At 41.1% G+C, this 71,581-nt stretch overlaps 3 protein-coding genes across 3 annotated transcripts; 2 read left to right on the top strand and 1 right to left on the bottom strand.

Annotated features, from left to right (window-relative positions):
- Positions 1-14,594: 14,594 nt before the first annotated feature.
- On the top strand, positions 14,595-38,371 carry LOC128103805 (von Willebrand factor A domain-containing protein 5A-like). The gene is made up of 19 exons (XM_052728453.1): positions 14,595-14,926; positions 16,667-16,724; positions 16,840-17,042; positions 17,321-17,543; positions 17,657-17,832; positions 18,118-18,232; positions 21,197-21,366; positions 21,608-21,696; positions 21,887-22,031; positions 22,466-22,545; positions 29,514-29,628; positions 30,412-30,576; positions 30,826-30,926; positions 31,230-31,465; positions 32,991-33,044; positions 33,140-33,259; positions 33,721-33,851; positions 37,625-37,751; positions 38,222-38,371. Exons 1-19 carry the CDS (start codon positions 14,912-14,914, stop codon positions 38,299-38,301), a joined length of 2,403 nt encoding a protein of 800 aa, XP_052584413.1. The 5' UTR covers positions 14,595-14,911; the 3' UTR covers positions 38,302-38,371.
- Positions 38,372-47,721: 9,350 nt separating this feature from the next.
- On the top strand, positions 47,722-54,650 carry LOC128103795 (olfactory receptor 149). Its single transcript, XM_052728445.1, has 2 exons — positions 47,722-48,625; positions 54,419-54,650. Exons 1-2 carry the CDS (start codon positions 47,722-47,724, stop codon positions 54,490-54,492), a joined length of 978 nt encoding a protein of 325 aa, XP_052584405.1. The 3' UTR covers positions 54,493-54,650.
- A 9,397-nt stretch (positions 54,651-64,047) lies between these two features.
- LOC128102647 (putative PRAME family member 26) lies at positions 64,048-66,150 on the bottom strand. The gene is made up of 2 exons (XM_052726608.1): positions 66,087-66,150; positions 64,048-65,345 (listed from the first exon to the last, which is right to left on the bottom strand). The coding sequence occupies exons 1-2, from the start codon at positions 66,148-66,150 to the stop codon at positions 64,048-64,050; spliced, it is 1,362 nt and encodes a 453-aa protein (XP_052582568.1).
- Positions 66,151-71,581: the final 5,431 nt, after the last annotated feature.

The following is a 71,581-nucleotide window of genomic DNA, read 5'->3' as shown; positions in this document are numbered from 1 at the left end:
CACACACACACCCCTAAATTTGTCAGGCTTTTTAAAGTTTATTTTTTATATCTATATTATATACCCCATACTCTGTATCGTAATATAACTATATATGGTTAATTTACATATTTCCCAAGTAAATATTAAGAAAATTACAGTATTTTCACAAGAACCCAGAAAATAGACATTGCTTTGATGATCATCTTTTCCACATGTCACTTCCAACTTCTTTACCATGTAAGGTTTATTTTACATATAATAAAAACTTTATATACAATTAGTGTGTATTGGAAGTCAGGAAAATTTTATTTTAAAACTATTTAAATATATTCATTGTTGTTATACTTTTATAAAATTCAAAATTAAAAATAATAAAAAATATCTTTAAGTTGAAAAAAAAAGAAAAGAAACACTGATTCTCATCACAGAAGCTCTGTTTTCACTCGCTCAGTCACTGTGGTTTTGTCAGCACTGGTGAAGCCCTGACCTACCGTAGGTGACCAATGTCATCTCCTGAAGTCTGACTCTGACAGATACTCTTAAATCCTACTGCTTCCTGTTTTTATGTTTGCTTGCCTTTGACCTTGATTGAGAATTCCAAGCAACCTTTCCTCTATCAGCTGTCTAAGCTTTGTCTAATGCACCTTAGAGATGAACGAGTCATCAGTAAAATACCAAAGTGATTAGAGAATGAAGTTTTTAGTTGTTGATGTTTTTATAGAGGTACAATAGATGTGTGGTGAGTTCCACACATTTAATCAAATGTAATTTGAGCAGTTTGGAATTATATAAACACCCATGACAATATCATCACAATCAAGGTAATTAGTACAAGTATCACCTCTCAAGGTTTTCTGACATCACTTCCTTTTTTAACAGAATGTTTAACATGAGAGCTGTCTTTTGAAGTTTTTTTTTTTTTAATTCTTCTTTTTTCTTTTTTTCCCTTCCTTCCGCCCCTCCAGCCTTTTCTTCCCAACCCTGGAACATTCAGTAGCAGCAGGTCCAAGGCTGAAGCTTTTAGTGAACAATATCATATCTTTTTTATATACACTATAACATACAGCCTATCTCCCTTGCTTACTAATCTAACATTGTTAAAGATTCATACCCATTCAATAACTCCATTTTGTCTCTCTCACCTTCCCCACTTTGTTAACATTGCTGTTTTCTTTGCTTCCATGGAGTTGTTATAAATATATTCTGTAAGTGAATCATTCAGGATTTGTACATTTATGACTGCCTATTTTTTTTCCTTCATCCTGGCAGGGATGAGAAAAGTAATAAACATAACTTCATAAGTTATCTCCAACCCCAATGCCCTAATCAATTCTGGGTTTACAAATAGTGCTGTGTAGACAAGATCTCCATCCAGACACCCCATAAGTATTTCTTTGTTTTATTTTATAATTAATTTAATTTTACATATCAGCCACAGATTCCCCTGTCCTCCCTCCTCCCACCCCCCAACCTTCCCCCACAATCCACCCCCCCATTCCTACCTCCTCCAAGGCAAGGTCTCCCCTGGGGATTCAGCTCAGCCTGGCAGATTCAGTTGAGGCAGGTCCAGTCTCCTCCTCCCTACACCAAGGCTGAATAAAATGTCTCAGCATAGGTCCTAGGTTCCAAAAAGCCAGCTCATGTTGGCCTTTTAAAAACAAAACAAAACAAAACAAAAACTTAGGTTTCACTCAGTTTTATTCATGTTGTTTGAAACTAGAAGATTTTCTTTGGAGTAAAAGATAATTATGCCAGTTATCAAAAATGCAATGATGATTCAGAATTGACATAGGAATGATAAACTCAATCTAGAACTTTTTTTTCTCACAGTTTTCCTAGATTACTAAACAAATGGACAGTCCTGGGTTATCTTGAAAAAAAAAAAACTTTCCTAAGTCCTTTGTAGTTACATGCACAGGATACAATTTAGCTTTGTATTTGAAAATAGAAAATAATACTTCAAATGTATGTGAACTTGGGGACCATCTTGACTAGTCAAACATAGGTTTAGAAATCCATGGTGCTTTGTCTGCTTGTCTTGAAATAAAGCATTTTGTGAGTAACTTGAGTGAGACAATACAAGAAATTAACCTGAAACTGATGAAAAGTAACAATGAATATGTACATTATGGTAATGATTAAAGAAGGTTTCATTTGTTGTAAATGTGAACTAATACTAAAATATTGAATACTAATAAGTAAAAATGCTGCTGTGGAAATTAATGATATAGAATCATCAGTCTTCAGAATGTTACAAACTAGAAAGCAACAGCAAGACCAACTGGACAATGGAATAATATATGCACCTTGATTGGGCACATCTTCAGGAACACAGTTGTTGCAATTCTAGTCCTGAACTGTGTCAATTGAAGCTTTTTAACAGAAACATAAGACTGTAACAATGAGTAAAAAGCTGTATGATATCCAAGAATAAGAGGAATTAGCAGGGGGCTGGAGAGGTGGCTCAGTGTTTGAGAGCAATGACTGCATGTCCAGAGGACCCAGGTTCAATTCCCAGCCTTACTCACATGGAGGTCCACAGATCTGTAACTCAAGCATGTGGAGCACAGACTCATGCAGGCAAAACACCAATACATATAAAATAAATAAATAAAGAATTAAAAAAAGAAAGATTAGCATAGCAGTTTTCATGTTCAAAACATATAGGTCCATCAAAAAGAAGTATCTATGGACTAATGAGCTATGAAAATTGAAGACTTTTCACCCATAAAATAATTATTCAAATAATGGAGATTTATATAAAGTAATTTACCTCTAGTATCTACATGACTAATACCACAAATGAGCACTACATATAGCATGTGTTACCTCAGAGGAGAGAGCTATAACCAGAGATACACTACATTTTCATAGTGAAATTGCTCTAACCATGAAGCATGTCTAGAAGAAGAAACACTTTAAATGAGAAAAAGATTGCTGTTCATGTTCTGATGTGTCAGAGAAAATTGGCTATGATCAATTTCTCCTGACTCTAGCAAATTCTTATAATGTATGGAGACTAGAGTTCATAATGGTCCTTCAACATCCACAAAACTTCCTGAAAGATGCTCAGGCAACTGAAATCAAGATACTACCTTTTCTCTACTTGGAAACCTGCTGTTGACCAAGTGCTGTTAAGTGAGATAACTATGAGCAGTGAAGCTGGCAGTTCAAAATACAACAATATCCTTGCCCTTTCACTCAGCAGATATATGTATATATACATATATATATATATACATATATATATATATATTCAAATGCAGAAATTGGCAGAGAAGAGAGAAAGAAAATGAGGGAGAGAAGAATAGCAGAAGAGAGGGAGGGGACAATCAAGAGAGAGAGAGAGAGAGAGATAGTAAAAGAGATTGGTATGAAGAATAGGACCTTGAGATTATTAGAAGACAGCTAGCTAAGCTTCCCTTTTATCCATCCCACAAAGGATTCCTGAATACCATCAAACTACAGAATTCTTCAGATATCATGCCTAATTCCTCACACTTTGGGCTTGGAATTTTAAACTGCCCCAAATAGTTAGAAGGAGAGCCAGTAGTTAGGTGGGTGTATCTTACTCTTCCTGTATGGTAAATGCACCATCCCTAGTTATGTTAGAGGTCACAGGAGTCAGCTAGCTTCTAGAATACCAGTGTTCTGAGCAAAGTGAAACAAGCTGTTGTCAAAATTTCTCTGAAGACCTGCTACAACATAAGCTGTCTTCAGTATTTTTGAGCTTAGCCATTCTGACAGGCATAAGATAGTATCTCAGAGTCATTTTGATTTTCATTTCCCTGATGGCTAAGGATGTTGAATACTTCCTTAAATGTCTTTCAGTCATTTGAGACTCTTCTGTTGAGAATTCTCTTTTTAGATCTGCACTTCATTTTTTAATTGGATTATTTAGTGTTTTGAAGTATAGTTTCTTGAGTTCTTTATATATTTTGGAGATCAGCCCTCTGTCAGATGTGGGGTTGGTAAAGATCTTTTCACATTCTGTAGGCTTTTGTTTTGTCTTATTTACTGTGTCCTTTGCCTTACAGAAGCTTCTCATTTTTAGGAGGTCCCATTTATTAATTGTTGCTTTCAGTGTATGTGCTACTGATGTTATATTTAGGAAGTGGTGTCCTGTAACAATGTGTTCCAGTCTACTTTCCACTTTCTCTTCTATCAGGTTCAGTGTAACTGGATTTATGTTGAGGTCATTGATCTATTTGAACTTGAATTTTGTTCAAGCCAATAGTCATTTATTTATTTGCATTCTTCTACATGTAGATAGCCAGTTATGCCAGCACCGTTGGTTGAAGATGCTTTCTTCTTTCCATTGTATAATTGATACCATCTTGTGCCTGTCAGAATGGCTAAGATAAAAAAAAACTGATGATAGCTTATGTTGGAGAGGATGTGGAGAAAGGGGAACACTCTTCTACTCCTGGTGGGAGTGCAATCTTGTACAGCCACTCTGGAAATCAGTATGGCAGTTTGTTAGAAAATTGGGAATCAATCTATCTCAAGACCCAGCAATATCACTCTTGAGCATATACCCAAAAGATGCTCAACCATATCACAAGGACATTTGCTCACCTATTTTCATAGCAGCACTATATATAATAGCCAGAATGTGGAAACAACCTTGATGCCCCTCAACCAAAGAATGGATAAAGAAAATGTGGTACATTTACACAATGGAGTATTACACAGCAGTAAAAAAAAAAAAAAACCAAAAAAACCAGTGTCATCATGAAATTTGTAGGCAAATGGATGGAACTAGAAAAAAAATCATCTTGAGTGAAGTTGTGAGACCAAAATGAGCCATCTTAGAAATAAGACCAAAATGCTTTCACCCAAAAACTAAGGCCTAAGATTTCTCCTTCTAGGACTAGGCCAATAGTTACTGAAACAAGTCAGTCCAGATTCCAGAAACCAGAAAGTGTAAAAGTACAGAGTCACAAGGTAGTCAGGAGGTAATGACTGCCGGACTATGGAATGTCCTCTCCCTGGTTTCCAGGGTAACTAACCACAGAAATGTCCCCACCTGAGGGCAGTCAATGAGAAATGGTGGCAGGCAACTACCCCCTTAGAAGTAAGATTAAGCCATGATTTCTAGAAAACCCCTAGAAGCGAGCCAATCAGAATTGTACCCATACTAGCACCCCTAAATGATGTAACCTTGTGTTTTTTGCCTTTAAAAACTGAGCTTGCAGACAGGTGGGCACTTCCTCTAGCCTCCACTGAGTTGGATGTATTGGACAAAGTCCCTGCCTAGGCTTGTATTGCTTTTGGATATCCAGAATTAAACCTTGCTTTTGCATTCCGGCATGCTCGTCTTTGGTGGTCTCTCTGGGGGTCGCTATCTGGGCACAACAAAGTAACCCCAACCCAGAAAGACAACACGGTATCTACTCACTCATAAATGAATACTAGACACAAAGCAAAAGATAAACAGGTTATAATCCACAACCCCAGAGGAACTATGTAAGGAGGAGGACCCTAAGAGGGACATGCATGGATTGCCTCAGGAAGGGGAAATGGTTAAGATCTCCTGGGTAAACTAGGAGGGGGGATTAGAGGGGATGGGATGGAAATGGAAACATGAGGGTTTGAGATGGCTGATTTTGGGGAGGGACAGAGAGGGAGAGCAACTAAAGAGATATCTTGACACAGTGAGCCATTATGGGGTTAGGGAGAAATCTGGTGCTAGGGAAATCTCCAGGAACCCACAAGGATGTCCCCAGCTAAGACTCATAGCAATGGTGGAGAGGGTGCTTGAACTAGCCTTCCCCTGTAGTACTCAGATTGATAAGTACCCTAATTGTCATCATAGAGCCTATATCCAGTGACTGATGGAAGCAGATGCAGCGATCCACAGGCAAACACTTGGCTAAGCTCCTGAAGTTCAGTTGAAGAAAGGGAAGAGGGATTATAGGAGCAAGGGAGGGTCAAGATCATGATGGGAAAAACCACAGAGACAGCTGACCCAAGCTAGTGGGAGCTTACAGAGTCTGGACTGATAGCTGGAGAGCCTGGATGAGAATGCACTAGGCCCTCTACATGTGGGTGACAGTTGTGTGGCTTGATCTGTTTGTGAGTCCCCTGGCAATGGGACCAGGACTTATCCCAGGTATGTGAACTGGTATTTTTAAAGCCCATTCCCTATGGTGTGATGACTTACTCAGCCTTGATGCAGTAGGGAGGGGCTTGGTCCTGCCCCACTTGGTATGCCAGCCTTTGTTGAATACTCAAGGGAGGCCTTACCCCCTAGGAGGAGTGGATGGGGGTGGTGTGGGGGAAGGTAGGTGGGGACTGGGAGAAGGGGAGGGAGGGGGAACAGTCATTGGTAGGTAAAATGAAAAAAAAAATTAAATACAAAGAAGAAAAAAAAAGGACCTACTATAAGCATTTAAAACTTTACTATTCCATTTAAATCTTACCTATGACCATTTCCATCCAGGTAGAGCCAAAGGACCCTCAGGAAGTTGACTAGGGACACACACATGCACCTGCATGTGTACAATCAAGCACACTGTAAGTACATTCTATTTTTATAAGTACTAGTCTCTAAAACATTTTATTTTATTTATTTACTTTTATGAATACAAAACTAATACTGGGAGGGAATGGTCCAATGACTATGTAGGAATCATATCTGCTAACTTTTCTCATAGCTATAATTGCTCCCTGTTTGTTAATTTTTTTCTGGGAAACAAAAGAGACAAAGTAGGCAAAATTTGAAGAGTTCAGTCTTGAGTCTGGAGGATTCAAAGATAGGGCTTGAAGCTAGCCACAGACACTCCATAGCAGTTTCTGATGCAAAATGAGACAGTAACACCCCAGTAATGAAGCTACTGTGGCATGACCCTAAATCTTGTTCATATTAAGTTCAGTTTTTAATATTAAAACTAAAATATGTAATATGTTAACACATTAACCAATAAAGTGGCCATTTACTGACATTATCAAGAGTTGTTCACAAATCATGAAAATAAAACCACAATCCAAGCTACATCTCTTCTTGTGTGATTCATAAGAATGCTAAAGCTGAGCTTTGCAAGGGATAGCAGATCACACACCCCAGGGCAGTTCTGGGTTCTGTACCTATTCAATAACTTACTCTGTTTACATAAAAAAGAAGAAGAACAAAAGGGAGGATAAGGAGAGAAGGATGAGGAATAAACAGCAAAACAAAGAGCAGCATGTCCATTAGTCTTGGCACAGATGATAGAAAGGGGAGCTTATGAATCTACAGGTATAAAGTTAAATTAGAGGAGATGGATACATACTTAAGCTCCACTTTACAGCATTATTACTATAGTCAACTATATGGTATATATGTATTTGAATCCATTAGAAGTTCTGATTTTTTTGAAAGTATTTTTGAACCATAACTGTTATGTTAATAACAAAGCACACAAAAGTCCAGCATGGACTGAAAGGCAAGATGTGCCCACTTGGCCCTAGTTACAGGGATAACCAACCCTCTTAAATTGGTTTTGAGGTCCACTCCACATGAGGCAAACCATGCTTGGTACTGTAAATTAATTACAAAACCCATGGCTGAAAGGATGTTAGGGCCTAGAGACAAAGTTACTGCTGCTAAGCTAAATTTTTATGTTGCCAACCTGGCCTTATAAAGGTTTATGCTTATACCACAATCATGTGCTAATCTCAGTTTTAATTAGAGAAGACTCTGTTTACAATGAATAACAGTGAAATCAGAGAAACATGGCTGTTCAAGGTGCTGAGAATATGTGACAGTGGATTACTTAACCTTAAACAGGGCATTTACATCTCCTCTTCTAAGCTTCAGGAATCATTATGGGGAAAGTAACAGGAAGAATATAAGAGCCCAAAATATGGAGTAGCACTATAAAATGCTGCGTTCTGGGCAGAACACAGCCAATGAAATCATGACTTCACATCAGCTTTAGATACCTGTACAGAGTCTATATAAGTCTGTGGTTATCATCAATTACACATTTCTACCTATGGAACTATTGGCTACCGATGGATGATAGTAGAGAGGGCGTCACTCTCTTCAGTTGAATACCCACTGAGGTGTTCACCAGATTCTAATGACTAGTTCCAAACTCATGGTCATACAGACCACTCTGGTTAAACTCAGTGGGACACAAAGCAAAATAAAGAGAAATGAATTATCTCACTGAACATGGGGAAGTTGAGTTGGTACCTAACTAGAGCCTTCACACCTGCTGATTAGCATTCATGGTGCTGGAAGATACTCTGCATGCTACCAGAGGAGAGAGACAAACACCAACCCAGCTACAAACCCTATACTCTACAATAGTGAGCTGCCTGCATGATATACTGCTATAATAGTGGTACAAAATTTATGGAAGTTACCAACCACTCTTTAATTGTATTTAAGTACCACTCCATGAGATGGAACTCATACCTGACACTGCTCAGGTGGCCAAGTATCTGAGATTACATAGGCTGTGGACCTAGGTGAAAACCAACTACTACTCTTCTGCCAAATGAATATAGCAATAAGATTCTGATATTCTCCTAATGATATTCCGCTTTACCCATAGATCAGTGTCTTGCTCAGCCATCTCCAGAAAGGCTGATCTCTTGCCTTATTTGGTAACTAAGACAGATCCATAACTGGACAATGTGCAGAGAGTGAAAGACCTTGGAACACTCACTCCTAAAAGGGATGCTTTATCAATCTCCTTCTACCTCAGGGGGCAGAGAGCTATGTGGAAGAGGAGGCAGAAAGATTGTGAGAGCCAGAAGGGATGGAGAACACCAAGGAAAGAAGATTATCCAGATACAACGGTACTGACTCATGTATGTACTCATAGAGCCTATGACAGCATGCACAGGGAGGGCTTGCACAGGTCTTCCAGATACAATTGGACTGACTCATGTATGTACTCAGAGACTGTGGCACTGTGCACAGGGAGGGTTTGCACAGGTTCATGCCAGACAGGATCTCAGGGCTGAAAGTGAGAACTGGATAAGACCTCCCATGCCTAACTAAAGCTATCTCCAATTGATAACTGCTTGCAAAGGAAAAATCAGTTTTCTCCAATGGAGTCTCATTGGGTATAAAAACCACACTTAAGAGTATGCGCTGTGACCCACAGTAGGTGACCACCCCAAAACAAACTCAATAGTCTTTTTATAGATTGTTTGCTTCATGTTGCTTTGTTTGGGCAGTTTTTATCTTACTTGTCTTTTGTTTGTATACTGCTGCTTCCAATATTTGTTGTTATGTGTGTGTATGTATGTGTGTGTGTATGTGTGTGTGTGTCTATGTTTGTGTCTCTCTGTATATGTGTTTTTCATGCTTTTTCACTGCTTTTTAAAATGATAGTTTGTTTTCTAGATTTTTTTTGTATGTTTATTTTCTAAAAAGAGAGAAAAAGGGCATGGAGTATGATGAGTGGGGATGATCTGGAAGGATCTGGGAGATAGGAAACCTCAGTCAGAATATATTATATGAATTTTCAACTAAAATAATAGGAATTCAAAATAGAGACTTGTAGAGAGGAGGGGATAATAGGATGGAAGGCATACTAGAGAATAATACTATGTGATGTTTAAGAATATGTCTAAGAATGCTAAATCACAAAGTGATACATCTTTGGAATAATATTCAATAATTTCTTTATAAGAACATGCATCTCATAAAGACGGTTTCAACCAATAACAAGCAGAAAACATTATGATGAGGTCTCATGAGACTACCATGGAACTGAAAAACCCTAAAGTCCTGAGATGTTCTAGACACCATAGTGTTGTAGCTCCATGTTCCATGTCTTCACATGGTGTAATTCTGGTGTAGAGAGCCTGCTGCACTTGGAGTCATGTACCAGCATTGCACATGCAAATGCATAAGGTGCATGATTGTTGATATGAATAACAATGAATAACTAAGCTACTGATTTATGAGTTTATTATAAACTATATCCAATCACACTTTCAGTGTTTTATCATTCACTCCATCTGTTTATATAAAAACAATGAGACTGGTACAGGATAATGGGCCGTGCTATTCCAGCCCTGACTTTATCCCCTCGGGTTACTGTGTCTCTTGATCGTATCAAGAGCTTCAGTAAGGTGGCTGATGTGATGCGTACCATCTGTGGCTGTGCAAGAAATTGCTGACAGCTTTCTTGGGAAATGTCCATGGTTAAGAAACACAGAGTTCTTTCTGTTCTAACAGTCTCACTGCCAAATACATTGCCAAAGAATGAATTACGTGTTTCTCCATAAAATCCTTGATTATTTAATTTACCAAATATTTTCTAAGAAAAGGGTCAACTTTGCTTTCACAATGAACAACACAAATAAAACCAACGCAAATGAACACATAAATGAAATTCATTCAAGCTTTAATCAATGTAAAAGTTGACATAATTTTGTGTATACTTTTATGTAATTATCCTACAGAGAGCCAGCATCCTAGAGGTGCTACTTGGTTCACTGACTTCCAAGGAAACTTTCACGTCTGCTCTGCAGGCAACTTCAAGTCCTAGGCTTTGATTTTACCAGACCAGAGGACAAGCTCTGCCAGCCTTGCCAGCATTTATTTTCCCTACCCAGATACTGCAGACAACAGAGATCACTTACACTTGGGGAGAGGAAACAACACAGGATAAGACTGCTACACAGACTCATTCTATTTTACAACCATTTTGACATATGAAAAAAAAATTCCATCGCTTATAAAAGAGAATCTGTGTTCACATTGAGCTTTACTATATATTTACATATGCATGTGTGAGCTTCATATCCGATTTGATCTTTATAACAAAACAGTCCAGGTGGTAATTATAAATTTATCGTAATTTTATAGACAAAGGAACATACAATTTAGGAGAAAAATATTTGTTAGACATGTGTGTCCTGTCTCCAGGTATAACCTATAGACCAAAACCAATTCTATAATATAATGCTTATCATTTTCCTATTAGTCAGGTTTAGCACAGAGGATGCTCTTGGTGAGCAAGCTTGTTAAGGAGCTGTACAGCATTTTATAACATTTTTTTTTTATTAATTTATTTTGCAATACAATTCAGTTCTACATATCAGCCACGGATTCCCTTGTTCTCCCCCCCTCCCGTCCCCCTCACCATCCCCCCAACCCCCCCCCATTCCCATCTCCTCCAGGGCAAAGCCTTCCCCACAGACTGAGGTCAACCTGGTAGACTCAGTCCAGGTAGGTCTAGTCCCCTTCTCCCAGGCCGAGCCAAACAATCCTGCATAGGCCCCAGGTTTCAAACAGCCAACTCATGGAGACAGCCCGAACTGACCTACTCTGGTGATGGGATGGCCAAACACCCTAACTGTTGTGCTAGAAACCTCATCCAACTACTGAGGGATCTGGATGCAGAGATCCATGACTAGGCCCCGGGTGGATCTCTGGGAGTCCAATCAACGAGAATGAGGAGGGTTTATATGAGCGAGAATTGTTGAGACCAAGGTTGGATAAAGCACAGGGACAAATAGCCAAATGAATGGAAACACATGAACTATGAACCAATGGCTGAGGGGCCCCCACTGGATCAGGCCCTCCGAATGGGTGAGACAGTTGATTGGCTTGATCTGTTTGGGAGGCACCCAGGCAGTGGGACCAGATCTTGTGCTCATTGCATGAGTTGGCTGTTTGAAACATTTTTTTTTTTTAGATAGTACAGCTGCAGTATTCAGCCTTGGAAAAAAAGAAACCTAGAAGGGGGCAGGTCTTCCTGGATGTTTGACTGTTGCTGCCTCCACTTTGTTTTATAGCTTCTATAAGCAGACTGGACTTGAGGAAGTGGGTGGAGACTCTGCTCTGCTCTCTCTGGGGAGAATCCTCCCTGCTGCATCTAAAGGATAAGAGCCTCTTATTCTAGCCAAAACCACAAAGAATTGTAAGTGCCTTTTAGCTGGATGCCCTGAGGTTTGGAGGATGCTGGTGGAAACTCATCCTGGTGTGTGATGCCTGAAGATTTTTTGAGGTTGATAGCATATAAATGATCCTAATTTCGGGTTCATATTCTTTCTCTGTGTTGCTGGGGACAGCATATAAGATGGCTGACGTGCTGCCAGCAGAGATTGGAGAAAAGGGGACCCGAGATTGTGGACCATCAACCCTCCGTGTGTTCCCTTCCAGATCTTCTGCTTAGCATGCCTCTAGAGGGCCAAGGCAGAAATGCCTATGTGTCACAAGGTCACGCTTTATGGTGTACATATGTCATGCCCTCCTCCATATAAATATTTCTTGTAATACTAGTCTTTTTCTTCTATCTGATCTTCATGTTCTGTGTTCCTATATCAATGGTGATTTCTGTGATACAGGAAAGGCGTGAAGTAAATTTCACAGGAAATTATACAGAGATGATCACCCAGGCTGGGGTTAAAGCAGTTATGTAGTTCATGGAAAAAAACCTTGCAGCCTGGGGAAGCATTTTAGGCTTGGATAAACTGTACCGAATGTATGGTCAACTATAGCACATGGTATAATGTGTATCAACACACTGGACTTAAATTGGCTATGATGAATAATTCAGTTTCTGAGGATATTCCAAAGACATTGTGTAAAACTTGAGACCCTAAGGGGTATTGGCTGAAGACTGTGGATGGAGTAACATATAGATGGATGACAAACTAAAAGTGTGGGAACCTAGACTAGGAGGAAAATAGTGGCCTCCACCAGGAAAGGGAGATGGAAACTTTAATTCAGATATTTTTTATTCCTCCTGAAGGAGTGTGGAGATAATGTGACAATTGATGGAGTGATTGCTACAAGCTTTATTGGGTTCCTAGATTGAAAAGAGCTGCCAGGAAAGGTGAGCTTCCTTTCATAGAAGCTCTAAAAATTAGATTAGGTCTTCCCTGGAATTGTTGAATACAGAAGGACAGAAGTTGCTGACTTGCAGGGACAGATTTCTTGTCTGAGGTCATTGTAGCCCACCAGTCATGGGGCTTAGTGTTTGCAGAGGTCTGAGGAGGAATTTAGGTGGCTCCAGGGGTCTTGAGGCTGGAGCAGACTGTGTAAGAAGGAAATGACTGTCTGGTACATTGATCACTGTTCCTATTTTTACCTTTTTTGCGAAATTGCATGTTGCTAGCCTTTGGGTCAAGTGCTCAGAAGATTGTATAATCATTAATAATAAAAATAGATTATGCTTGCTTTGGTGTTAAGTCTGGGATAGTTCCTGTGTTTAGTAAAAGATGATGAAGAATATATTGGTGATTTTTCTAAGAATAATCTTTGGAATCATGAGAACATTTTGTATTGGGTGATTTCCCCTTTCCTTTCTGTTCCCCCTTTACTTATGATAATAAAAGACTGGAGTTACCAGGGCAAAAGCAGAATCTAAAGAAGCTGTAGCACAAGCTAAGAGAAACTAAGAGAAGCTAAGAGAAACAAAGAGAAACTAAGAGAAGCTAAAAGAAGCTAGGAGAAGCTAGGGAAGCAAAAGAAACTTAACAAAGAAGCCCGAAGTGACCTGTCAGCTTGCACGAACATTGTCTCTGAGTCATTATTGCGCCTTCCAGGTATCCCATCCTTCAGACCCCCGAAACTGCTGAGGCTGGTCCCTGGCACTGTGTGGTGATATATTGTGTACCCTAATAAAATTTACATGAAGATCAGAGGACAGAAGAAGCCACCAGATTAAACAGAGAGGGCAGGCAGTGGTGGCACACACCTTTAATCCTAGCACTCAGGAGGCAGAGATCTGTCTGTATCTCTGTAGGTTCAAAGCCACCCTAGACTACATGAGATTGATTCAGTCTAGGAGAGAAACAGAGCCAGGTAGTGGTGGCACACACCTTTATCCCAGTACTGGGAAGCACACATGCCTTTAATTCCAGTAAGTGACGGCTGGGCGGAGAAAGGTATATAAGGTGTGAGGAGACAGGAACTAAAGGCTTTTCGGCAGAAGCGTTGCTTTCAGCTAGAGGCTTTTTCGACTGGAGCCTTTCGAGTGAGGACTCAAAGGATTTCAGTCAGAGGATTCGTAGAATTGGTGAGCTGAGACATGGCAGCGGCTTGTTCCTTTGTCTATCTGATCTTTCAGGATTTACCCCAATATCTGGTACTGGGTTTTTTTTTTTTTTATTAATAAGAACTTTTAAAATCCAGCAAATCTCTCTCTCTCTCTCTCTCTCTCTCTCTCTCTCTCTCTCTCTCTCTCTCTCTGTCCCTCTCTCTCCCTCCCTCCTTCCTTCCTTCCCTCCCCCCTCCTTCTTTCTTCTTCTCACTCTTCCTCTATCTCACAAAATAGGTTTTTGTTGTTGCTTTTTTGTTTTTCTTTTCAGTTTTAGGTAAGTTTGCCCTATGAACAGGGAGCTTTCATTCTCCACCCACCCTGATCCATTGCAGCCCATAGATGCTTTTCTATAGACATTTGAGAGATTGAAGTTATGTCTTTCATAAATTTTTGGCACTGAAGGTCTTGGATAGAGAGTCTATGATTAAATAACTATTTTTATTCACTCCACACTGCAATCACTTTCCTGGGCTTGAAGCAGGGATTGTCCCCTTCCTGCAGCAGTAACTAGCAGGGTGTGGCCAGCTGATTCACCCTGCTTCCTGCCTGCTGGTGGGCTGATACTATCTCAACAGTTACAAAGCTGCAGGGCCACCACACAGGCCGCTCCCCAACCCAAGGAAAAGGCCTTCGGTATCCAGTGTCATACAGTTGAAGTCTATAACTGGTCACTTCAGGAGCCAGTCTCTGCCTCAAGGGCCTTTGAGAGCTTCCATCCTGTGAGACAGAAGGAACACACACCACAGGTGACCCGAGGAAGGGTCAGGAGAGGGTGAAACACCGGAAATTTGTTCTGAGGTTGGATTCAGGAAGTCGATGTTTCCTTGTAGGGGACCCTTGTCTGTCTGCCTCTCTCCTCTCTCAGCCTCCTGCTGTGGCCGCTGCCAGCCTGAGATCTTTGCTGCCAGACACAGTCCATCCTCCAGATGAGCGGCTCCAGGGTGAGTCTCCTGCCCTAAAGCTTCCTGCTGCTGTCAGTAGAAATTCTTCTCCCCCTGCTCCAGGCTCCCCTACCTGCCTCCAGGGAAAGCCCTTCCCAGGGCTTGCTGCCCTCCTCCTCCTCCTCCTCCTCCTCCTCCTCCTCCTCCTCCTCCTCCTCCTCCTCCTCCTCCTCCTCCTCCTCCTTCTCCTCCTCCTTGCTTAGCTGTTACCTCTGTGCTGCTGTCCAGATCTGAGCCATTTTAACGCTGTCAGACTTTTCCAATAGCTCAAAATAGCAGGTGTAGAAAACAGTTTGGTAGAGAAAACTTTTTTTTTTGGTAGAGATTTTTGTGACTGAAATGTATAGGAAATCTGTAGAAAACACCACTGATATCAGAGGGATGTTTTCCAGAGAGACTAAGACAGTGTCCCCAGCCTTCAGCCTGGCCTAGGGCTTAAATATGAAACCCAGGGTTTTGTACAGGTTGACAAGTTCTTTTGCACTGAGCTATCACCCTAGTCTGAGAGTTTTAAAGGGTCATGAGGATCAGCCTGAAGGACCTAGAAAAAGCTCTCCAAAGCCTTCAGAATCCCTAATACTCAGAGAACCAAGGGTGCTCTTTCAAGAGGGTTTTCTTGCCTGTAGATCTGAAAGACAAGGCTGGACTTCTAGGGGACTCATCCTTGGGCATCTGAACAAGCATGGTGTGTGCTCCCAGTTGAGACCTTTTAGGTACTTAGGATGAATTTCCATGAAACCCACCCTTGATGGTGTTGGGCACTGTGGTCGCACAAAGTGACAACAGACAGAGGCAAGCTAACACACAGTCAGGTTTAGAAAGGCCCAGAAGAGCTTCGAGGGTTATCAGGATCATGATTGAGATTAGCCCAATCTGTAGACTCTGTGGATAAAATAATCATGTAAATCATTACCTAAGATAATCAATATATTTCTTTGTCTTTATATTACATGCAAGATTTGTAAAAAAATATAATTCATGAGCTATATTTTGGAATGTCTATTTTAAAAGAAATGTTACATGCATAATCTTTATATGCCTGAGTATGTCTTTTAAAATAAGTAATATTTTTTAATTTATCCTTTGAAAATTTTATAGATATGTGCAATGTATTTTGATTATCCACCCCATTTCTACCTTTTAGCTCCCCCTCACATCTGCAACAGGTCCCTCTCCTAATAGTATATCCCTTTATTTTATTTTTTCTTAACCTATTGACTCGAATTAGTGCTGCTTATATGTGCAAAGGTTCAGGGTCATCTTTTGGAGCATGGGCAATCTAACAGGGTCCAAGTCCCTGAGGAAAAATGACTGTCCCACTCCAAGAAGCTCTCAACTTTAAAGCTCTTCAGGTTGGTATTGGACTGTATGCACCCCTCTCCAATCTGTGCTGAACTGTGACTAGTTTGACGGTACATGTCTTGTGTGAGTAACAATACCTGCTTTGAGTTTATGACTAATATGGCCCTGTCATGGACAGAAGACACCGACTTACAGTAGTCCTCTATGACCTTTGGCTCTCAGAAAATTTCTGACACTTCTCTCTGCACGTTAGTTGCAGTGTGATAGGTGTGGGGGTGCAGACAGGATGATCTAGATGGTCATTTAGGGCTAAGCATTCTACAGTCACTTATTTACTCTCTGCCTTGCCATGTGGTCTGAGAGAGAAAAGCATATAACTTGCTGGCATTGATGGTGTAACACTATCATGAACCTCTTAGTGATGTGTCTTCTCCACAGAAACCTGCAGTCACCATGAAACATCGCTTTGGTCTAATCACTGGCAAAAAGGAGCCAGGTAAGCCTGACTTACAACTCTTAGTGGTGAGGTAGTTGTACCCAGCACAACTCCTCATATATAATCCTAGACTGGTAAAGTTTGTTGATCTCCTAAACACTGATATCTTTCCCAGTGCCACTGAAGAGCATCTCGGTAACCTTGTCCATCAATGACTTTGTGGCTGGGGTGTCTACAACCTTAAATTATGAGAATGAGGAAGAAGTCCCATTAGAAGCAATCTTTGTGTTCCCCATGGATGAAGACTCTGCTGTCTACAGCTTTGAAGCCTTGGTGGATGGGAAGAAAATTGTGGCAGAATTGCAGGAGAAGATGAAGGTCTGAAGGATGAGTACATTATCTTTTCTCTTCTATCTTTTAAATTGCATTCTACTTTTATCTTTATAAACAATTCATGAGGTTCCCCCATCAGATATTGACTGTTCTTTAATTCACTTCTAATTACTATTTGCCTAAAATCAGTAAGGCAGAGGGAATCAAGTAGAAGCTACCAGAATAACTGTGACGTGCACAGGGTCCATGGCACTCCCTCTGAACAGCCTGTATTTTCTTTACTTCACATGATTCCATTTCAATCCATCCTGCTCTTGCTCTAGGCCCATAGGAACTATGAGGATGCCCTCTCCCAGCACCATCAAGCTTTCTTATTGGAAGAAGATGACTACTCCAGGGATGTCTTTTCTTGCAATGTGGGGAACCTCCATCCTGGGTCCAAGGTGGCAGTTACCCTGAGGTATGTGCAAGAATTGCCTCTGGAAACAGATGGTGCCCTTCGCTATGTGCTCCCAGCAATCTTGAATCCAAGATACCAGCTCTCTGGTAAGTAATTTCTGCCTTTAAAAACCAGTGGGAGAATGGCTGGGGAAATACACAAATTATGTTTGTGTTGGAAATTGTTGACATGGAAACAGAATTAATGTACTATTTTGTAGAAAGGTCAGCAAAGAGTTGCTTGAATATAAAGACCCCTATAATCCCTTTGGAAGACCTGCCCTACACACTCAGCTTGGTTGCCACCATCACTTCCCAGCATGTCATTGAGAGGGTCCAATCCAACTGCTCCTTGAGTCCTATTCAATACCTTGCAGATGACAAGACTTCTGCTCAGGTGAGTAGTAAGAGAACACTATAGTCAGTCCCCTCTGTCTTCCTTGTTGACTTGGTCCTCATTCATTCTTCCCACATTTCCCTTGTTTTTTCTGGCCATGCCTGGAGAGGCACATTATCTACCTTCCCTACTCTGGGTATTGTATAGACTCTGTTTCATCCAGTCCTTCCTATACTTCTGATTGTGCTCCTGATGTGAGAAGCCTGAAACACTGAGCTATGACCTTATCTCAGAAAGCAACCAGTGGCAGTTCTAACATGGCTGCTCTGGTGGTATTCTACTCAGGTTTCCTTGGCTGGAGGACACAAGTTTGACCGGGATGTGGAACTCCTGGTTTACTACAATGAAGTGCACAGCCCCAGTGTAGCTGTGGAGATGGGGATGCCAGACATGAAGCCAGGTATTTTCTATTTCCCACTATAGTCCCTTCCTAAGATGTAACTCCCAATTAGCCTTGATTTTTCTACCCTCTATCCAGGATAAGTATATGTCCATTGAAATATTGACTTTTCACTTCCACATGGAAAAATGACAGGGCTTAATAGGTAATCATGTGATTATGTTCTATAGGTTAATTTACATAGATTACTAGATAATTAGAGGGAAAATAAGACTAAATAATTCACAAGAAAATATGCAGCCCATTATCAACATGTAGCAATGACTGGTCTTACAAAAATGGCAAATAAAAAGTAATCTTGTGACTACTTCTCCTGTCATAGTATCAGTGATGTCCAAATCTGATAAAGTCTCATGCTGCACGTGGTGTGGCGAGTTTACACTGTCAGATAGTGTTGGAGCAAATCAGTTGGTTTCAACTGTTTTGAAAGTATTTGGGCTACAAATAGCAAAGCAATTACTCATTTTGACATTTCTAATATTTACAATATTTCTTCTGATATAAATCTAAACGTCTATATGATATACAGATGATATTGATCAATGTTATAATGGTATCTAATATTAGTAAATGATGAGGTTATGCAGTCACTATTTGTGTCATCAGTTACATGATTAGTTACAATGTCATTATTAAAATAGTGTACATTAAGAAACTGGAAGAATTTAGGTAGAAGGTCTCCAGGTAATGGGATGGGAAAAGTAGTTATAATTCCTAGTAGCACTATAAAATAATAGTTCAATTAGGAAAATAATGATACTATAATCTAGACAATGTGCAAATAGTTATTTGTAGGTGAAAACTAATGACACTTTCAGTAGATTTTTTTTTAATTCATCATAACTGGATGTCATCTTGCTGCCAGTTCTCATTTTTTTGTCTTATGACTAATAGGAATGGTCAAATTTAACACAGAATTAATTTTAGGTCTCCTGTGTACTGTAGAAATTGAACTTGGAAAAAAATCACAAGAATCCAACTCAAACCCATTCTTTGTAGCCTACTTGATTTTTTTCTTAGACTAAACTTAGCTTTCCAGTGAGTTTTGTTTCTTATTTACATCTAATGATTGCCATTTAAAACATTTCCTTATATGCATACTTAACTTTTATAAAAGCTGGCACAGCCCACATGTGTGTTTTGCTTTCTTTGTCTTCTTTGGCCCATTCTGCACTGGGTTACAAATATCATCACACAACACAAAAGGGTCTGCAACTCTTCATCTCCAGGTTGGATATATGGAAGCTCTTTGGGGGCCAATGGTATTCACAGTGTGACATCTGAGCTTGGGCTTATTCTGCTGTCACTGTAAAGCAGTGTGAGGACTTTACCATGAACCTGGGTCTCCATACTCAACCCCTACCAATATATCATTTTCAATATTTGCAAGTATGACCTCATGCTGAACTGCAGGTAGGGGTTTTTTCTTCTCACACTGTTTGGCCACTTCTCTCTGAGGTCACTCAGGGGAATTCCAGTTTCCCTGGGTTTCTTCCAATTTCCTCATCTCCTCTGTAGCTCTATGCTCTGTCTTTGTTGCTGTTGATTTCTTGATCTCACGTTTGGGTTTTCATAAAATATTCCAACTCAGACTTGGTCTTCAGTCAGGAGTATTTTTATCCACCAGACAGAACCTTAAGATGCTGCTACTTAATAGGTAATAACTAAGGTCTCAATTTCTTCCTTTCTATGGCATCTCCTTGGTTCCATGAATATGTTTTCATCTCTATTCTGTGATCAGATTTGCAGGCTATCAGTGGACATAGTTGATCATATCTCAGTCTAATTCATTCTGTCTATGATTCCTTGTTCCTGCTTCCCAGTGCATATATTTTACCAGATATCATCCTGTTTTCATGTGCTCCAGAAGCACAAGGGTATGTTAATAGGCAGCTTGGCTCACTAAAAACCTTTAATGTAATACCAACATGAAGCACAAAAATACATGAACTAAATTATTATGTGTTAAACTTAAAATGTATAATTACACAAATTTAAAAGTAGAAAAATGTATAAAATTATAATGAACAGCTCAGTGTGAGTTAAGCCTTACCCTGATTTCTGTAAGCATATTGTATCACTTAACCTTACAATAGCGCTATAGTAGGAATTACTACCTTGATGCTTCAGAAGAGGCAACTGAGGCTAAGAAGTAGAGTTGCTCATTTATAAACAAGGAAGCTCTGACTTATGAAGTGAAATCACATGAATTGGTTTGAAAGAACTGGTAGACACCATACGAGGAGTGCTGATACCTACAAGACCTTGTTCTAAACAGTGTAGATATTCATTCCCATCATTCTCATGGGCTTCTGGCTTCTCCGAAGAGTCCTGGTGTCATGCTAACCACCTGTCTCCCAGGGTGGGAAGAAATCTACTCTACACATTCAAAACAATGCTACTCTTGCATAAGCTGTATATCTAAAGATCTGTATCTGGTTCATGTGTATAATGTTTTCACCCAGTTTTCTAGGGGTACTTTCCTGAGTAGCCTGCTCTTGGAATTTGTCATCTTAAGAATTATGCATATGAATATTATTTCTCCCCAAGGCTCTAATTGAAGATGTAATCAGTGACCCAGGCATCACTTTCCCATTAATAAGACTTGAAGAGATTTACCTGTTAGGAATCTTGTCTGTATCTTTACCTCATGCTGGAAGCTGCTAAGCTATTGTGCCCTATTCAATTGTTAAGATGCCTAGAATTTGCACACACTGACACTGCTTTGTTATTGTCTGTTAATTCCTACCTTGTTTTCCTCCTTCTCCCTCTGTTCTGCTTCTTTTTCTTTTATACTGACAACTCACATTATTCATGTGCACACAGCACAAAAGGAGAAAACAAGTTTGTTTGTTTGTTAATTTCAGTTTCTCAGTTCTCTATTGAATTGATAATTGGTTCTTGGGGACTTTGGAACACCTGAGTTTCCTTGTACCTTACAGGGTTCTTCTCCTTTCTCTACAGATACTTTGATGGGAGCTCCTTCTGCAATGGTGAGCTTATATCCAGATTTCCCAGAAATGGAAACCTCAAGGTCCTGTGGAGAATTTGTGTTCCTCATGGACTGCTCTGGAAGTATGAAATCCCCCATGAACAACCAGAAGGATTCTCAGCTACGCATAGAAGCTGCCAAGGTAAAGCCAGATTCTTCAATGTTTGGGAAGTGCCATGTGAGGATGATTGGGAATGCTATGGGTAGGGCTCATTTATAGCTGTAGGTCTATAATAATAACAAGCATGGCCACTTTGATCTCAGCCTTGAAATAAAAGGTGACATAAGATGGTGACTTTTTCTACCCTTAGGAAGTAGACTGGGGTCTGTATGTTTAGTAGAGCTCTCTCTCACTCCATCTCCTCATCTTCTCTCACCTTCAGGAAACTCTGATGCTGCTGCTGAAGAGTTTACCTATGGGTTGTTATTTCAACATCTATGGATTTGGATCTTCCTATGAAAAATTCTTTCCGTAAGTTTCTGGGAAGACCATGGTCTGTGAAATAATGTACTTTAAAGTAGGGTTGGCACTTTTAAACTGACTATAGCAGAGTAGTTAGTAATATTGGGGTCATCAGAAGCAGTTTTCATGATAGTAATTTCATGATAGACATAGCAATGTGTGTGACAGCCATGTGACTAGACATGCTTGTTTCTCTAAGGGAGAGTGTGGAGTACACTCAGAAAACAATGGAGGAGGCAGTGAAAAGAGTGAAGGATTTAGAAGCAGACCTAGGGGGCACTGAAATCTTGAGACCACTCCTGGACATTTACAAGGCGCCCTGCATTCCTGGCCATCCCTTACAGGTGAGCTTTGCAACCAAGCTAAGAGGGACACATTGTGAAATTTTCCACTAATATGATTCCCAGTTCTCCCATATATAATTGTGTAAATAGTGTGTAAATGTAAGTCAGCTACTATAGAGTGAAGAGAAAAAGACCAGAGACAGTGTTCTTCCTCTATTCCACAGGGCAGGCAGTCAACTTCTTATGTGGTACCAATAGTTTAAGATGAAAGATGGATGGGAGGATGTGAAACTCTTCCCAGGGTGTGAAACTCTTCCCACTGAAGAGTCTCTATGGCAACATGGAGCAAGTGACAGTGGAGCACTAGGGTTCCCATCCCTGTGTGAAGAAGCTACAAAGACTGTAAATACTTGTGGTCCATGAGGATGTGGTCCAATGCTGTTGTCTACCAACAGAAGCCAGATGAATTCATCTTTCGTTTGTTTGTTTTGCAGCTCTTTGTCTTCACAGATGGAGAAGTCAGTGACACATTTAGTGTCATTAGACAAGTTCAGTTAAACAGCAAGAGGCACAGGTAGGAGGAGAGTATGGTTTATATTATGCTGCCTGCACCCTAAGCAGGGCCACATGTGACTTGTTCCACGTGATATCATGGGATCCCAACTTCAAAGTGACAGAGTGACTCAAGGATTTTCCAGAACTAGCTGATCCCATAATTTCTATAAAAATTTCAAAAGGAGTTTTCCACTTAACACTGATACCACAAGGTCTTTGTTCCTCATTTTTCCAAAGCTCTGAAGGACATATTGAATCATGTTTTCATTACAAAGGTACTGACAGTTTCAAATAGAAAGTTATTCAAATCATAGCTATCTGGGTAGATAAGCTGTCACAGTGTGCACACTGTGCACCCATCACAGATCCAGAGCTAGTCAGTTATCAGTGTTCTCTTGCTGTTTCCTCCACTCACTAGTTTAAACCTAGCTCAAGTATAATTCTTGTGGATTATGTGAAGTCTTCTTGATTTGGTATTATACTGAGTCTCGTGGTAGTTGTCTCTTTCCGTATACCTCACCTTTATTCTTTATCTCACCAGTTTGTTTAGTTGTACACATAATTTGCATATAACCATAGTCAAGTTGCATATGTTCTCCCATGAATTAGTTCAGTATATTTTATATTGATGCTTATAATGATGGGCTTTCTTTGGGCTCTGTAGTGATTGTATTATATATCACAAGCCATCTACTGGAGATTTAATTTGTATAGGAGGATATGAGTAAGCTAAAGGCAGATGTTATTTACAAGGGATCCTGGACCAACTCTACAGAAAGCAAAGCACAGTCACATGAACACACCCAAATGTACTGTTCTTTAAGTAGACAGAGCTGTCCAATTTCTGTGGAATGGCAGTTTCACAAGCTGTAATAATTTAACTCACATCAACTTGATACATGGATTCCAGTTGCTTCATTTCCTAACAATTTTAGCTTTTGAGTTATTAAAAGTTAGCCAATTTTGTGCATGGGACCAAAGTATCTCAGGGTTTAAAGTTTGATTTTCCTGATAGCTCGATTTCATACAACTTTTAATATTTAATAGTCATTAAGTGGCCTTTTTTGATATTTCTTAAAATCTCTATATTACTGTTATTATTTTCTCTAGTAGATTTTCATTTTTTACTGAGAAGTATTTGATTTTCTGTTTTGAATAGGAATATATTGATGATTATTTTCTTTCTTTGTAGCTCACATCTTCACTAACAACACAGTTTCCTCTATTTTATTTTTTAAGATAGACTTCCCTGTGCAGTCCTGACTGGTCTGGAACTCCTTTACTAGACCAGGATGGCCTCAGTGGGTGTCCTTCTGCCTGCCTCTGCCTCTAAAGTGCTGAGATTACAGCCATGGGCTACCATCCCTGACTCAAGTGATCCATTTCAATTTCTATTCTTTGAAGTTTTCCTTTGGAATTATGACTTTTGCATATGCTCTGTTAAGTTTTTTCTTTTCAAGCCTTGTAGATAGTTTACCTTTTACTTTGAAAAGATTTTGCTCTCTATATTGTTTTTTTTCGTCAGTTTCATATATGTACATAACATATTCTGGTTTCTGTCTCCTGTTAACTTTTCCTTTCTCCTTCCCATCTCCATCAATCTCTCTTCCCTACCTGTTCTTTTCTTAGATTTGTGCCATTTTGTTTTATAGTGTGACCAATTTTGTTTATTCAGTACCATCTCTATGACACTGGATTGGGACTATCCATTGAATCCTGGTGGGGTTTATCCTTGGGTATACAACTGAAGGCTAGGAACACCCTTTTCTCTGATTCTTAGTATGGTACTCCCATAATAGTCATGTAATTATTGCATCAGTGAGTATATCCTGCCAGGCAGATGGTATAATAGTTTGTAGAGTTTACAGCCGATTAAGATCATTGATGTCTTTTCTCTCTCAGCAGCCTTTATAGCATCTCTTGATTTCTCTATGTCATACAACCAAGGTGTATGGTGGCTTCAGCATTGGGGACTTAACATCTCTCTTAGGTAGGCAACCATGAGCAATGGCAAGACTCTATCTTGTTTTTCTGGACTCATAAGTGGTTATCCATTTCCTGACATTGGGTTTTTGTTTAGTAACCAATGTTCTCGAGAAGAAGCCTTTTCCAGACATGTAGACTATCTCCCTTACAATTTTAAATTAAGAAATTCAGCACAACTGATTATACCTGCAGTACTGAGCTCTATCCCAGACTCTACTCATGTTTTACTTTGAGAGTCTTGTCTTGAACTCTTTATAGCCCAGGCAGGATTTGAACTTTCACTTTTCCTGGTTTATGTCCCAAGAATCTAGGATTACCTGCCTGCATCCACAATTCTTTCTTTTAGAGTGTCTAAAATACACTTCAAGTTCATTTTCACCACAGAAATTCGGTCATCTTGTACTGGTTATTTCATCACTGAATTTCAGTGCTTTGGGTGTCACAATGAGCATCTATACAAGTGCAGATTGTTTCTGATTCCTCTGTTTCAATCCATTGGCCAATGAATACAAATGTATTTCAGGACTATACCACGTAAATTAATCATCTCTCTGGCAATTCTTAATTTCCAGTGCTCTAGAGCATCTGTTCTGCTCATTATCAAGATTTCCTTCCTTATTTCTCTCCTTCTTTCCTTCCTTCCTTCATTTTTTCATTTTTTTCTTTTCTGCCTAGTCATGATTTCACTATGTAGACCTTGACTTTCTTGGAATTCATTATGTCTAACACGTTGGCCTCAAACTCATAGAGATCTGTCTGCCTCTGCCTTCTAAGTGCTTATATTAGAGTATGAACCTTCATGCCTTGCTTTCAAAATTGTCTTAATTATACTTGGTTCTTTGTACATTGTTTTGGATTTAGTTTGCAAATATCAAATATTCAACAAATAATCTGTTTGGATACTGATTAGAAAGATAATGATATTGACTGCATATAATCCAAGTAAACTATATGGTGTTGAAATCAATAAAAACATGATAAGTAAAAATGCACTCACCTTCAAAGAACAAAGACATTCTGTTAAATAACCACACTAAAACAACCTCATTCATTAAATGATATTTAATGTTCATATAATATCATATGATACTAGAGTCCACATTTCATAATTTTTCCATGAAAGTATTTCATAGCTATTTGTTTATTTTTGTTTCTGTTCCAGTAGTTAATCATTATGAAATATTGCAGAAATAGTTCCTTTGTATTGTGAAGGAGAATTTGAATTATTTTTGTAGAATCTCAAGTTTTAATTCATATTTAGGATAATGCAGGATGTTTTTAACACAAATATTCTAAAATCAGCATTGTGCCAGGGATGTTACATTGACCACTTATCTAAAGTTCAGCTTCTGACAGACTGCTTTACAATAATGTGCACATGTTCTCAAGTATCATTTACTCAGTAGCCTTAAATTTCATATGATTACCCAAATCAGTAATTCCTTAGACAGAAACCAAATGATAACTGAATGCTCCTCCCCCTCATCCTTATCCTCATCCTCATCTCTGTCCTGGTCCTCATTCTTATCCTCATTTTCCTTCCCTTCTTCTCCTTTTCTTCCTCCTCCCCATCTTCTTCTCCTTGTGTTCTTTCTGCTGTGGTACTGGTGACTTAATGTAGAGACTGCATAGCACTACTCAGAACTGTATATCCAGTTCACATAGTGGTTTGTAAATTCACTGTTTTCACCTTACTGCAAAGGAGAACATTTCATGTTCCTTCCTTTACTCCTTTCCTTCTTTCTGTTTTATCAATTTGTACACCCAGATTGTTGCATTACTTTTTGATGTACTGTGACACTGCATAGTTTGTCTAAGGCTATAAGACACTCATACTGGCCAGTGTAGGAACTAGAACACATTTTTATGTTCTTTCATTCTTTTTAACAAATTCATTTCTTTTGTTCCATAAGTTGTGCTTAATTTTATTGTCTCTTGTTATGCCACGTTCAGAGGCCTGTTCTTTTCTGAAGGGAAATGGAGGAAAAATGGATCTGGGGGAGAGAGAGAATAGGGGATAACTGGGTAAAATAGAGGGTCTGGATGTAATGTATGAGAGAAGAATAAAAATAATGTTTTACTCTTTCTCATACTTTGTGACCCTGTACTAAGACATTTCTATAAGCAGCCCTATAGTGAGAGTAAAAAAAAATCTCAGTATTTAAGATATCCAGGGCTCCTGGCTAAGGAATGTGATGATTGTTGGCTTGTTAGCAGACACAATGGCAAAATTAAAAACAAATACTGCAAATTTTAATGATTCCCGTATTTCCAAGGCAACAAAATAGGGTTTTTCTCTGAATGTCTTCCTTCTTGTTGAGATTCCTAGTTTCCATGGTTTCGGTGATTTCCCTCATCTAGTAGAATATTCAGAATCTCTGTGAACTATTTTATAATTATGTGTAGAGATTTTCATTAGTTTTTTCCTATGCTGTAGTAACAAATAGTTGCCTTTTTTTTTTTTTTTTTTTTTTTTTTTTTTTTTTGGTTTTTCGAGACAGGGTTTCTCTGTGTAGCTTTGCGCCTTTCCTGGAACTCACTTGGTAGTCCAGGCTGGCCTCGAACTCACAGAGATCCGCCTGGCTCTGCCTCCCGAGTGCTGGGATTAAAGGCGTGCGCCACCACCGCCCGGCGCCATTTTTTAAATTTTTAACTGATACACAAAAAACATAAAATTGTATCATTTATGGAGTATAGCATCAGATTTCATACATATAATTTATTTAGAGATATTTAGATCAGGTTAAACATATTTATATCTTCAAATATCTATATATCCTTTCAAAATACTTTTGTCTTGTTCTTGGAAATGGATAATCTATAATTATTATCTATATTTAGCAGTATATTTTATGTTACTTATCAGACATTTTTGTCTGTACAAAACTTGATTCATAAGCTTTTATTTTTCCCTTGAGTTTCTGGTCATTGGCTTTGCATAGTGAATATGTCAATTCCAGATGGTATTTGTAAGTACTTCTAGCTCTCTCTCTCTCTCTCTCTCTCTTCACTCACATCATAGACCAGACTAGCATTGGAGTTAGATTCATCTTCCAGCCTCAGCCTCCTTACTGCTAAGGTTCTAAGCATTCTCCAACAGTCCCAGCTGTCCTTGTCTGTCTGGCATTTTGAGCCATTGCTTCTCTACAAAGCCTAGGGCCCAAGTCTTTTGAGCCTCTTGTCTGAGCTCCTCAAATCCTAAGAGTATAGTGTGTACAATACTTCCTTACTTGTACATTTTCTATGATAATTTTTTCATTTTCTTTTTCTTCATATTCCAAGTTCTCATACTTTCCTCTCCCTTCTTTACTTTTTACATCATATTATTAATTGTATGATTTAGTATAACGATTGATGTAAGGATTTTTAATTTTCTGTTGTTTTGTATGGTTTTAATTAATTGAACTGGTTATTTGACAACTTCTTATATATATTGTATACTGATTGTTCTCATGCCCACCTTTTCTTATTTCCTCCTGCCAAAATATAAAGTGTGTGTGTGTGTGTGTGTGTGTGTGTGTGTGTGTGTGTGTGTGTGTGTGTGGTGTGTGTGTGCAAGCACATGTGTGAACTCCTGGAGTGTGTACATTTGAATTCAGTTGGCCCATATGTCTTAGGATATTGAATATTTATTAGTAAGAAGTAATCCTATGAATTTTGAAGTATATTGTGAGGTTTTGGTATCTATGCACTCCTGGCATCAAAAAAAAAATGAGCTGGAAACACTGCCCTTTTCCTATTTTATGAAAACTTTCTTTCTTAATTGTTTATTAGATGACATAGTGGACTTAGTAGGTGTTTTGGACTATTGGTATTTAAATGGTATCTTTCCCCTGATAGGTCTTTCTTTTTGCTTTCAGAGGTACCTAGACTAGGAACTGACAGCCTGAATCCAGCTAAAGGGTAATGAATTTCATGGCTGGACCATTTCTTACTTATCTCTACCTCTCTACATTGTTCTGTGAAAAATTCTCAGCCGTTTTCAGGGGCAAAACTACCACCGACAAAGTTCAAAACTCCACAATTTTCTTACTTCCTCTAAAACTGCCTCGGCCTTCAGCCATCCACACTTGCCACATGCTTCAGATGGGAAGTGACCAGCATACGCAGGCTCATTTCTCTTTTCTTCTCTCCATTTCAAAGTCTTGGCTCTTGGTTCATATTCTCTCGGCAGTCATTGGAACCTATTGTCTTGGTAGTTGTCTGCTTTTATACAAATTATTCAAGTTATGATTGTAGGTCTCTAGTTCTCTCTGGCTTGAATAACCTAGTCTAGTGTTTCTGTGAGTAGAATTCACAGTGTTTTGTCTTGATCCTTGTATTTGAGTTCTTTACTGTCAGATTCTAAGAACTGGTGAATTTCGCCCCCATGTCATTGCATAACAAATGTCTGCAAACTCCACTAACCTGTGTTTAATTGATCAACCTGAAAATGCTAAAACCAATAGTGACTGCTTTATAAGGTATTGAGAGGGAATAAAACTACAATACAAGCTTTGATCCTCACACTTACATACTGCAAACACTAATTCTCAGGTCCCATGTCACAGGATTTGGGGATGATGACTTACATTAACAAAATGTACATGGATACTGAATGTATAAGTAAAGATGTCAGTGTATTTACTTATCACTTTAATATTTTCATAGTTTGCTATGGAGAGAGGCTTTCAGAGATAAAATGCTGTTAGACAGTCATTGCTCCTCTGCATTGTAGTGGGGAAAGAAGTTAAGACAGATTTTGCAAATACCTGGGCCCTAGATCTTCATCAGCAAAATGAAACAGAGTCTTTTTTCATAGAAGACTCATGGCATTAAATTGTATTACTTATTTAAGCATTTATTACCTCCCATAGAATAAAGTCTGATTTCTAAATGATAGCATTGCACTGACTTTGAGGTAAGTACCTTATCTCTTCATGACTGTTTGATTAGCCTATGTTAACTGGTAATTCTGCTATGGAGAACCCATCTCTAATGTTCATCATTCCACTGTTGCAGATGTTTCACATTTGGTATTGGAGAAGGAGCCTCCACCAGTTTAATCAAAGGCATCGCCCGGGTATCAGGGGGCTCTGCAGAGTTTATCACAAGCAAGGACAGGATGCAGACCAAGGTGAGAGCAGGCTGAGTGTCCGGAGTTACAAATGCAGAGTAAGTATAGGACAGGACAGGGGCACTGCTGCAAAGGCAGGTGACCCACTCTCCTGGAGGACACACTTGGATGAGTCTCAGGCTGCACCCTTAGTGAGTCTACTTGATACTTTGTTAAAAAGGGGTCCAGTCTAATATCTAAAGACTGGCATCTGACACTGGTAGCTGGAGATCCAGAGAGGAGATAAATAAAGAGGTTGTGACTTTTGTTTTGAAGACCAGAGAGAAAGAAGGTGAAAGTTTTGGCTGCTCTGTCTGAGCCTGCAGTCTGTACTCACAGTAGATTGGGTAGAAATCCACTTTCCATGCAAAAGACACAAAAGAAAAGATAGTCAAGTGTGTGTGTGTGTGTGTGTGTGTGTGTGTGTGTGTGTGTGTGTGTGTGTGTGTATGTGATAGACTCAAAGGCATAAGTTCACATTCATTTATTAGTACACAAAAATGCAAGACATCTCTGATTATATTTCTAAACTTCTCTTTTCATGTTGTTACCATTTCTTTTCTAACTCACTTCTGTAGAGGTCTCTTTTCTTAAATATTTCCCTCATTCAAATCTACACTTTTACATCTCTCAAGTGTAACTTTACTATATACACAAATAGAGAAAGAATTTTGCATTTCTCATTTAGCAATAGTAATTAGACATGAGATGAATTACATCCTTGGTCTTGGCTAATACTCAGTGGATGACCATCATTATTATCATTTTTTTATGGATAATTCTGGCTCTTCTCTCCTCCAACAGGCTCTTGGGTCTCTGAAGTTTGCTCTAAACTGTTCAGCGGATGACATCACTCTAAGCTGGGATTTGCCTCCTGGTCTGTTAGCTTACATGCTTTCCCCAGAGCAGACTGTCATCTTTAGGGGTCAGAGGTTAATCGTCTATGCCCAACTGACGGGAACTATGCCCGTGAGTCCCTATTCTTGTTCGTTACTCTATCAGCAGTTTTATTAACACTGATGATTGCTTGTGATTTCAGCAAGATATGTCACTTGCCAGGCAGCCAGTGTCCCACCCTCTCCTCCATGCCATGTCTGCATTATCCTGTCCTACCTGATTCTTAGGGTTGCATTGCATTGAGCTGAGGGGCTTCCCCAGTCTTCACTGTTTTCCTGGCTAGGTGTCTGCTTGTCACTACTGCTCTCTTCTTATTTGTAGCAAGTGGAGAGCTCAGGAGAAGTGTGCCTCAAGTACACCCTGCAGGGCAGGAGTCTTGAAAACAGGGTGACCTTTTCCCTACAACCCAAGGCAAATGCCAGGTAAGAACTCAGCTTTGCTACTCCATCTTCACTCGTCCCCACCTCTCCCTTCCCTTCTCTTCCTTCCCCTTCTCTTCCCTTCCCTTCTCTTCCTTCACTCCTCTTCCTTTCTCTGCCATATGGATGATTCAGTCATTCCTGTCACTGGCCTCTGCTACTTCCTCTAAGATCTTCTCTTTCTCATCCATTCATGTGAAGTCTTTTTCTCCACATGCCCTTCTGTCTGCAGTCACTAGCTCTTAAGAGTCTTGGGTACTTGACTTCATTTCTTTGTCTTTAATTTTGTATAGTGTCTTCTTTCAGCTTCACCATTCATCGCTTGGCTGCGAAGTCCCTGATTCAGACCAAAGACTTGGGCTCCCATGAGACTTCACAAAGAACAATAGAGGATATCATGAGCATCAGCATTCAGTCTGGAGTCCTCAGCTCCTTCACAGCTTTCATAGCCATAAACAAGGAGCTCAACCAGCCTGTGAAGGGGCCTCTGGCTCACCGAGAAATTCCAAGGCCTGTGATGTCTACATATAAAGTTAAGACTCGTAAGTTTTATCCCAATTCAAACTTATCTACAATGAGTCTCAGATATCCAAGTACATCATTTAAACAATAAGTTTCAGAATTTCTTAAATTTAATTTCCTAATTTCCCTGTTTTCCTCTTCTTTCCACACCTAGGATTTATGGCTTCCCTTAAGTTTTCTAGAGAAATAGATTATGTCTGACTGGGAGGGAAATTTAATGTAGAAGTACAAATGAACACAAAGACATATTATAAAGCACAAGCATCTATAAACCTTAAATAATCATATCATTTAATTTGAATCTGATTTCTGTTGTTGATAATTAGTCAATGGCCACACAGAGAGCAGATGACTAGATTGCGTCTGATAATGTTAGTGGTAGAAGAGAGGATTTAAGAAAATAGTGGATATCTGAAAGAGTGATAGAGGATTATTAGAAAAAGAAAAAAATCTAGCATCCTTTTTCTGGGATGGCTGAGGGTCCAGTTGCATTTGGTGGCTTTTGTCAGTCGGCATAAATACTGATTAGAATCCTGGTTTTTGTGAATCATTTACGGCAAGGATCAGCAAATTTAACCTCAAAATGAAGTGGATAGAGGGCTGAGTTCATTTCTAGTGTAAGATTTTGTCATCTTGTTTCGAAATTATGGCTATGGTATTGACAGGACTGATAAGGGTGTTAATTTGTTTGATTGGAATATAGATCGAATGAAAAAAATAAAAGATTAAAGGAAGGTGACATATATGAAAAAATAGAAGATTTAGGGACTTGGAAGGTATGAGTCAGGTCAAAGACCATTTTTAAAAACATGAAACCATAAGTTGAAACACTAGAAATATGAGTATTATATTTTGAAGGTAAGATATTTGTGACAAATCAATATTTCATGATACCAATGCCTTGAAGGTGTGGGAGAGGTGTGTAAGACCCACAGTCACTGGATCTGAGGAAGGAAAGATCTTTGCATTAAGATATTACATAGGCTACTTAGATGGATGATGAAAATTCTCAAATTTATGGGCGAGTTTGGAGTGCACAGGAAGCCTGTGGTGTGGTTTTTGGGTAGTTTGGTTGCTGGTAGGAGGTGATTTAAGTAGTTGAGAGTTGATAGTAGTAAGGACATGTAGAAGAGAGAGAAGGTAATATTCTTGGGCTTAGACAATTGCCAAACTAACCTTCTGAACCTTGATGCTTAGGGTACAGTTGTGCTTCTTTTGAAAGGGAGATGGGTAAAAAGATTTGGAGGACAGAGAAAAATCATTTTAAGGTGTATCTGGAAGAATGCTTCTGTATTGAAAGTAAGATGCAGCTGTAATTGTTCAGCACATGTCAGTGGTTTGAGACCACTCAGTAGGAAGTAGAAAGAAGGCTCAGAGGGTGACTGTATTGGAGGAGGACACACAGGAGAATGGCACATTGTGGTTAGTGAGTGAAGCTGATATGAATGGGAGGGTTGATGGCTCCAGTCCCCACACTCTTCAATCGTTGCTTGTTGCAGCACGTGAAGGATACTGCAATCTCCACTGTACATTTATGTTTTGCAGGTCACAAGCCAGGCTTATCTTCAAGAAGTTTACCATGTTTATTCACAACGAATGGTTAGCATCCATAGAGGTCTATGAAGACATACTTCTACAGTCTGAGGGAGTTTCTCTCTAGGACAAATTTTCTCAGCAATGTTTGTTTGTCACAGATACTGAATTTAGTGAAGTCCAATCTTCGTGTTTTAGTAAGGGAAATGTGGCATCCACGAGAAAGATGAAAAAGTCAGATTCTTCCACCAAGAAAACCAACTTGCGAAATGACCACAAAGGTAAATTGGTCCTCAGATTGTGTCTCTGACTTATGCAGCCAAAAACTAACCTTCCATGTACTTCATCTGGGAGCTTTCTCTACCTATGGGGTGACTTACTTGAGGCAGCATGCAGGAGGTTAGATTTGGCATTGCCATACATTTGCCAGAATGAGACTAGCTTCATTAATCTACAATACAGCCCTTGATAGCGTCTAACCTACTGCAACTGAGTGGCCTCAGGTTCTTTGAGTCCTCCTGGCAGTCTCTGCCTACACAGTCCACCTAGAATCAGTCCTGGTCCCAGCAGACTCCACTTCTGTCAAGTTCAGAACTCATCACCAATAACAAAACGTCAGTAGACTTCCTGCGGAAGCCTCACTGCAGCCTCCTATTTCAGGAGAATTCCTCAGGTGGGCTCTGATCCCAGTGACTCCCATAATTTCCCATGCCATATCTCTTTCATTTTTTTTTTTACAAAGGTTTTGGAGAAAATGTTGCTCTGCAGCTGATTTTGCTCCAAAAGGCAAATGGCTCCTGGGAGCTGGATGAGGATCTGACCAAGATCCTGGGCACTAATTTGGAAGACATCAAGGCTGCAAACCCTGCCAAGGTGAGATGCAAAAGTGGAAAAAGGGAAAGAGTGTACTTCATGATGGTAGGAACATAATTAGAGTTGAAATGAACCATGGCTGAGCTGAGAAATAAGAATATAAATAATGCAAAGGTGAAATTAACTTTTAATATACAGAAGATAAAATTATTTCTACTTCAGATGGACCCTAAAGACCATGGAACTAATGGCCTAGCTACAGGAAAGTGTGGTTAAACTTACAGATGTCAAAGTGAAAATAAATGCTCTTCTATATTAATCATATTCCCAGAGATATAATTGTAAAAAAAGAATTTTTATCTTCCTACTGCACCAGATAGATTTTTTAAGCCCTTAGTATTAATATACTTATTTTTCCTCATTTCAGTTAATTAAGCCAGGTTCTATTTATTTTGCTATGTATAGATGAAGATATCAAACATTAGGAAAGTGAACTCTCTCTGCACCAGTGAGTATAGAACTAGATTCAATGCTAGGATGTCCTGTCTTCAGCGACTCCAATAACATCCTTAATATAGCTTTATTTTGTGTTTTCAAATAGGCTGGCTATAGTAAACCTTCAGAATTTTAAGATTACCTTCTGAATCTTCTAATATTATTTGAAAAAAAACACTTAAATAAAAGACAGATGTCAAACTATTAAGAAGAAATACAGTTCTGAGTTGTTAAAGTGTGAGACACAATTAATGGGAATATTTCTTCAAAATTATTTCATACTGGCTGCTTGTTAAAATGATAAGTCTGTTTTGACATTAAAAAAAAAATCTGCTACTAGTTAAAGTAGGAAATTACCAAGAGAACTCAACTCTAACATACAGGAATTCACAAACTCAATTCAGTAAAAACATATAGTAAAATAGAATAAATATCACGTCTGAAGTTCAACTGAAAATTTGAAAAATTTTAAATGGTTTTTATTTTATTATTATTATTACGATTTTACATGCTGACCACAGTTTCCCCTCCCCTCTGATCCCAGTTCTTCCCCTTCCTCCCCTTGGACCGCTTCTCCCCCATCTGCTCCTCCTTAGTTTCTACTCAGAGAAGGGCAGAGCTCCCATGGATATCAACCAAACGTGGCATATCAGATTGCGATAAGACTTAGGCACCTCCCCTCATATTAAGTCTGGGCAAGGCAACTCAGTATGAGAAATGGGATCCTAAAAGAGTCAGAGACAGCCTCTGCTCCCACTGTTAGGAGTCTCACAAGAAGACCAAGCTACACAACTGTCATATATATGTAGAGTGTAGGCCTAGGTCAGTCTCATGCAGGCTCCCTGGTTGTCGGTTGAGTCTCAGTGAGCTCCGAGGATTCCAGGTTAGTTGAGTCTGTGGATTTGACCCCTCTGGCTCCTAAAATCCTTTCTCCCTCTCTTCGGCAGGATTCCCCAAGCTCTGCCTAATGCTTGTCTGTGTGTCTCTGCACCTGTTTCCATCAGTTGCTGGAATAAGCCTCTCTGTGACAATTGGGCTAGATACCAATCTATGAGCATAGCAGAATATCCTTAGGCCATTAGGCATCATTACATTGACTTTATTTTTCTAGTCCTGTTTGGTTATATTCTAGGTCTCTGGGCTATCCTGACTCTGTGTCCTGGCATTCCAGGCCGTGTCAGTGTGGGATCACTCTCATGGCATGGGTCTCAGGCTGGACCAATCATTAGTTGGCCACTTCCACAATTTCTGTGCCACCTTGGCCCCAACATATCTTATAGGCAGGACAAATTGTAGGCTGAAGGTTATGTGGCTGGATTAGTGTCACAATCCCTTCACTGGAAGTCTTATCTGGTTACAGGAGATGGCCAGTTCAGGCTATATATCCCCTATTACTAGGAATCTTACTTGGATCACCCTTGTAGATTCCTGGGAGTTTCCCTTATACCAGGTTTTGTCCTGACCCCTCCTGTTCTCTTCTTCTCATTCCCACCTGCCTCCATTCCACCCATTAAATAATCTATTCTATTTCCTTTTCCCAGGGTGATTCAAGTGCACCCGACTTCTTTAAGTCTTCCTTGTTACTTAGCTTCTCTGGGTATGTAGATTAGAGCATATTTATACTTTACTTGGTAGCTAATATCCACTTTTGAGTGAGTATATACCATGTTTTTCTTTCTGGGTCTAGGTTACATCACTAAAGATGATTTTTTTTCAAATTCCATCCTTTTGCTGGCAAATTTCTTGATGTCATTGTTTTTAACAGCTAAGTAATACTTCATTGTGTAAGTGTACCACATTTTCTTTATTCATTCTTTGGTTGAGGGACTTCTAGGTTATTTCTAGTTTCTGGCTATTATGAATAAAACTGCTATGAATATAGTTGAGCAAGTGCCCTTGTGGTATGATTGAGCATCCTCTGAATATATACCCAAAATTGATATAGCTAGGTCTTCAGGTAGATCAAATCCCAATTTTCTGAGAAATCGCCATATTTACTTCTACAGTGGATGTACAAATTTGGACTCCCACCAGCAATGGAGGAGTGTTCCCCTTGCTCCACATCCTCTCCAACATGAGCTGACACTTGTGTTTTTTATCTTAGCCATTCTGACAGGTGTAAGATGGAATCTCAGAGTTGTTTTGATTTGCTTTTCCGTGACAACTGGGGATGTTGAACATTTCTTTAAGTATTTCTTAGCCATTTGAGATTCCTCTATTTGGAATTCTCTGTTCAGAACTGTACCCATTTTTAAATGGATAATTTGGTTTGTTGGAGTCTAGTTTCTTGAGTTCTTTGCATATTTTGGAGATCAGCCCTGTGTCTGATGTGGGGTTGATGAAGATCTTTTCCCATTCTGTAGACTGCCATTTTGTGCTATTGACAGTGTCCTTTGCCTTACAGAAGATTTTTAGGTTCATGATGTCCCATTTATTAATTGTCAGTCTTAGTGACTGAGTGACTGGTGTTCTGTTCAGGAAGTTGTTTCCTTTGCCAATGTGTTTAAGACCATGTTGGGGTCCATGGTCCTGCTGTAACAGGGGACCCTGTTGAAATCTGTGGCCTGTGTTACCACTAAAGGCCGTGGATATACATGGTCTGTGCTGCCACCTGAAGCCATGTTGCTATCCATTGGCAGGATTGCCTCAAGGACCATATTGGGAACTGTGGCCCATCTTGCCCCAAGGTCATGTTGATGTTCATATTCTGTACTGAAGTCTTCATTACAGGCTATGCTGAAGTCTATGGCACCTGCTAAAGTCTGAGGCCATGTGGAAGTTGGTGGTCTGTGCTGTCACACAAAAAAAATGTGGAAATCCACGCTCCAGCTAACTGTAAAGGGCAAGAGAGCTCCTTCTGTGTCTATTAGGTGAACTAATTCCAACATCTGTCATTTCTAGAGTACTAACTTTGGAAAAATCTTCTCACTTTTGTATTACTTGTGTTTATGTTTGGAAATGTGCTATTGATTTTTCCTTATGTATTTTTATAGTCAATTGAGGATACAAAGACAAAATTCATGAAAACAGTACTTTAAAAAATCAAATATATAATTTCTTCTCTTAGTACAGTCTAATTATCCATGTACTGTGTATATGGGTTGTTTTGTGGAATATGATGATGGCTACACTGGACTTATACCTTAAGTCCATTTCTAAGTGGTACTGGAATGTTTTCTTGAGCCTTAGTCAGTCTGTATGGTAAGAATGGGCCAGGGAATTCCATGTAGCATCAGATTAGGGAATGATGAGGAAGGAGATAGTAAATCTCTCTGCTTCCTCTTGAGTGGCATCCTGCCCTGCATGGAGCACCACAGAAGTTTCTGTCCATTTTGCAGGATGGGGACCCTTCTGCCTGGGTCACAATATTGGCTGTACTCTGGCTACATGCCAATGGCAAGGACATGAAATATGAGTGGGAGCTTCTGGAAAGGAAGGCGGTGACCTGGCTTCATGACCATGCAGGTAGGAGCACAGCCCCACCTATCCCTTTCCCTCTTTCCCAGATGTGTCTCAAGAGCTAATCCTGTATGTGTAACAGAAGGTGAGTACTAGAGAGTCGCCATAGCTGCCCCTACTATGATATCTGTTCCCTTAGCTAATCCTTCCTATTCAGGACTAGGATGAAATATGTACTTGGTGGTTGGGACAAGCTAAGCAGGGGGAAAGAACATAGATGTGGATTCTTAGCTGAGTAAGACTAGCCCTAGACATGTAGCCGGTACTCCTGCAGGGTTATTGTGTCCTTGCTGCCATGTTGCTGTGGACAGCAAAGACTAAAGGAAAATCAGAACAAGGAAGGAGGAAGAGCCTGGGTACTACAGGAAGCTAAATCAGGGCTGAAGGGGATGAGAGGAATAATTGAGGAAGGCACAGGAAAAAGCCTCCCTCTCCTCCCAATCCTACAGTCTGACTCTTGTGTCTCCTCTTCACAGGCTCCTCCATCCCCATGCTTGTGCAAGCTGCCAATAGTCTCCTGAAATTACCTGTGACTCCTGCTGTGTTTGGCCTCTGAGGATGCTACTCATGAAGCAAGAATGTTTCCTGACTACCACAGAGTCCCTGACTTTCTCCTTGACTGAGATAGCTTTTGGGTTCCATCTTTACCCTTTTCTTTCTTTTTATAACAATAAAGGACATCTCCACAACCTTTCTTATCTTGTCTAGGTCCCTTTGGATCTAATCTTCTGCCCCTATCATTTCCTCTGTGAGAAGTTGTCATGGTCCCCTAACATGGTTTCTGCATTGCGACTTTTATTTTATTCATATGCAGAATGACACTTAAGGTTTCCCAGAGAAATTACAGTAAAGAGGGTGACATGGAATCTCGAGTCAGCACTGTAGCATTGATCCTGGGCCTAAATTAATAATCTGCATTATCATTGTCTGCTCAGTTCTGTTCTTACATGATTTTCATGGTCACAGTAGTGACTTTTATGTTCATAAGAGCAGGAATTGGATGAAATTTGAAAATCAACATCAATATAACAAAAAGAGAGAGAGACAAAAGCCATACATTGCCCATTTCAGAACTACTATGGAGATCTTGAATTGATTCTGTTTATATATTTAACTCCATTACATGTCTTTATTTCCGTTTCCTAAGTACTTTGGTTTAACTAATACTAGGAGATTAGTGTTTCTGCTTCATCTCTAAACACCTTGGGAGATGGTTGCAAGTCCTCGGATCTAGCCTGTGCTATGAGGTTCCTAACCAGGCTAACACAAGTGTTAAAGAACAGCTAGAACTAAAAATGAAGAAGATCAGTTAGGATTGAAAATGATCATGTCAATCAGTGTTCTTTCTTTTTTCTTTTCTGTCACTATGGCAAAATGCTTGAGAAAATTAACTCAAGGGGCAAAAAAGAGTTTGGATGGGGATGACCCAGTGGGTAAACTGCATATGTACAAGCCTGAAGACCCCAGTTCGGATCCTCAGAGTCTGTATGATAAGATGGATGTGGTAGAGCTGCCTCTAATCCCAGTATTTGCAGACACAGAGAGAAGATCCAAGGAGCTCACTGGCCAGTCCATCTGGACAATGGGCGATCTCCAAATTCAGTGAGAAACTGTCTCCCAAGTAAGTAGACAGTAATAGTCAGAGATCCCCATTCTTTCCTGAGAAGTTATTTATGATATTTGTACTGTAGATTCTAAATGAGAGAGTTTAGTAAGTCTGCAAGAGGTGAAAGTAAAGGAACAATTAGCAGACAGCAGGTAGAGAGCGAAGTGTCATCAAATCTGGAACTTATAACATCCTTCAGAAATGACTAGGCAAGCCTAGTTGAGACAGCCAACTGGAGTTCCTGAGCTAGAGTCCTCGGCAGAACACAGCCTCTCCTTCGGCAAAGCTGCTAAGTAAAAGACCAAATTCAAAGTATCTGACAGACAGAAAAACTATATCAACTTGGGTTTCTACAACATCTGACTAGAGAAGAAATGACTGGAGAGGCCTTGCTGAAAGTCATGCTGGAGTTCCTGATCCAGATGTCCCCTGGAGACAATCTAGGTGAAAGAACTTCCAGTGTCTCCACTGCTGGCTCTTTTGTATCATGGAATAAGGAATGGTAACCCTGGTAGACAACAGGGTTTTTTTGTAGCTGTTCTCAGATGTCCATTGTTTTTGTACCCTTAGCTGTTCGAAGTGATTCTTCTTCCTTTGTCTCAGCCCCAGGGAACTAGACTGCTCTTGGACAAGGAGTCTTGGAGAACTGGAGATAAATAGTGTCAACTCTGAGACAAGGGCAACCCATCTTGTCCTTAGAGTCTGCTTTCAGCAAACACAAACAGCACATGACAATTTACCAATATAATTTATACTGTAATATCCAGTGTCCACTCTTGACTTGTAAACATGCACCCCCCCACATATCTGTGTGTACACACAAAGAAAAAGGAAAGGTTGATTTGGGTGAGTTGATTGATAGGTTTTAGGCTGCTAGAGGCATAAATCAGAATATTGGGGTACCAGCTGGGATTTCTAGGTTCCTCTGCTAGGGAATAAATTGGGTCAGATTGGATCAGGGATAGATGAATTGTGATAGAAATAAAGGCAGTTTGTTTGAATAAATTAATAAATAAAGACAAGGGGTACTCCAGGGGTAGAAGTAGGCTAGTGAGCTGAAAAAAAGTCAGCTGCTCAGTAGCTCTAAGACACAGGTTAGTTCTGAGTCTGTACAAAATGTTTACATGGCACAAGCAATCTACTATGCATGTTGTATCCCTTGTATACAGCCTTGGTAGGAAATGATTTCCAGTCTTTTTGCTAAGTGGTGTCTTTAATAGGTGACTGTTTCTGCCACTCTTCCCAACTCCACTCTCCTGCCTCAACTTTCCACTGACAGCTGTGGTCCAAGAAATCTTTGGAGAGTTTAAGGGTGATGACCAGTCTCCTGTTACTTATGTATTGATGCAGGGTGCTTCCCCTGCCACAAAACTCTCTCTCTCTCTAGTTCATTTTTGTGGAGAGAAGAGGATTTGGATTTTCTGTATAGGGACTTGCCTAAGATCTTTGTATCACAAAGAGCTTAAATTGAAACTGCCAGGTGACTTATAAGATAAAGATTAACAGATTAAAGATATGAAATCTAAACCAAAGAAACACAGTTACACCAATTAATGACTCCTTGACAACAAAATGGTGAGAATCAGTAAATTAATGGCATGTTTGTCCCAGGAGATCCCATGTTATATAGTTTGAGTGCAAAACATAACCCTCCACATATGCTGATGCAAACAGCTCTAATTAAACTCAGTGGATCACACAAAAAAGTGACATAAAAGTAGGAAGAAGGAGACTGCTGGGAAGAAGAGTTTCAGCAAGAGAGAAAGGAGTAAACAAGAGAGGAAGTGAGAATGACTAAAAATCCATTACGAGTTGTATTAAATTGTCATTGAATAACGAAGACTATAGTAATATTCAAGTGAATGATTCTTAGGTAAAATTCCATGTTGAAATAGATTAAAAGGGAGATACTATGAGGTTGTAAGCATTAAGTAGCAAGAGTGTCCCCCCAAAAGAAACAAAGAGCACAAAATATAAACTAAGTTTATAACCTCTAACATCTTAAATAATGGAATTTATCTTTGTGTTACAGTTGGCTTGACTGTGATTGTCTTGTGTGCTTGTTAGTAGCCTGCACTAAGAGTTTTGTAGGATGGTCTGTAAGCTCCGAGTCATGGTGTCATTTTTCCTCCCTTTCTCTAGCCTAGTTTTTGGTTGTTGAGGTTGTTATTGATCAGTATTACTGCAAGTCATTGTGGTGTTTTGCTCTGCTTTTCTGCTTGTGCTTGAGGCCAGGCTGATGCCCATAACTGAACTACATCCCCTTTACTCTTAAGGTCAATTGTACCTGCCTAGTGTTACTCACTCTACTTCTACAAGCTAGGCCATCAACTGGGATGGGTCAGTGTCTAGTGAACAATGTTGCTTCCCTTGGAAGCCCTGAAGATATTTCCCTTTATATTCACCCCCTACCACTCTTAGGAATTTAGCCTGAGTAAAGTCCAGTTTCTGGGGTCAATATGGTCTCTCTGATCAAGAGGACTGGTGACTTTCCAAAGTTTAAGGCTAGTTTTGAAGATGTTGCATCTTTCCCTGGAATCTAGTTGGTGCAGGAGCAATTTCCAAAACATTGGCTGTGACATTGGACTTAAATTGGTTTTGGCTATCATATGTGATTGCTGAATACCTAGAAAGTCAGATACACCAGAATTGAATAATGAAGTGTGGTTTAAAATTTAGCTGATGTGGGGCTGGAAAGATGGCTCAGAGGTTAAGAGCACTAGCTGCTGGCTACTGCTGCTCTTCCAGAGGTCCTGAGTTTGATTCACAGCTATCCATAATGAGATCTGATGCCCTCTTCTGGCGGATAGGCATACATGAAGGCAGAACACTATACATAATAAATAAGTAAGTCTTAAAAAAATTAGCTGTTATGTAATACTTAGCTGAAACTCAGCAAGGACAAATTGTTAGATGATCCTTGTCTCTGTCAAGACTAAGTTTCTTAACTAGAAACTCAATGGAGACTATAACCAATTATTTTGAGAAAACAGAAAAATCTTTGTTCTTTAAGCAGATTTTTTATAAACATACTATTTTAAAGTATTAATTTCCACAAACATTTTTTTTGTGACATACCTTAACTTTCTGGTTATGTCCTAATCTCCATTTCCAGTTTGGAAGAAACTTTTGCCATACAAGAAAATCTCAATGTAAAATCCTTTCTAAATAAGGGAAATACTGAATAATGACTCAGTTTTGCCTATCTTCTAGACTTACAGACTAAACATAGGTACTTACTTTGGGGAGGTAATCAATCTTTATAGACCATAATTATTATAATTATTATATTGATTTTGTGCTTGTTTACACTTTCATAAATGTGCCATATTCAATAAAATATGTCAGGTTTTTAAAGCAAAAAAAAAAATCCTTTCTAAAATCTAAAATTATTTCCTTTACTCTTTAACTTTTGATGTGTGTATAGATGATTTTTAAAATGATGAGATAAATGATGTAGCTGAGTCTTAACAATACAAAAGCAGCCAAATGGAGGGAAAGCATTACAGATGAACTGATAATATAAGAATTGAAGTGCTTTCTACTGTGCGAATAATATTGGAAGACCATGTTTCCCATTTTGGAACATCTGTTTACAATGAAATCATCACCATAATCTCATGTTTAGATGGCGAATAGAGTCGACAAGCTAATTGCTCCCTCAGAGCTGTCCCTGAACTCCAAACAGGGCCTAAGAGGTTCTTCAAAACTCTCTAGCAAGAGAGTGTTCTAGCCTTGATTGCACAAGCCTCATGAGACATGATGCTGTAAGTGGGCACAGAAGCTCCTTGGCTGCAGCACACTGTTCTGGTCATAAAAGGAAATGCAAGTTCTAGTTATTGTACTTTGGAAAACTGGGGTCATGTTTCCAGGTCTCCAGAACTATTTGAATTTTCATCAGTATCTCACTATCAGCTGTTGCTCCTGACAGACAACACACAGGACTTCCTGACCCTTCGAGAATGCATTTTCCTGAAATCAATAGGAAAATCCAGTGAGCCTATGGAATCACAGAACATCATGGTATATGAGCATAAACAAAGGCCAGAACCTTTGAAGGTCTTCGCTTAGCCATGGGAGGACATGGAGGACTCACTGGAACTGGAGCTGTTCAGACCACTTATAAAAGTAAGCGCCCTCTGCCCTCTCCTCAGAATGTTACTGTGTCTCTCCTTACTTTAAAAATTTTCCTTAGTGGAATGTGTTGACCCATGTTAAACTGGCCCCTATCTTTAGAGATGTTGCTTTTAGCAGCTCTGGTCTCAGCCTGTCTGGAATCTTTATGAGAAATGTAACTATATAGATCAAAAGTTCCTGTGTTGGAGCTGATATCAATACAGAATGTGTGAGAGGAAGAAAATATATGTTGTGTGATTTCTAAAATAAAATAAAATTTCAGTTAAAATCTAAAATTAAAATTGAAAATGAGGACTGGGGAGATGGTTCAGCCAGTAAAGGCACCTTCCTGATCACCTGAATTCAATCCCTGGGCACAATAGAGAGAGAGGTGACACCCATAAATTGTCTTTTGACCAGCACACATGGTATATTCAGATACATGCAAACATACACACACACACACACACATACACACACACACACACACACACACACACACACGCTCACACGCTCACACGCTCACACGCATACACATGCATGCATGCGCGCGCACACACACACACACCCATGCACACATGCACACACACAAAATTTAAAAACAACCTGGCTGAAATGACTGGAGAAGAATGAGACATGAAGTTTTTCTCCACTTTTGTATAAAGTAACCATAAAGAGTCCTCCAGGAAGGGCTTCATTTCCCAGCAATAGAAGAGGCTTTCCCAGGAAGCAGAGGCAGAGAGAGAAAAGATCCTACTAAAGATTATAAGCACAGACATGGAATAAAACAAGAAAAGGGTTTTTCTTGATGTATTTGAATGTCAACTTTCTATCTGCAGATGTGATTTCTGATGGAAATAACAACTTACAAATAAATATTTTCAAAAAGAATCAAGTTTTATGAATGACTCACCAGTCTTTGGAACACAGTGAGTATCCACTAGATGGTGTGTGCCTGTGTGTGCAATGCCATTGTTACTGTCATTACTAACGGAGTAGTGAGTGGAAAGGCTCTTCGTCTCCTAAGGTGCCTACTCTGCTTTTTACTTACATGACCCACTCCCTTGGTTCTGTTCCTTGACTTTATTTAGCACAGGCTACTGTATTTTCCATTTCAACACAATAGCTTACCTTTTATATGTAGTTGCTTTTACCCCCCACCCCATTTATTTTGGGTTAAAGCTTGAGTTGCCCTAATTCCATCTAGAACAGATAAAGGCTGAAAAGAACTGGCACAGCAGCTTCTGTCAGAGTTGGGGACCTCTCTCAGCACACTAGCTCTCAAGTCTGCAGTGATATAATCTAAGGCGGATGTGATGTAAATCCACTTAATCATTTTATATCATAAAAATAAGAAATCATTAGAGAGGCAGGAATAGTCTTCCCCAAGGAAGAACACAGACATAGGTTATCTAATACCAAATGGTTAGCTCTGAAAACACATACAAGTAACATTATAAAGACTGAGCAGGTTGTATTTAGGGAATATCTGTGTATAGACGTACATGCATGTAATGATGAAAAAAGATGCTAGAATTTGAATTAGAGGAATAAGTTTAAGGGAGGGTTTTTGAGGGGAAAAGGGGAAGGGGGAAATGATGTAATTATATATAATCTCAAAAAATAAAGAAAGTAATAAAAAAATTGCTAACAGTGACGACACTGACTACCAAGCTTGACCTTTGGATAGGATGAATATAAAGTAAGACAGAAAAATATCCCATGCACTCTATTTAATTATTCTGTCTTGGATAGCAATTCAATAATTTCCATTTAAAAATGGATAAGGGTTTGGACATGGTGATGTTTTCCTTTAATCTCAGCACTCAAGAGATGAGAGCAGAAGGATCTCTGTGAGCCTGAGACTAAACTTATCTATATAAGAGTCAGGCCATCCAGGGTCACCCAGGGAGATCTTGCCTCAAGAATATAGATAATAACAAAATTCTTTTACATATCTAACATGAAACAATTAGAAAAGCCAGTGAATATTCTGTCCTATATTTCTACCATCTTTCTCTAAAGATAGTAAACAACATTGTGTGGACATCTGCGTTAAGGATCCAGCACATTACAATCCAATAATAGAATTTTAAAAGATTATTTTACAAGATGACCTGAGCCCTGAGACCATATGAATTGCCAGTGAGTTGATAGAGACTGTGTCTGACATATAATAGTCATGCAAAACAATTGGTTTAATAAATTAGAAACATAGGTGCCTTGGGATTCTATTTCTATTTATAGTTTACACATATTAAATAGATCTACTGAGCTTTTATATGTGAATTTGTCAATACCATTTAATTGTTACTTAGCTGGGCTCTTGTTTAGCATTATTTTATTTTTCTTGAAAAGTCAAAGACCCAAGTTAGTAAAAAAATTGTTTGTATATAAGTGTAGAAAACCAGTGTTAATGGAAGATACGTAAGAGCTAAATTATGCTCCACCCAGGGCATAGAGTCCCCTTCATAAGTTCTTGCTGTCATCGACAAAAGGAAATAGGAATGGAAACTGAGGAGAACTTTTTAGGCCATTTATTGGAGAGAGAGAGAGAGAGAGAGAGAGAGAGAGAGAGAGAGAGAGAGAGAGAGAGAGAGAGAAACTGATTATTTGTGGCAAGGGAATCAAAGAAGGGTTAATAAAAAGTCCCACATTTCATTAAAGGAGAATTAAAGGAAAAAGAAACCCAATAAAAAGGCAAGGTGAACAGACCAGGAGGGTAAGAACTGGGTGCTCAAAACCTTTTTTCTTTATGATTTTATTATAGGAGGTACAAAATTGCCTTCTTCCCAGGTTGGCATGGGCCTTGGTCAGGAAAGCAGTACTCATCCTTCTGGGTTACCTGAGAGAAATATTGAACATTACTATTCTCAAAGTTTGAGTTTGTAGTTAGCCTTGAGCTATTTTGTGTGGCCCAGAACTCAGGAAGTGCATATGATAGGAAGGAATAACTATATTTGTTGCTGTCAGTTTTTCTTTTATCTCTGCTTTCTTTGGGTCAGGAAGGAATAACTAATTATATTTTCTGTTATCAGTTTATACTTTAGATTTGTGGCCACTGGACAGTCCCTACCGTAGGCTCATCTTTTAACTTTGCAATAAATTATTAGCCACATATGGATATTTAATTCTTATTTAAAGGCTAATGCATGAAAATGAGTTACAAGCAGCTTGGGGATTTTTAGATGTTGTGTTAGAAATCCCTTTCCTTTTGAATTTTGTATTTCTAATATCTTTAAAGGAGATCAACAATGAATACCTTCTTTAATACAAGAGAGATCATACCTCAGAGGAGACCCCTCTTGTCTGGTCTATATGTGAGAGGCAGCCACTCACAATATTTGTAAAGAGAGTTTCTGACCATCAAGCATGCCACTTATAAAGGGTATTATACCTGAACACAAAAATAACAGAGATAAAGAATAAACTGACAGCAATAAATATAGCTACTCTTTCCTATCATATATACTTTTTTGAGCTCTGGGCCACACAAAATAGCTCAAGGCTGACTACAAACTCAGTACCATAGTGTTACTGACCACTGATCATGCCAATTGTTTAGAGGCAGTTGATGTATTGATGATAATATACCTCAAAAGATGCTTGGGAAGCATCACCAAGGAGGCTCCTTTCATTCCCTTTTGTCTTCCCTAGCATTTCTAGAAGTTGTAGCTTCGTAAAGTTAAGAAAGACCTTACCTTAGCGTTTGGTAATAGTTTTGCTGGGAACTTTCAGACAGTTTATAAACTTTATTGTTATATAAGAACACATTTAGTAAGTATGTCTTACACTTTGTAGATGACTATGAAACACATTGTATAAATTATCTCAATTTGTCATGATTTCTCATACAATATTTTCTTACTGCTTTGCAGAGTATAATGAAGAGTGACAGCTGGTCATTTAAATATATTATCAAGATTCAACAAACATGTTCTCAGAATACAAACTCATGTACAGCAGTGTCTAATGAGAATATTTGACTAGGTCTTTTAACTTCTGCCCTTGGAACAGAAGACAACCATTTATATTCATGAAGTTTCTTTTCTAAAATCTGAGTAGACAAACTCTCAAATATGAATTTATAGTAACTGGTACTTTTACTGAGATCTTGTTTTTGCACATCCATAGAAAGCCATTTGCTGCTACTCAAATCGTACTCAAAGTACTCATGAGAAACAGCTTCTTAATAGATATCGATGACCAGATTGCTGACTTTTAATCTTTGCAAGGTCAAACATTCTCGAAGCTATGAAGAACCTTTCAGTAGTGACTCAATTTATCCTGCTTGGCATCCCGCACACAGAGGGTCTGGAGACCACGCTCTTTGTCCTGTTTTTGTCTTTCTACATCTTCACTTTAGTGGGAAACCTGCTCATTCTCCTCGCAATTATTTCCTCCACTCGGCTTCACACCCCCATGTATTTCTTCCTGGGCCAGCTGTCCGTGTGTGACATATTTTTCCCTTCCGTGAGTTCTCCCAAGATGCTGTTCTATCTCTCAGGAAACAGCAGAGACATCTCCTATGCAGGCTGTGTGACCCAGCTCTTCTTCTACCATTTCCTGGGTGGTACAGAATGTTTCCTATACACAGTGATGGCCTATGACCGCTTTGTTGCCATATGCTACCCTCTACGCTACTCAATCATCATGAGCCATAGAGTATGTGCCTTTCTGGCTATGGGGACATCAGTTTTTGGCTGCATTCATTCCACATTTCTAACTTCTCTTACCTTCCAGTTGCCCTATTGTGGTCCCAAAGAGGTGAACTATTATTTCTGTGATATCCCTGTGGTGATGAAGCTGGCCTGTGCAGACACATCAACCCTGGAGATGGTGGGCTTCATCAGTGTGGGCCTCATGCCCCTCAGTTGCTTCTTCTTCATTCTCACCTCCTACAGCTGTATAGTTCGCTCCATCCTCCAGATCCGCTCCACTGAGGGCCGACACAGAGCCTTCTCCACCTGCAGTGCCCACCTCACTGCTATCTTGCTCTTTTACATGCCAGTGATTTTCATCTATCTAAGGCCAACACCAAGCCCTTGGCTGGATGCAACTGTTCAGGTCCTGAACAACCTGGTCACCCCTATGCTAAACCCATTAATCTACAGCCTCAGGAATAAGGAGGTAAAATCATCACTGTGGACTGTCCTGCGTCCACTGTGCTTCCTACCTGGACAGTTGTAAAGAAAGATCAGTAGTGAATACTTAGGTACCCTTCAGCTTAATGGAATAGATTTAATGAATACTCAAAACTACTTTGTATTTGAGAGCATTGTTATTACTATCTTAAATTTGCACTGTTACTGACTAAGACACAAAGACTCGGCATCTAGAGAGCAAATGGTAAATGGAACCTCCAGGGCCACTTGTCTGACTCACACCCACCTGTATCCTCAAGTGAAGAGCGAAGGCAGGTGAGAGTGGAGCAGTCCTCCCATAGGCAGAACAATGTGAGCCTGCTGATTGTCCACCACTCTTTCATCCTGCTTTCTTTTCATCATTTTTTGCACTGTGGTCAGACTCAGTGCTTCTAATTCCTTATTTTTATTGTCCTATCTCATGCCTCTTCCCCTTCTTTTTCTTCTCCCTAGTGCTTTTTCATATTTGATGGAATGATATTCCCATAAAATATCTGCATTAACTATTTAATCAATTTATTCACTTAAGGGTTACTGAAGTTTGAGAGAAGTGGTCTTTATTTTTCAATGATTTAGTTGCATTGAACCAAAATGATATCACATAAAGAACGGGGCTTGAGAGAATGATTGAGTAGGCCTTATGGTTGAATTCAAGGCACCACTGGACAATATCACTTACATTTTTTCCCTTTTCAGCTTATACCTACTCAGACATGGGGGTTGACTTTGGTTTACCTTCCAGCAGTTTTTTGATTTTGTTTCCAGCTAAAATGAACTACAAATGAGAAATCTGCTCTTCAATTTAACAAGCTACTATTTTCATGACTGAAATTGTTAGCAACTTGATTACATGCAGTGGGACTAAAGCAGCTGTGTTGCTCATTCTAACAATGGCAAAGAAGAGAGAAAAGCACTGGGAAGAGGTGACAGAAGACAAAGGAGCACAGGGGACAGTTCTCTTCTGCACGCTCCTGTCAGAACCAGAGGACAGTCACAGAACCCACCAGACTAATCTAGCAACCCTATGGCTACTTGAAGACACTGAAGTTCCTTTGGCAAGAGTTCCTGGAAGGTAGACCAGCTTTTGCCTGGTCACTGATCTTAAGCTCCTTAACACTCTCTTTTAATGCTTTTTTCAAATACATAAGAGCCTAAAGTGGTTTCTAGAAATCTAGTCTTATTTGTTTAGTCCATGTCAAGCCATCCTCAATGCTCTCAAGATCTGTGCTTCTATTTCTCCAGTGTATGGAGAATCTGCTCTTCCATATTTCTATTGTCTAGCCTGTAGCTGCTCAGACAATCACAACATTCTTTAAGAATAAAGATGGGGTCCTGCTCATTTTTTTTAAAAAAGTAAACTCAGGCAGATGACATTTGATGAGCAACTTCGTGCTTGACTAGAGAATGAAAAGAAGTCCTAGTGTCTGATAACTGTGGGGCCTATTACAAAAAACAATCAGCTAAGGAAATCATGAGAGTAGGCCTGCAATGATGCTGTGGTCAAGGATGAAAGAAAGCATAAAGCATACAGAAGACTTTTCTGAGTCCAAGAGTGGATCTCACCCAAAAGAAGTTGAAGAATAAAGGTGCTGTGTTTATGTGTTGGTTTGTTGTAAGTAAAAAATGGCTAAGGAGTATGTTCCAGGGAGATGCAGCTTCTGCATGACCTTGGATTCCTGCCAGTTGGCTGAGGAGGAACCCGAGAATCTTCTTATTATACCTTATCAAAGTTATCTCTCCTTACATTATTTATTATTTTTCCTTCCTATATCATTCATGTTCAAGTTTTGTTTGTTCAAGTTTCTCAGCCTGAATGTACAATGAAAACTCCTTGCTTTAAGTTGGAGTGGCCCTCACAAGTTTCCTGTGAGAGCTCTGAGAGCATTAGAGCCAACAGAGCTAAGCAGTGGAATTGAGAATTACAGGCATTCACCTGTGTGTTAATACCTCTTATTACAAATGAGCTGAGGTCTAATGCATAAACAACAACATAATAACCACCTGATTTGAACAGCTCACATTGTCCCTGCTAAGTTATTGCCCAGAATCATTTCCCTTACAACTTTCTGGTTCTGATCAACAGGGTCTCTCTTGGTTCCACACTGAGACATGAATTTTATTCTCTTGAAAAGATACCCTTTATTTTCATTTTAATTATTTTTCAAAATAATCATGCATACTAATGGCTTATATGGTTAATGGATAGTAACTTTTTTAACTTAAATAAAACTATGATCAAATTCTGGAAGGTACACTAGAACAATGACATTTGGGAATGTATGGGATTTCGCTGTCCACCAACTTCAACAGAGGTAACCCATTTCTGACACTCAGATTTTTTTTTTTTTTTTGGTTTTGCGAGACAAGGTTTCTCTGTACCTTTGGAGCCTGTCCTGGACTAGCTCTGTAGACCAGGCTGGCCTCAAACTCACAGAGATCCACCTGCCTCTGCCTCCCTAGTGCTGGGATTACAGGCATGTGCCACCACCGCCTGGCTTCAGATTTTTATTTGATAGTCCATGTGACTAGTGGATAACTCTACTTAAGCTCTTTTATCATATTAATGTGTTCTGAAGCAGATCTTCATATGAATTTTTCAGAAGATCTTTAGCATTAGCAAACCCTTCATGCATTCCCTCTTCTATCCTGTAAATCCTGCCCCCACACTATTTAATCTTTCTTGCTCCATTATCCCCCCTTTCCCTTTATACCACTGCATTCTTTTTTCTCTCCCTTGAAAGTCCCAGCTCATAGCCCCTTACTAATTTCCTGGCATACATTATCCATACACATCTGAAGATTCAAAGCTCACATGCTTTGAATAGATGAGAGAAAACACAGCAGTCTTCTTTCTGTGTTGGCTGCCTCACACAGAATGATGATGACCAGCTCTTTCCATTTAACTATTAATTTTATAATTTTTAAATATTTGAATAATATTTCATTGTTTTGAATGTACCATATTTTATTATCCGTTATTCATCTAGTGATGGAAATCTAGGCTGTTTCTGTTTCTTGCTACTGTGAATGGCTCTGCAATGAACATGGATGAGCGAGTGTCTCTGTAGTAGCACGAGGATGCTATCAGTGGCTCCTGTGGTAGATCTATTTCTAGCTTTTGAGGAACCTCCACACTGGCTGCCATAGTGGCTGCAGTGGAGAAGTGCTCCTCTTCCTTCACAGCTACATCTGCCTTTGTCATCATTTTGTTGTTGTTTTGGGATTTTTGCTGTTGTTTTGTTTCATTGATTATATCTTACCCCATTCTTACTGGGTTAAGATAAAATCATTGCAAAGTAGTTCAAGATTGCATTTCCCTGATGACTAAGGATGGTGAGTATTTTTAAAAATAATTCTCACTCATCTGTATTTCATCCTTTGGGACTGCTCTGTAGAATGCTATGCCTCATTATTTAGTTAGTTTCTTTTGGTTTTCATTTGTTTTATTGATGTTTAGGGTTTGTTCTGTATTTTAGTTCTTTGTATGTTCTTGGTACTAATCCTCTCTCAGATGTACAATTGCCAAAGTGCCCCCCCTTTGCCTGTGCTGGCTAGTTTTTATGTCAACTTCAACACAAGCTAGAGTCATTTGAGGGAAGAGAACCACAATTGAGAAAAATGCCTTCATAAGATAGGGTGAGCATATAGGGCATGTTCTTAATTAGTGGTTGATGTATGAGGGCCCAGCCAGTTGTGGTTGCTTTCACCCCTGGGGTGGTGATTCTGGGTGCTACAAAAGGCGGAAAGCAGCACTCCTCCGTGACCTCTGCATCAGCTCTGCAACCAGGTTCCTGCTCTGTTTGAGTTCCTGTCCTGACTGTCCTTGATTTTGAACTATGGTATGGGAGTATAAGTGAAATAAATCCTTTCCTCCAGAACATTCTTTTGGTCATTGTGTTTCATTACAGCAATGGAACCCAAACTAAGACACTGCCTATTAACTTGAATGATGGTGTCCTTTGTTTTACAGAAGCTTTTTAGTTTTGTGTGGTCCCATTTGACACATGTTGGTCTTAATGCCTGTGCTGCTAGGGTCCTGTTCAGAAAGTCCTTTGCTGTGCCTGTAAGTTCAAACATATTCTCTACTTTCTCCTTTATCAGTTCAGAATATCAGATCATAGGTTCAAGTTCTTGATCCATTTAGAGATGAGTTTGTGCAGGGTGGGAGACTTGATAGAGTTTCATTCTTCTATATGTAGCTATCCAGTTTGACCAGAACCATTTTTTGAAGCTGTCTTTTCCCAAATATGTTGCTGGCCTCTTATAAAAAAACCCAGGGGGCTCTAGGAGTTTGGCCTCTATGTGGGTTCTCAATCCTGTTCCATTGGTTATTGTGGATCTTTTCTGAGAAACAGGCCTGCGCCTCTTTAAGAAAAGCTTTCTTTAACACCGTTTCACCTCTAATGGTGATTACAAACTCAAGGAGCAGTAACTCGGGTAACCAAAGGCCCCCGTGTTACCCAGCATTTGCCTCTTCTGATCCAGGCTCTTTTCTTTTTTTTTTTTTTTTTTTTTTTTTTTATTAATTTATTTTGCAATACAATTCAGTTCTACATATCAGTCACGGATTCCCTTGTTCTCCCCCCTCCCGTCCCCCTCACCTTCCCCCCAACCCCCCCCCCATTCCCATCTCCTCCAGGGCAAAGCCTTCCCCACAGACTGAGGTCAACCTGGTAGACTCAGTCCAGGTAGGTCTAGTCCCCTCCTCCCAGGCCGAGCCAAACAATCCTGCATAGGCCCCAGGTTTCAAACAGCCAACTCATGCAATGAGCACAAGATCTGGTCCCACTGCCTGGGTGCCTCCCAAACAGATCAAGCCAATCAACTGTCTCATCCATTCAGAGGGCCTGATCCAGTGGGGACCCCTCAGCCATTGGTTCATAGTTCATGTGTTTCCATTCATTTGGCTATTTGTCCCTGTGCTTTATCCAACCTTGGTCTCAACAATTCTCGCTCATATAAACCCTCCTCATTCTCGCTAATTGGACTCCCAGAGATCCACCCGGGGCCTAGTCATGGATCTCTGCATCCAGATCCCTCAGTAGTTGGATGAGGTTTCTAGCACAACAATTAGGGTGTTTGGCCATCCCATCACCAGAGTAGGTCAGTTCAGGCTGTCTCTTGACCTCTGCCAGCAGTCTGTTGTGTGGGTATCTTTGTGGATTTCTGTGGGCCTCTCTAGCACTTTGCTTCTTCCTATTCTCATGTGGTCTTTATTTACCATGGTCTCCTATTCCTTGTTCTCCCTCTCTGTTGTTGATCCAGCTGGGATCTCCCGCTCCCCCAAGCTCTCTTTCCCTCAACCCTCGCCTTTCATTACCCCCACTCATGTCCAGGCTGTTCATGTAGATCTCATTCCATTTCTCTGTCATTGGGTGATCCCTGTGTCTTTCTTGGGGTCCTGTTTTCCAGGTAGCCTCCCTGGTGATGTGAGTAGCAGACAAGTCATCCTTGTTTCATGTCTAGTATCCTGCTATGAGTGAGTACATACCATGTTTGTCTTTCTGAGTCTGGGTTACCTCACTCAGGATGATTTTTTCTAGATCCATCCATTTGTCTGCAAACCTCATGATGTCATTGTTTTTCTCTGCTGAGTAGTATTCCATTGTGTATATGTACCACATTTTGTTTATCCATTCTTCAGTTGAAGGGCATCTGGGTTGTTTCCATGTTCTGGCTATTACAAACAATGCTGATATGAACATAACTGAACAAGTGCTCTTATGGTGTGGTTGAGCATTTCTTGGGTATATGCCCAAGAGTGGTATAGCTGGATCTTGGGGGAGATTGATTCCCAATTTTCTAAGAAAGCGCCATATTGATTTCCAAAGTGGTTGTACAAGCTTGCATTCCCACCAGCAGTGGAGGAGAGTTCCCCTAGCTCCACATCCTCTCCAGCATAAGGTGTCTTCAGTGTTTTTGATCTTAGCCATTCTGACAGGCGTAAGGTGGTATCTCAGAGTTGTTTTGATTTGCATTTCCCTGATGATTAGGGATGTTGAGCAGTTCCTTAAATGTCTTTCGGCCATTTGAGTTTCCTCTGTTGAGAATTCTCTGTTAAGTTCTATAGCCCATTTCTTAATTGGACTGTTGGGCATTTTGATGTCTAATTTCTTGAATTCCCTATATATTCTGGATATCAGTCCTCTGTCAGATGTGGGGTTGGTGAAGATCTTTTCCCATTCTGTAGGCTGTCGCTTTGCCTTGTTGACCGTATCCTTTGCTCTACAAAAGCTTCTCAGTTTCAAGAGGTCCCATTGATTGATTGTTTGTCTCAGAGTCTGTGCTACTGGTGTTCTATTTAGGAAGTAGTCTCCTATGCCAATGCGTTCAAGACTACTTCCTACTTTCTCTTCTAGCAGGTTCAGAGTAGCTGGATTTATGTTGAGGTCCTTGATCCACTTGGACTTAAGTTTTGTGCACGGTGATAGATATGGATCTATTTGCAGCCTTCTACATGTTGATATCCAGTTTTGCCAGCACCATTTGTTGAAGATGCTTTCTTTTTTCCATTGTGCGCTTTTGGCTTCTTTGTCAAAAATTATATGTTCATAGGTGTGCGGATTAATGTCAGGGTCTTCAATTCGATTCCATTGGTCCACATGTCGGTTTTTATGCCAGTACCAAGCTGTTTTTATTACTGTAGCTCTATAGTAGAGCTTGAAGTCAGGGATCGTGATGCCTCCAGAAGTTGTGTTATTGTACAGGATTCCTTTGGCTATCCTGGGTTTTTTGTTTTTCCATATGAAGTTGAGTATTATTTTTTCCAGGTCTGTGAAGAATTGTGTTGGTATTTTGATGGGGATTGCATTGAATCTGTAGATTGCTTTTGGTAAGATTGCCATTTTCACTATGTTAGTCCTGCCTATCCATGAGCATGGGAGATCTTTCCATTTTCTGACATCTTCTTCAATTTCTTTTTTCAGGGACTTAAAGTTCTTGTCATATAGGTCCTTCACTTGCTTGGTTAGTGTTACCCCAAGGTATTTTATGTCGTTTGTGGCTATAGTAAAGGGTGATGTATCTCTGATTTCCTTCTCCGCTTCTTTGTCCATTGTATATAGGAGGGCTACTGATTTTTTTGAGTTGATCTTGTATCCTGCTATGTTGCTGAAGGTGTGTATAAGCTGTATCAGTTCCTTGGTGGAATCTTTGGGGTCGCTCAAGTATACTATCATGTCATCTGCAAATAGGGAAAGCTTGACTTCTTCCTTTCCAATTTGTATCCCCTTAATCTCCTTATGTTGTCTTATTGCTCTGGCTAGAACTTCAAGTACTATATTGAATAAGTATGGGGAGAGTGGACAGCCTTGCCTCGTTCCTGATTTTAGTGGAATTGCTTTGAGTTTCTCTCCATTTAATTTGATGTTGGCTGTTGGCTTGCTGTAAATTGCCTTTATTATGTTTAGGTATGTTCCCTGTATTCCTGATCGCTCCAATACCTTTATCATGAAGGGGTGTTGGATTTTGTCAAATGCCTTTTCTGCATCCAGTGAGATGATCATATGGTTTTTTTCTTTGAGTTTGTTTATATGGTGTATTACATTGACGGACTTTCGTATGTTGAACCACCCTTGCATCCCTGGAATGAATCCTACTTGATCATGGTGGATAATTGTTTTGATGTGTTCTTGGAGTCTGTTTGCCAGTATTTTATTGAGTATTTTTGCATCAATGTTCATGAGGGAGATCGGTCTGTAGTTCTCTTTCTTTGTTGTATCCTTGTTTGGTTTAGGAATTAGGGTAATTGTAGCCTCGTAGAAGGAGTTTGGTAATGTTCCTTCTGTTTCTATTGTGTGGAACAATTTAGAGAGTATTGGTATTAACTCTTCTTTGAAGATCTGGTAGAATTCTGCGCTGAAACCATCTGGTCCTGGGCTTTTTTTGGTTGGGAGACTTTTAATGACTGTTTCTATTTCGTTAGGGGTTATTGGACTATTTAAATAGTTTATCTGGTCTTGATTTAACTTAGGTATGTGGTACCTATCCAGAAAGTTATCCATTTCTTTTAGGTTTTCCAGTTTTGTCGAATAGAGGTTTTTGAAGTATGACCTGATGATTCTCTGGATTTCCTCAATGTCTGTTGTTATGTCCCCCTTTTCATTTCTGATTTTGTTGATTTGGATGCTCTCTCTCTGTCTTTTGGTTAGTTTGGATAAGGGCTTGTCTATCTTGTTGATTTTCTCAAAGAACCAACTCTTTGTTTCATTAATTTTTTGTATTGTTCTCTTTGTTTCTATTTTATTGATTTCAGCTCTCACTTTGATAATTTCCTGGCGTCTATTTTTCCTGGGAGACTGTGCTTCTTCTTGTTCTAGAGCTTTCAGGTATGCTGTTAAGTCTCTAGTGTGAGATTTCTCCAACTTATTTATGTGGGCATTTAGTGCTATGAATTTCCCTCTTAGTACTGCTTTCATAGTGTCCCATAAATTTGGATATGTGGTGTCTTCATTTTCATTGATCTCTAGGAAGTCTTTAATTTCTTTCTTTATTTCTTCCATAACCCATTGGTGATTCAGTTGGGTATTATTCAGTTTCCATGAGATTGCAGGTTTTCTGTAGTTTTTGTTGTTGTTGAAATCCAACTTTAGACCATGGTGGTCTGATAGAACACAGGAGGTTATTCCAATTCTTTTGTATCTGTTTAGATTTGTTTTGTGGCCAAGTATGTGGTCAATTTTAGAGAAGGTTCCATGGGGTGCTGAGAAGAAGGTATATTCTTTTTTGTTAGGATGGAATGTTCTGTAGATATCGATTAAGTCCATTTGAGTCATGACATCAGTTAAGTCCTTTATTTCTCTGTTAAGTTTCAATTTGGGAGATCTGTCCAGTGGTGAAAGTGGGGTGTTGAGGTCTCCCACTATTAACGTGTGGGGTTTTATATGTGATTTAAGCTTTAGTAATGTTTCTTTTACATATGTGGGTGCCCTTGTGTTTGGGGCATAAATATTCAGAATTGAGACTTCATCTTGGTGGATCTTTCCTGTGATGAGTATGTAATGCCCTTCTTGATCTCTTTTGATTGATTTTAGTTTGAAGTCTATTTTGCTGGATATCAGGATGGCTACACCCGCTTGTTTCTTAAGACCGTTTGATTGGAAAGTCTTTTCCCAGCCTTTTATTTTTAGGTAGTGTCTATCTTTGAATTTGAGATGTGTTTCTTGTATGCAGCAGAAAGATGGGTCCTGCTTTCGTATCCATTCTGTAAGCCTATGTCTTTTTATAGGTGAATTAAGTCCATTGATATTGAGGGAAATTAATGACCAGTGATTGTTCATTCCTGTTATTTTTTGGTGGTGATGTGTGGGTACTTCTATATGTTGGGGTTTACTGCTGTGGCTTTATCTGTTGCCTGTGTTTTCGAGGGTGTATCTGACTTCCTTAGGTTGGAATTTTCCTTCTAGTGCTTTCTGTAGGGCTGGGTTTGTGGATAAGTATTGTTTAAATCTGGCTTTGTCATGGAATGTCTTGTTTACTCCATCTATGGTGATTGAAAGTTTTGCTGGGTATATTAGTCTAGGTTGACATCCATGGTCTCTTAGTGTCTGCATTACATCTGTCCAGGTTCTTCTGGCTTTCAAAGTCTCCATTGAGAAATCGGGTGTTATTCTGATGGGTTTGCCTTTATATGTCACTTGGCCTTTGTCCTTTGCTGCTCTTAATATTCTTTCTTTATTCTGTACGTTTAGTTGTTTAACTATTATGTGGCGAGGGGACTTTTTTTGGGGGTCTAGTCTGTTTGGTGTTCTATAAGCTTCTTGTATCTTCATAGGCATTTCCTTCTTTAAGTTGGGAAAGTTTTCTTCTATGATCTTGTTGAATATATTTTCTGTGCCCTTGAGTTGGTATTCTTCTCCTTCTTCGACCCCTATTATTCTTAGGTTTGGTCTTTTCATGGTGTCCCAAATTTCTTGGACATTTTGGTTCATGACTTTGTTGGTTTTAGTGTTTTCTTTGACTGATGAATGTATTTCTTCTACTGTATCTTCAACGCTAGAGATCCTCTCTTCCATCTCTTGCATTCTGTTGATTATACTTGCATCTGAAGTTCCCAATCGTTTTCTCAGATTTTCTATTTCCAGCATTCCCTCTGTTTGTGTCTTCTTCATTTTTTCTATTTCCCTTTTCAGGTCTTGGACTGTTTCCTTCATTTGTTTCATTGATTTTTCTTGATTTTCTCTCAGTATTTTATTGTTTTCTTCCAGGACTTTATTGATTTCTTCTAATTTGTTTGCCCTTTCCTCTAGTTGTTTACAGCGTTCTTCACATTTTTTTGTCTTTTCCTCTACGCAAGCCTCTAGCTTCTTCATGATGTCATTCATAAGGCTGTTTTCTTCTGCTTCTTCCAATTTCTGATGTTCAGGTCTAGGTGTTGGAGGAGGGCTAGGGCCTGGTGATGCTGTATTGCTATTGATTTTGTTGTATATGTTTCTGCCTTGACGTCTGCCCATCTCCTTGTGGTTCGTTCTTGGCCTTATCCGCACACTTGGTTCAGACAGACCAGTGTTCCAAAAGGGAAGTCAGTGTTCCAAAAGGGAAGTCCGGAGCAAGATGGGAGCTGGGGGCCGGCCTCTAAGTCTCAGGAAGAGGCTTGGGGCTCAGGCGGATGGGCCTGGGGGCAGGGCGTGGAGACTGCAGGGTCTGCCAGGGGTCTTGGAGAAGGGGATCCTTCCCGGTGGGGCTAGCAGGGAACCTGCCCGGTGGCCAGAACCTGGGGCCGAGTTGGGCAGGTCTTCCCTGGAGTGGCTGGTGCCCAGGGATGGGGTCTGGGGCAAGGAAGGGTACTCACGATTGTTCCAAAAGGGACGTCCGGAGCAAGATGGGAGCTGGGGGCCGGCCTCTAAGTCTCAGGAAGAGGCTTGGGGCTCAGGCGGATGGGCGTGGGGGCAGGGCGTGGAGACTGCAGGGTCTGCCAGGGGTCTTGGAGAAGGGGATCCTTCCCGGTGGGGCAAGCAGGGAACCTGCCCGGTGGCCAGAACCTGGGGCCAAGTTGGGCAGGTCTTCCCTGGAGTGGCTGGTGCCCAGGGATGGGGTCTGGGGCAAGGAAGGGTACTCACCAGTATTCCAAAAGGGACGTCCGGAGCAAGATGGGAGCTGGGGGCCGGCCTCTGAGTCTCAGGAAGAGACTTGGGGCTCAGGCGGATGGGCGTGGGGGCAGGGCGCGGAGACTGCAGGGTCTGCCAGGGGTCTTGGAGAAGGGGATCCTTCCCGGTGGGGCTAGCAGGGAACTTGCCCGGTGGCCAGAACCTGGGGCCGAGTTGGGCAGGTCTTCCCTGGAGTGGCTGGTGCCCAGGGATGGGGTCTGGGGCAAGGAAGGGTACTCACGACTGTTCCAAAAGGGACGTCTGGAGCAAGATGGGAGCTGGGGGCCGGCCTCTAAGTCTCAGGAAGAGGCTTGGGGCTCAGGCGGATGGGCCTGGGGGCAGGGCGTGGAGACTGCAGGGTCTGCCAGGGGTCTTGGAGAAGGGGATCCTTCCCGGTGGGGCTAGCAGGGAACCTGCCCGGTGGCCAGAACCTGGGGCCGAGTTGGGCAGGTCTTCCCTGGAGTGGCTGGTGCCCAGGGATGGGGTCTGGGGCAAGGAAGGGTACTCACCAGTATTCCAAAAGGGACGTCCGGAGCAAGATGGGAGCTGGGGGCCGGCCTCTGAGTCTCAGGAAGAGGCTTGGGGCTCAGGCGGATGGGCGTGGGGGCAGGGCGTGGAGACTGCAGGGTCTGCCAGGGGTCTTGGAGAAGGGGATCCTTCCCGGTGTGGCTAGCAGGGAACCTGCCCGGTGGCCAGAACCTGGGGCCAAGTTGGGCAGGTCTTCCCTGGAGTGGCTGGTGCCCAGGGATGGGGTCTGGGGCAAGGAAGGGTACTCACCAGTATTCCAAAAGGGACGTCCGGAGCAAGATGGGAGCTGGGGGCCGGCCTCTGAGTCTCAGGAAGAGACTTGGGGCTCAGGCGGATGGGCGTGGGGGCAGGGCGCGGAGACTGCAGGGTCTGCCAGGGGTCTTGGAGAAGGGGATCCTTCCCGGTGGGGCTAGCAGGGAACCTGCCCGGTGGCCAGAACCTGGGGCCGAGTTGGGCAGGTCTTCCCTGGAGTGGCTGGTGCCCAGGGATGGGGTCTGGGGCAAGGAAGGGTACTCACGACTGTTCCAAAAGGGACGTCTGGAGCAAGATGGGAGCTGGGGGCCGGCCTCTAAGTCTCAGGAAGAGGCTTGGGGCTCAGGCGGATGGGCCTGGGGGCAGGGCGTGGAGACTGCAGGGTCTGCCAGGGGTCTTGGAGAAGGGGATCCTTCCCGGTGGGGCTAGCAGGGAACCTGCCCGGTGGCCAGAACCTGGGGCCGAGTTGGGCAGGTCTTCCCTGGAGTGGCTGGTGCCCAGGGATGGGGTCTGGGGCAAGGAAGGGTACTCACGATTGTTCCAAAAGGGACGTCCGGAGCAAGATGGGAGCTGGGGGCCGGCCTCTAAGTCTCAGGAAGAGGCTTGGGGCTCAGGCGGATGGGCGTGGGGGCAGGGCGTGGAGACTGCAGGGTCTGCCAGGGGTCTTGGAGAAGGGGATCCTTCCCGGTGGGGCAAGCAGGGAACCTGCCCGGTGGCCAGAACCTGGGGCCAAGTTGGGCAGGTCTTCCCTGGAGTGGCTGGTGCCCAGGGATGGGGTCTGGGGCAAGGAAGGGTACTCACCAGTATTCCAAAAGGGACGTCCGGAGCAAGATGGGAGCTGGGGGCCGGCCTCTGAGTCTCAGGAAGAGACTTGGGGCTCAGGCGGATGGGCGTGGGGGCAGGGCGCGGAGACTGCAGGGTCTGCCAGGGGTCTTGGAGAAGGGGATCCTTCCCGGTGGGGCTAGCAGGGAACTTGCCCGGTGGCCAGAACCTGGGGCCGAGTTGGGCAGGTCTTCCCTGGAGTGGCTGGTGCCCAGGGATGGGGTCTGGGGCAAGGAAGGGTACTCACGACTGTTCCAAAAGGGACGTCTGGAGCAAGATGGGAGCTGGGGGCCGGCCTCTAAGTCTCAGGAAGAGGCTTGGGGCTCAGGCGGATGGGCCTGGGGGCAGGGCGTGGAGACTGCAGGGTCTGCCAGGGGTCTTGGAGAAGGGGATCCTTCCCGGTGGGGCTAGCAGGGAACCTGCCCGGTGGCCAGAACCTGGGGCCGAGTTGGGCAGGTCTTCCCTGGAGTGGCTGGTGCCCAGGGATGGGGTCTGGGGCAAGGAAGGGTACTCACCAGTATTCCAAAAGGGACGTCCGGAGCAAGATGGGAGCTGGGGGCCGGCCTCTGAGTCTCAGGAAGAGGCTTGGGGCTCAGGCGGATGGGCGTGGGGGCAGGGCGTGGAGACTGCAGGGTCTGCCAGGGGTCTTGGAGAAGGGGATCCTTCCCGGTGTGGCTAGCAGGGAACCTGCCCGGTGGCCAGAACCTGGGGCCGAGTTGGGCAGGTCTTCCCTGGAGTGGCTGGTGCCCAGGGATGGGGTCTGGGGCAAGGAAGGGTACTCACCAGTATTTCAAAAGGGACGTCCGGAGCAAGATGGGAGCTGGGGGCCGGCCTCTGAGTCTCAGGAAGAGACTTGGGGCTCAGGCGGATGGGCGTGGGGGCAGGGCGTGGAGACTGCAGGGTCTGCCAGGGGTCTTGGAGAAGGGGATCCTTCCCGGTGGGGCTAGCAGGGAACCTGCCCGGTGGCCAGAACCTGGGGCCGAGTTGGGCAGGTCTTCCCTGGAGTGGCTGGTGCCCAGGGATGGGGTCTGGGGCAAGGAAGGGTACTCACGACTGTTCCAAAAGGGACGTCTGGAGCAAGATGGGAGCTGGGGGCCGGCCTCTAAGTCTCAGGAAGAGGCTTGGGGCTCAGGCGGATGGGCCAGTATTCCAAAAGGGACGTCCGGAGCAAGATGGGAGCTGGGGGCCGGCCTCTGAGTCTCAGGAAGAGGCTTGGGGCTCAGGCGGATGGGCGTGGGGGCAGGGCGTGGAGACTGCAGGGTCTGCCAGGGCTCTTGGAGAAGGGGATCCTTCCCGGTGTGGCTAGCAGGGAACCTGCCCGGTGGCCAGAACCTGGGGCCAAGTTGGGCAGGTCTTCCCTGGAGTGGCTGGTGCCCAGGGATGGGGTCTGGGGCAAGCCAGGCTCTTTTCTTGGCACAGAGATCTGCGTTGTCATCTGAATGCCTTTGCTAAGCATGCTTCACACATGCTGCTTCACTTTGTCTACCTGACACCTCTGACTTTCACATCAACTCCAGATAAATCAGCTGCCTCTCTTCTCCACTCAGCTCATAATTAATAACCAAAAAGAATTCTGATCTTTCATCCCCCTATATACTTTAGTAATAAAGGTGCTTTGAATAAAAAAATTGCAAGTCACAGTTCAGAGGTATTTGGGATCTTGATTTTTTTATTTAACATGTTTTTTTAATTTTTTAAACGAGAAAATTCTGATGTTCCTCATTAAAATTACCATTGAAAATACAGAACACTAAAATATCAGAACTTAGAGCTGGGTATTGTGTTTTTTCTCAATTTGACACAACCTAGAAATCTGAGAATAGGGAATCTTAATTTATAAAAAGTCTCCATAAGATTGACCTGTAGGCAATTTTGTTATTGTCTAGATTAATGATAGATATTGGAGGGCCTAGCCCACTGTGGGTGGTGCCATCCTTAGGCAGATGATTCTGGGTTGTAGCTTTATTCCATTCTATTAGTTTTGAATTAATTTACAATTAATCTGTGGAATCATTAATTTCAAATTTCACATTTTGTTTACAGCAAGTCTATAGATACTCTTCATTTGCCAGTTATCACATCAAAATTAATGTGAGTCTGATGTCTTGTCCTTGATGTTTCTAAGTTGGACTGTATGATACCTCCATCTTGCAGGGGTTTGTAATTTCTCATTTTAATCATTTGCTAGAAACATCACTTCGAATGGAAAACAATGACATAATTATATAATTTCAAATGTCCTAATTGCCATATTTTTAAAAAGTAAAAGCAGAACAGCAACACTTATTCACCATATTTTCTTGCTGAGGTTCAAATCCAAGATCCCTTCTTGGACATGAGAGATGAATTCTCCTTCTGAGCCATAGCCTTAGATATTAAGAAGTCTTACTAAAAGAGAGAATATCTTACTAAGAAGGAATTACTTTTTAATACAGTCATTATGAAGTGTTTGTATTAATATGTGTTTCCCAGGAATAGTTTCTTCTTCTTTTTTTTAACCGATACTGAATTATTTTATTGTTGCCTTATTATGCTGAAAAAGGAGAATGTAATGGGTAGGCATAGGGACTTTTTAAAAACACAGTTAATAAAGAGATCACAATGGAAGACTTCAAAAAGAGTTCCTTGGTAAAGTAGACGCTTGAGGCCAGTTGAGAGTCTTTCCAGACCCTGAAGCTAGCAGGGAGGCTAATGACTAAGGAAGACCCCAGAGGGAGAGTGCCCAAATCCAGAGAAGTCATATTCCCTATTTATCTCCAGCAAGAACAAAGCTCCAGGTGAAAGACACAGCATTCGTTATTTTCACAGCACTCATCATATTCACAGTGGTCATCATATACATGGCAGGCATTTGTGGAGAAGAAGATGCTCCTGGGCTGCCTTAAGGCTCTGAGTGTATCCATGAGCTCAAGACAAAGTTGGGCATGTCTGTCTTCCACGATGTAACCGAAATCATCATAGCATTGCAGAGGGGCAGGGTACTGCTCCACACTCATCTTGGTCAAGTTGGCTGTATGACGCAAAAGGTCCTTCAGGATGGGCATGGAGAAGTCATTGTATGAAAAGTTAACCTCGGTGAGCTGGTAGCACTTGCTGAGGGCAGGGATGAGGTCAGTGAGCTGAGAGTCCTTGATCCTACAACCCTGCAAGTCCAGAGACTCCAGAGTATCTGCTACATTCTCTAGCAGCACTCCAAGAGGCTTGAGACATGAAGTCAAAAACTCGGATTCTCTCAAGTCCAGATGTTTTAGCTGACATAGGCTGTGGCTCCAGGGGAAATAATTCAAGTCGGACCTTGACAGATCACAGTTTTTGATGGAGAGAGTCTCCAAGGAGGTTGTCAGGCACCTGAGTATTTGTTTCATGTGGTCTTTGAGAAAGAAGATGTCATTAATGGAGAGATGCTGCAGACAGTGGAGTTTGGAGAACTGAGCAATGGCCTTGCTGATACGCTTCTCAATGTCTGCTGTCCTGTAGACAATCCCCAAAGTGTCCTGGTCCATGTTTTTCAGGGAGAGTTTGCGAAGACTTCTCATCTGTCCAAGATAGGGAGCAAATTGTGCCAGTTTGGACATATTCCAGGCCAGGTTCAATTCCAGCTCCTCAATGTGTCCTGGGTGGAAAACATTCAAGATCTCTTTGACAGTGCACACAGGCACAGCCCAGATCTTCATGTTCATACAGTGCAGCTGTAGAGAGTCTTTTCTCTGCTGGACCCACTTCAAGCTTGCTTGCTCTTCATTCAGAGGGAGCCTGAGGTAGAGGTCAGTTACCACCTTCAGATGCCACCGCCTCAGTGCATATCTAGGAAGGTCCTTCACTACAGACCTCTCATCCACAGTCTCTGCTGAGCAGTCCCCATCCTTTCTTCCAGTCCATATGTTCCAGAATTCATGTTGAACATTCCTCAGGTCGAGCATCTGAAGTTTCTCCCTCCCGAGGTGAAACTCTCTTTTCAGCTGCATGTCTACTCCATCTAGAACAGCCTGGAAGGTTTCCAAGTTGGGGGTCTTCATCAATGTCCCCACAGGGAGGCAGGGGAAAGATACTCAGAGACCTGGAGCCTGGAGCAAGTGCCTGGCTCAGCTGGGATAAAGAGACTGTGGTCAGTGCTCAGAACTGGAGCCTTCCGTCTGAAGACCATTCATGATGAGTGTTCAAACCCCACCCACACTCATGAAGTTGGCAGGGCAGGCACTGCTAAGAAATGAAGCCTTGGCCATCTCTGCTCTGGAGAAACTGCCCTGGACACTTTTCCCAGCACTGTTCAAGGACGCCTTCAATGGAGAAGACACTAGGATTGTGAAGGCAATGGTGGCAGCCTGGCCTTTCCCAGGCAGAGTTTCTAACCATTCTCATTCACTACATTTCAGAGGCTCCTTTCCTGGTTGTGGCTAGAGAAAAAAATATGTAAAAATTTGTAAACAATTCATTTTTTATTGAAAATAGTTTTTTCTCTCATACAATATATCCCAATCGCAGTTTTCCCTCCTTCCGCTCCTTCTACTATCCCCCACCTTACTGCTCCCCCAGATTGACTCCCCTTCTAGTTCCTCTTCAGAAAAGAGCAGGCCTCCAAGAGACAGCCGTCCAGCAGAACAAATCAAGATAAGACAAACTAAAAGCTGTCCTATCAAGGCTGGACAAGCCAGTACAATAGGAGGAAAAGAGTCTGGAGAGCAGGCAAAAGAGTCAGAGACGCACGCTCTCCCAATGATAGGAGTCCCACAAAAACAACAACAACAACAACAACAACAACCCCCACCAAGCTATCAGCCACAACATATACCCAGAGGACCTGGTGCAGACCCCTGCAGGCCCCGTGCTTGCAGCTTTGGCCCCCATGAGTCCATGTGAGCCTTGCTTAGTTGATTCAGTGGACCGTGTTCTCTTGTTGTCCTCCATCTCTTTTGAGTCCCACTTTTCTTTTCTCTCCCTCTTCGGTGGGGTTCCCTGATCTCTGAGGAGAGGGACTGGATAGAGGCCTCAAATTTACACTTTCCGCATAATGTCCATCTGTGGATCTCTGCACCTGCTCCCATCTGCCGCTGGAGGAAGCCTGTCCAATGGCGACTGGACAAGGCACTAATCTATGAGTATAGCAGAAACTCATTAGGAATCATGTAATTGATTTCTTTTCTTCCCTCCCTCCCTCCCTCCCTTTCTTGTTCCTACCTTTCTTTCTTTTTTTTCCTATTTTTTTTAATTTTTTTTAATTTATTTTGCAATACAATTCAGTTCTACATATCAGCCATGGATTCCCTTGTTCTCCCCCCTCCCGTCCCCCTCACCTTCCCCCCAACCCCCCCCCCCCCATTCCCATCTCCTCCAGGGCAAAGCCTTCCCCACCAGTCATGTTTGATTCTACCCTAAATCTCTGGGCTAGCCACTCTCTGGTTCCTGACCATTCAGGCAGTGTAGGGCATGAGCCCCAAGTTAAACCAAACATTGGTTGGCCACTCCTACAACTTGCATATCACCATTGCCCCAGCACATCTTGCAGGCAGGACAGATTTGTAGGTGCAGGATTTTGTGGCTGGGTTGATATCTGCCCAGGTTTATCTTTCCATAACCTCCAGACTACCTTCTCTCCCCAAAGAAATTGTACCATATGGGTGAAGGCTCTAAGCTTGCCCCAGCTCTACTGCTCTACTTTCAAAGAGCTATGTGGAAGCTGTCCTCATCAGTGGGGCCCTGCTGTCAGTTTTGAAAGTGTCCTTCTGTCCTAGCATCAGCCTGGGTTGTTTAGGAATCTCTGCAAGGCCACCTCAGCCAACAACTCAACAGACTTTAACCCAGTCCCACCATTGGAAGCCTTTCATCAACTACTGATAAACATTTTCATCAAAGTGGCTGGATACCAGATTAACAACAACAAAAAATCAGTAGCCCTCCTATATTCAAGTGACAAATGGATTGAGAAAGAAATCAGAGAAACAAATCCCTTCACAATAGCCTAAAATAATATAAACTACCTTGGGGTAACTCTAACTAAGTAAGTAAAAGACTAGTTATGATAAAGCTTCAATAGTTTGAACACAGAAATTGAAGACAATATCAGAAGACGGAAAGGTCATCTATGCTCATGGACTGATGGGATCAACATAGTAAAACAAAACAAAAAACCAGCCAGAAACTGGAAGAAACATAGATGTGCATCAACAGATGAATGAATAATGAAGATGAATGAATAATGAAAATGTGCTACATTTACACAACAGAATATTATTCGGCTGTTTTAAAAAACAAACAAACAAACAAACTGAAATCATGAAATTTCCAGGTAAATGGATGGCACTTGCAAAAAAATTATCTCGAATGAGGTGATCCAGACCCGAAAGGGCAAATACGGTATGGAGTATCTCATAGATGAATAATAACTTTTAAGTCTTTGATAGGCATGCTACAATCCACATACCCATAGAGATGAGGTATAAAGTAAGGAACAAGGCAGGAGAGAAGTATCTCTCGAGGAAGGGAAAATAAGACATATAGTTATGGAGAGACAGGGAGGGCACCGAAAGTGGAAGGATTGAACAGAGAAGGGGTGGATATAGAATATTAAAGAAGAGAATACAGGGAGGAAGAACTCAAACTAAGTGCCACCTGAGAGGTCATATGGAAACCCGCTATAATAAAAGTTTCTTAAAATATGTATATCTGTGAAATAAAGCTACATGGAATTGTCAAATAATGGGGTAGACAAAGCTCCAACAATACATCTCTCACCACCAAGTAAAACTTCCAGTGCCAGGAATGGGTTATATCTAATTTAGTTGCTGACCAAAGAGGCTACACAGAAACCCCCAAACAACTCAGGTTATTGCCAATGTTATTTATTGATCTCCACAAATAGTAAGTCCCTGTTGTTGAAGACAACACCTAAATATCTCATTGAACATAGAGAAGTCCTGCTGGTGTCTAACTTCACACCTACTGACTAGTGTTCATGGCACTGGAAGGAACTCTGATTGTTCTCAGAGGAGAAAGGTAAATGCCAACCTAACTACAAACCTTTTGATATTTGTGGTGATGTGTCTGCATGATATGTTCCCATAATAGTGGTGCAAAAGTGGTGAGAGTGTGGTAATATTGTGTTCCCCAAAATATTGTGCATCCCAATAAATGTATCTGGGGTCAGAGAACAGAACAGCCACTTGATATAGAGGCCAGAAAATGGTGGCACACACGCCTTTAATCCTAGCATTCTGGAGGCAGAGATCCATGCGGATTTCTGTGAGTTCAAAGCCACACTGGAAACAGCCAGGCATGGTGACTCACACCTTTAATCCCAGGAAGTAATGGCAGGAATCAGAAAGGTATATAAGGCATGAAAACCAGCAACTAGAGCCAGGTTAAGCCTTTAGGCTTTTAGCAGCAGTTCAGCAGAGATCCATTCAGATGAGGACTCAGAGGCTTCCAGTCTGAGGAAACAGGATCAGCTGAGGAATTGGCGAGGTGAGGAAGCTGTGACTTGTTCTGCTTCTCTGATCTTCCAGCGTTCACCCCAATACCTGCCCCCAGGTTTGTTTTTATTAATAAGACCTTTTAAGATTCATGTTACATGGGAGTAACCAACTACTATCTGATCAGATTTAAGGCCCACTCAAATGAGATGAAACCCACTCCTGACACTGCTCTGGTGGCCAAATATCTGAGACTAGATGGGACATGGACCTGGGCAAAAATCAAATTGTTAAAGAAATGTAGCAATAAAATGACTACCAACATTCTTTTATATAGATCAGTGTCTTATTCAGTCATCCTCAGAGAAACTCACCTGCAGGAGATGGGAATTAATACAGGGACCCACAATTGTACACTGCAGAAAATGAGAGACCTTAGAACATTCCATCCTAAATGATATGTCTCCATCAGACTCTCCCCTGGGGATTCAGGGAGTTATATGGAAGAGGGGACGAAAAGATTGTAAGAGCTAGTGTGTAGCATGAATCTTAAAAGTTCTTATTAATAAAATCAAACCTGAGGCAGGTATTGGGGTGAATGCTGGTAGATCAGAGAGACCAAACAAGCCACAGCTATCTCACCTTGCCAATTCCTCAGTTGGTCCTGTTTCCTCAGACTGGAAGCTTCTGTGTCCTCATCCCAATGGCTCTCAGCTGAACTCTGCTAGAAGCCTGAATGCTTAACCAGTCAATGCTTAACCAGGCAAATGCTTCTAGTTTCTGGTCCTCACGCCTTATAAACCTTTCTGCTTTCTACCACCACTCCCTGGGATTAAAAGCTGCTTTCTGGGATTAAAGGCGTGAGTCTCCATGCCTGGCTGTTTCCAATGCGGCCTTGAACTCACAGAGATCCAGAGGGATTTCTGTCTCTGGAATGCTAGGATTAAAGGCGTGTGCTAACATTTTCTAGCCTAAGTATCTTGTGGCTTTTCTGTTCTCTGACCCCAGATAAGTTTATTAAGGTACACAATATTTTGGGGAACACAATACCACCACACTAGTGGGGACAGATGATATCAAGGAAACGGTGCCTTCAGACACAATAGGACTGATGGACATATGACTTACAGAAACCATGGAAGCATTCACAGGGCCTTCACAGATCTAAGCCAGATGGATTCCTGGTGCTGAGGGGAGAAGTGGACATGAGTCTCCATCTCTGACCCAGGAACTTTCTCCAATTGCTTACGGCTCACAAAGGACAAATTAGTTTTCTCCAATGGAGTCTCACTGAGTATACAAACCATATTTAAGGGTAAGCCCCATGCCCAGCAGTAGATGGTCAATACAAAATGAACACAATGGTATTTTTGGAGACTTTATTTTTGCCTCATAATGCTTTGATTGGATATTTTTCATTTTACTGGTCTTTTGCATATATGTTTTCTGATTTTGTGTTTTTAATGTTTTTTTTTGTGATTGTGTGTGTCTCTACATGTGTACATGTTTCTTATATTTTATGCTTCTTTTTCTTCTATTTGTTTTGTTTTATTCTGGTTTATGGGTTTTTTTTTTCCTTTTTTCTTCATAAAGAGAGCTATAACGAAAATGTGGAGTTGGATTGGCTGGGGATCAGAGGAGGAGAATTATTTTCAATAAAAAAATCTTAAGTTCAATTCATCACTTTTCACACTTGGATAATTCAGCAATTGTTCTTTATGATTTGGCATCTATCCTGTATTGAACCATTTTTCCCCAAGAATATTAAAAGGTTCAATGAATTTCCTTAGTATTTGGAATTTGGTTTGAAGATATTTGATACATGGCTTTCATTGCTGTTTTCCAATCCTCACTTCAAATAACTTTCCCTGAAGTCTGTATCTTCTACTATGAAGAGAAAGAATAATGGAGTTATTTTTGGAGGCTCTGAAGGCAGGTTATACTAGCATTAGCTCTGGACTTACTGGCTCAGACAGTGTCAATCATCTGAAATCTTCAGAGTCTTCATATATAGACTGCTGTGGTAGTTTTAATATATCACCCACAAGCCTCAGTAATTTGATTACTTATTTCCTAGTTGGTGACTGGGAGGATTAGAAGAAGTAACCTTGATGGAGGAAGTGAGTAATTAACAACAAACTTTGAAATTTCAAAAGACTAGCATTATTTTGAGCACACTCTGCTTCTTGTTTGTGGTTTGAGATTTGAGCTCTTAGCTGCTGCTCCCAGCTAGGTGCTACCTCTGCTCAGCCATCTTGGACTCTCACTCTCTGGAACTGTAAGCTCCAAACTAACTCTTTCTTCTGTACATTGCCTTGGATGTGGTGTTTTATTGTAGCAATAGAAAAATAACTAATACAGAATTTGGTGCTAGGAAGTGGGCCACTTCTGTAACAGATCTGACTTTTTTTTTTTAAAGAAATGTGGAAGACTTTGTGACTTTGGGTTTAAAAAATGGTTAAATGCTGTAAGCATTAAGTTTTAAGTGCTTAAGCAACCATCTACTAGGATCGTGGAAGACAATAGTGCTGAGAGCTATGTGGAATATGGAGGCCCAGATCAAGAGGTATCAGATGTGAACAATATTAACAATTGGGATGGAGACCATTCCTGTGATATTTTTAAAGATTGTGCCTGATTTCTGCCTTCCTAAGAGCTTGCTTGTGATTCCATTTACTACAAATGGAATTTGCCCTTCTGGTTTCAGTTTTGCTTTGGTCCAGTGTTCCTCACCATATCCCCATTCCTCTCTTTTGGATAGTAATGCATATTCTGTACCACTGTATGTTGGAAGTATGTGATCCACAATAAGTCTTGGGCATTTGAATACTTGGTCCCTAGCTGGTGGCTACTTGGGGATAATTGGGAGATGTGGTAT

This window comes from Peromyscus californicus, unplaced genomic scaffold (assembly GCF_007827085.1).
Source record: "Peromyscus californicus insignis strain IS unplaced genomic scaffold, ASM782708v3 Scaffold_11__1_contigs__length_118956290, whole genome shotgun sequence".
Lineage (NCBI taxonomy): Eukaryota > Metazoa > Chordata > Mammalia > Rodentia > Cricetidae > Peromyscus > Peromyscus californicus.
Note: the sequence above shows the minus strand (reverse complement) of the source record. Positions and strands in the feature narration are given on the sequence as shown.

Coding starts and splice junctions, on each gene's coding strand:
- LOC128103805 (XM_052728453.1), top strand. Junction 17,833..18,117: donor ATGACAAGACTTCTGCTCAG/GTGAGTAGTAAG, acceptor TATTCTACTCAG/GTTTCCTTGGCTGGAGGACA. Junction 22,032..22,465: donor TTCCTGGCCATCCCTTACAG/GTGAGCTTTGCA, acceptor TTTGTTTTGCAG/CTCTTTGTCTTCACAGATGG.
- LOC128103795 (XM_052728445.1), top strand. CDS start 47,722: ATGAAGAACCTTTCAGTAGTGACTCAATTTATCCTGCTTGGCATCCCG. Junction 48,626..54,418: donor ATCACTGTGGACTGTCCTGC/GTCCACTGTGCT, acceptor CAATTTTCTAAG/AAAGCGCCATATTGATTTCC.
- LOC128102647 (XM_052726608.1), bottom strand. CDS start 66,150: ATGGACTCATGGGGGCCAAAGCTGCAAGCACGGGGCCTGCAGGGGTCT. Junction 65,346..66,086: donor GTCTGCACCAGGTCCTCTGG/GTATATGTTGTG, acceptor CAGGTCTCTGAG/TATCTTTCCCCTGCCTCCCT.